Source organism: Capra hircus, chromosome 1 (genome assembly GCF_001704415.2).
Source record: "Capra hircus breed San Clemente chromosome 1, ASM170441v1, whole genome shotgun sequence".
Classification (NCBI taxonomy): Eukaryota; Metazoa; Chordata; class Mammalia; order Artiodactyla; family Bovidae; genus Capra; species Capra hircus.
This window is the reverse complement of record NC_030808.1, coordinates 42,357,097-42,429,185: the sequence shown is the minus strand read 5'-3', so window position 1 is coordinate 42,429,185 and position 72,089 is coordinate 42,357,097. Positions and strand designations below refer to the sequence as shown.

At 37.9% G+C, this 72,089-nt stretch overlaps 4 protein-coding genes and 1 pseudogene across 4 annotated transcripts; all 5 read right to left on the bottom strand.

Annotated features, from left to right (window-relative positions):
* LOC102190992 (olfactory receptor 5H8-like) lies at nt 10,882-13,603 on the bottom strand. The gene is made up of 2 exons (XM_013970332.2): nt 13,475-13,603; nt 10,882-11,802 (listed from the first exon to the last, which is right to left on the bottom strand). The coding sequence occupies exons 1-2, from the start codon at nt 13,601-13,603 to the stop codon at nt 10,882-10,884; spliced, it is 1,050 nt and encodes a 349-aa protein (XP_013825786.1).
* On the bottom strand, nt 24,112-25,041 carry LOC102190734 (olfactory receptor 5H2-like). Its single transcript, XM_013971460.2, has one exon. The coding sequence runs from the start codon at nt 25,039-25,041 to the stop codon at nt 24,112-24,114; it is 930 nt and encodes a 309-aa protein (XP_013826914.2).
* Nucleotides 42,801-43,776, bottom strand: LOC102190460 (annotated as a pseudogene).
* Nucleotides 47,058-48,008, bottom strand: LOC102173783 (olfactory receptor 5H8-like). Its single transcript, XM_005674822.2, has one exon. It carries the CDS (start codon nt 47,985-47,987, stop codon nt 47,058-47,060), a length of 930 nt encoding a protein of 309 aa, XP_005674879.2. The 5' UTR covers nt 47,988-48,008.
* LOC102173504 (olfactory receptor 5H8-like) lies at nt 63,851-64,816 on the bottom strand. The gene has a single exon (XM_018053527.1). It carries the CDS (start codon nt 64,778-64,780, stop codon nt 63,851-63,853), a length of 930 nt encoding a protein of 309 aa, XP_017909016.1. The 5' UTR covers nt 64,781-64,816.

The window sequence follows — 72,089 nt, the reverse complement described above, 5'->3', positions numbered from 1 at the left end:
TTTTACTGAGAGTGGTTTCCATTTTGTTATAGTGTCAAGGACAGAGTGTCAAGAGAAAACAAACAGGAGGAGTGGAAAGGAGAAATTTGGGTAGATGAAAAAGAAAAAGGAGAGCGAGGAATAGATAAAATATAGCAGAGATGTGGAAAGATAAGTGTAGGAAAGACAAGCCAGTAAAGACAGAGGTAGTATCACATAAACACTGAAAAGGAAATAAGGGGAATGTTTGCAGGTAAATATTTGTCTTAAATGACTTTCATTCCCAGTTTATCTTCTAGGGAATTTGTATGACAGAGAATTTTAATTTAAATTTTACCCTAGAAACTTTGGTTGTCTATAAATATACTAGTATTGCTGGATAGTTCTTTCAATATTTAGAAGTTGATTTATATTTATTATTACAGTAATTAGAACTTCTCTAAAAACCTGCTGGGTTTTACTTGAGAGCACTTTCTTCTATTAGCAAAAAATTGAGCCAAAGGCTGGAGCCCAATTCAGGTCATATAAATAACCAGTGCCAGTAATTCCAGTTGTTAGGTATTTTTTTATTCGAAAGAGGCTCTTTTCCATGTAGTCCCAAATCACTAATAATTAAAGATTCTCAAACAATATGTGTGTGGGTTTTTTTAAATCATAAAACTGGCAAGACCAGAAGGGAGATTTTTCTATATATTTCTTGAATATATGCTTATCAAGTATACATATAATATATATATATATTTGCCGGGAGCCAGTGTGAGGAATCCCGCCCGTGACAAGGTCATGAGGAAGGAAGCTGACATACGCAAGGCGTGCTCAGACTTCAGGGACCCCTCTGGAAATTCCTAAGCATGTACCCCAACAAAAATCTGCCGGCTTTTGTGCTCTGCTTTTCCACTCTTCTGACATTTTCTGGAAAAAGTCAATTCAGGGCTTTAGTCTTCTGCATTTGAAAGAGTGTTTCAATCCAAAAACCCCTCTGATGGCTTTCTAGCCTGCCTGCAGGACTCGTACAGCTGTGCATGTGATTGTTTGAGGCCTCCTGACCGCAGGAGGCACAGGAAGCTTAAAACATCCTAGGAATGTAGGGGCTTCAGAGGAGTCAAAATCTTTAGAATAGGACTGATTAAAAGTTTCATTTGTTGAGTCAATGCTTGCTGCCAAATTTTCATATCCTTTATTTTTAGATATAGTTGGTATATAGAAATGCAAGTAGTAGACCTGGTATTAGCAACATTAGCTCTTTGAGTTAAGTACCTTCTTTGTTATAACCCACTGCACCTTTGTTCTATAGAGATGTAACTTTAATGCTTTAAGGAGATGCAGATTAAAGAAAAACACTTCAGGGGAAACAAAATTAACATTCATTAAGGAAGAGAGCCAAAAAGTGTTAACAAGCCTCTTGGCCAGAAGATAATGTAAATCACCTGAGACCTTTTGTATACAAAATGATGTACAGAAAGACTCTGGGCTGCCAACGCTACATAATTTTGTGTTACCCATTGATCTCCATGTTTTATCAAAAGTATAAAAGGCCTTCTGAACAATAAAGGATGGGGCCAGGGGCCAGTTTCTCGGCCCAGCTTCTCGAACTAGTCTCTCGGCCTGGTTTCTTGGGACTCTGGCTCCCCCCGTGTCTCTCTCTCTCTCTTCTTCTCTCCCCTTCCCTCTCTCTGCTCTTTACTTTAATTTCAGGCTGAATTTCCATCCGGGGCGCGGAGGCTCGCCAGGTCTACTTACTTGCCCTGGCTGTTAAGACCCACACGAAAGGGAGCTTAAGGCAAGGGACCCTTAGATATTCAAGCGGGCGCCGGTGGCCCGACGTAGATGGTGCAAATTCCTTGTCTGGAATTTTATTGGTCTTCCACGTAAACCAAGCTATTCAGCCCTCTTCCTCCACTTAATCTTCCTACTACGCTATAGTTTCTTAATCTAATCTTATATTAATAAATAAGCAAGTCTTTCCACACCAACGCCGTCCGCCCTTCGAATTCCCTGGATCCACCAGGGCTGGACCCCGACATATATTCAGTGAAATTATTGTCACAAGTAAGTGAAAGAATAGGGGAGATAATATTGTAATTAATTAAAAAGAATGGATCTTTAATCAGAATAAACTGAAAAATTTTTTACGTAGGACACATATAACCTGATGTTTAAATCCAGCTTAACTGTTTAACATTCTAGTTCACCAAAACTTATAAAGTCATTTAAATTGTGTTAGAAAGATAATAAATTATTGTTAAAGGGAATAATTCAGTCTTACAGGTATTTTGCTTATTCAGATTTACTCACAGAAAAACATACAGATAATGTATTCATTGTTTTACATTTTCCACTGTCAGGTTTTTTTTGCATCCTCAAATCAATCTAAAATTATTATAAATTATACAGTATTTGACTACTTTATAAAATGAATAATGAATCTTATAGAATTCAGTTTTCTCTTACCCATATCTTGTAAGAAATCGTGGAGATCCTTTCAAAGAGTTAGGATTTCTAAGTAGAAAATAATAAAACAGCACTGGAATGACAGTAACACACAGAGCAAGTCCTTGCATACCCATTCATTTTGGAGGCTTTATTTCCCAAGTTCCGGAAAATGTTGTTTAAATAAATTTGCTTTGAATACAATGGTCAGCAAGTTGTATAACTGTTTTTGCCAGAACAGGAAGAAGTGAAGAACTAAAATTCCCAGATAACATATAAGGATTCCCTTTAGGACAAAACTAAGCTTTTCCTCTGGGTATATAGATTTGAACATGTAGAAGTCCAGGTTTTTCCACAGGGCATTATAGCCTTAAAACTGTAAATATCAAGTTATTGTTGGCAGTCCTCGTTTTAACTGTTGAAATTGCACTATTTTCCACCACAGATGACACTTCTGACATATTTATGTAAACTTCAATTTATCTGTAAATTTTGATGCTGTGAGTGCCTTGATCAGTATTTTTTTTCTGAGCTAATCATCTTGAATTTACTTGGACAAAAGTTCCAGATTCCTTTCAGGAACTGACCCCAAGAAAATTGTCCTCCTGATCAAAATTTAACTCAAATTCCAGACCTACAAGTAACTTTCCACCTTAAGCTGAAAATTGATCAAAAATCTTACCAGGCAACATTTGGTGGGACGAGCAAAAGAAAAAGAAATCAGGAGACCACAGTGGGAGGTGGCCTAGATCAGTGCTTCTCCAACTTTAATCCTTGTGAATCTCCTGGAAATTTTTCTAAAATGTAGATTCTATTTTAGTAGGTGAAGCATAAGGCCTGAAGGTCTTCATTTCTATCAAGGTGATGCCTCTGGACATTTGCCATCCTTAGGATCTTCCATAATTGACAGGCCTAGCTTATCAGTGGAGCTAGATTATTAAAGAAATGAAGAAGAACAACAAGTGGAGCTGGCGTGCAAAGAGAGAAGCAAAAAGGAGCTAGAAGGGAAAGGGAGGCCAGCATTGGTGGGAGCACAGAGGATCTGGAGGCGAGGTCAGGGACTTTGCTCTTTACGCGTACTAAAAGGAAAATTACTGATGGATTTTGAACATGATGATCACATGTTCTGATCTGACTTTAGTTATTAACAGAGAAGTTGCTATTAAATGTTAATTTAAAAAATGATATATATGATAAAATAGTATGATAAGAAAACATTTCATGTTTTGATATCTGAAAACTCAAAAAATGTTTAATTTACACTGGAACTTGATTTATAGCTAAGGGAAAAGCAAAGGGCATATTTTCTGTAGATTCATTAATCATTTATCCTATGTCCTGCTGCTGCTGCTGCCAAGTCGCTTCAGTCGTGTCTGACACTGTGCGACCCCATAGACGGCAGCCCACCAGGCTCCCCCGTCCCTTGGGTTCTCCAGGCAAGATCACTGGAGTGGGTTGCCATTTCCTTCTCCAATGCATGAAAATGAAAAGTGAAAGTGAAATCGCTCAGTCGTATGCGATTTTTTGCGACCCTATGGACTGCAGCCTACCAGGCTCCTCGGCCCATGGGATTTTCCAGGCAAGAGTACTGGAGTGGGTTGCCATTGCCTTCTCCGATCCTATGTCCTAGTGAAAACTAAATAGGAGATGAAAAACCAAGACAGATTGGAGAGAAATCACCGTGAAAACTCTACAGAAGGATGAAGTAAACGATATAATGTGTATCATAGCTTCAACATAACCTATATTATACCCTTCAATTTTGTGTAATTATCTTTTAACTCATTTTGTTGCCTGTATATAAGTACAAAGATTTGCATTGCAACTTTCAGTGTGAGTAGTCTTTTTCAATTTTAGCCTTTTTAACGGTGGGTCATGGTATCACACTGTGGTCTTCATTTGCATTTCCCCAATGACAAATTATATTGAGTACATTTTTGTGTTCTTATTTGACATATGTGTATCTAGTTTACTAAAGTGTCTGTTTAAACCTTTTGTCCATTTTTAATGGAGTTATATATTTTCTTATTTTGGGGTTTTGAGAAATTTTCATATATCCTGGATACAAGTCTTTTATCACACATATGATTTGCAAATATTTCCTTTCTTTTCTTCCCACAAGATATTATACTGGTCCGTTATGCTGATTGGACCTAGTGAGCAAGAAATAGAAACTATTTTATACTTATTTGTGGATATTTGCATAATAGTAGATGAGAAATAAATTCAACAAATTTCAAGGCCCATTTAACTTAGTGAAATTCCTTGGAGATCAGTTGTGCGGGTCATGTAGAGGTACACCTTCACACGTGTTGGATAAATTGTTGCATCTGGCCCATCCTGCAACCAAAACAGACACAGAACACTTAGTGGGCCACTGTGGATTTTGGAGGCAGGATCATCCTCACTGGTTGCAAGGAACCAGAAAAAACTTCTGCTTTTGAGTGTAGTTCAGAACAGGAGAAGTATTTGTAAAAGGACTACCTGTTGTGCTACTTGGGTCATATGATCCAGCAGGAAAAAAAAAAAAATGGTGCTTGGAGTGGTAGTGGCAGATAGGGATGCTATTTGGAATCTTTGGCAGGCCTCTAAAGGGATAAAAAACAGTGTAGACCTTAGGTTTGAGGCAAAGCCTTTGTCCCACTTTGAATTGTGGCCTAATGGAGTGTGGCATGAGTGCTGTCAATAGTCAATAGAGAAAGAGATTGCCTGGACCTGGTTTACAGATGGTTCTACAAAATATGCACACACTATCTGAGTGGACAATTGTAGCACCATTACCACTCTCAGTGACATCTCTGGAGGAGAGCAGTGATGGAAAATCCTCCCAATGGACAGAACTTTTAGCAGTTCACCTGGTTGTTCACTTTCCTAGAAAAAGAAATGGCCTGATAGATGATGATATAATGGCTCAAGGGTTTTAGAAAATGGTTTGGCTGATGGTCAGGGATTTTAAAGCAGTATTACTGGAAGATTGATGCCAAGGAAATATGGAAGAAATATATGGATAGATCCCTATAAATGCATTAAGATATTTGTGCCCCATGTGACTGCTCAGTAAAGGATGATTTCAGCAATGGAGGACTTTAATAATTAAGTGGATATGATGACCCATTCTCAGATACCAGTCAAACTCTTTCTATAGCTACCCCATCATCACAAAATAGGCTTTTGAAAAAAGATGCCATAGTGCCAGGAATGGAAATTAAGTATAGTCTCAGCAACATGGACTTCCACTCACTGTGGCCAGCTAGTCTAAGGTCATTTTGAGTGCCTTTTCTGCCAGCACAGAGACCAACACAGAGGCTCTGATACTGCATCACTCATTTAGGTGATCAGCCAGCCACCTGCTGGCATGTTAATTGCATTGGACAATTTTCCATCATGGAAGGGTGTTTTGTTATTATTAGAATAGATGCTTGCTGTAGATAAAGATTCTTCATTGCTGGCAGTGCTTCTGCCAAAACAACCATCTTTGGACTAACAAGATTCCTTATCCACTCTGATGGCAATTCATATTGTGTGCATTTATCTGATCAAGGAACTCACTTCACACCAAATGAAATGTGATAATGCCACCAATATTATGGCTTACCTTACCTTGAATCACTAATGAGATGCTGGCTAGTTAGTTCACAATTCACACTAAGAATTACTGTTCTAGATTTGATGTGTTTGTTTTTACCTGACTCCTTAAGTGTTGATTCTTTTAACACAGACTAGTACAATCTCAACAATTTCTCAACAGTACAAAGTATTGTAAATTGATGAGGAAAAAAGTTTATCATGTATATAAATAGAGAGGAACTATGGATTCTTTTTTCTCTCTGGGTTAAACAAATTAATACACCTTCATAATAAAGGGTATTTCAATGGTATTTTAGCATTTCCAATAGATAGTTTAATCCAATATCAGCAGGTAAATAACCTTAGCATTGTGATATTAGACATTGTATCTAAATACCATTAAAGAGTACACATGTAATTTCATAGGATCTTTTTGAAGAATTCTGCGGGCTTTGTGCAAGTTCATAACTTCACATCTTTTCCAACATGCTACTGAAATGACATATATGATATGCAAAATTTTTTTTTCATATAGGATATGAAAAAAAATTATAACAGAAATGAGAATGGGAACATATCAGTGAAGAGATGTGTTGAGTTTCTGCAAGGCATAAAATAGAATTTTTCTTAAAAGACATATCAGAACAGAAGAATCCATAGATTACACATGTTCAAGAGAAGGCTACACAGGAAGCCTGAGTTTCTGAGAGACCTCCGGTGCCTACTTCATACCCACCCAATATAAAAGGACTTGACAGGTAACAAAGCATGCTTATATACTCACAGCTTGATGTCAGTGCTTTCATTCAAACAAAAGACCAATTAGGCAAGCAAACCTTTATCATCATAAAACAAACAGATATCATTTGCTTTTATTAGTCATATAGTCTTTGACTCATAACTATATAGGTATTAACAAGCAGAAATTTAACTAAATTAAAAGAAAAATCAGAACAATGGGAATATTATACAGCAAAAAAAAAAAAAGAATGCATTATGCTGCTAAGTCACTTCAGTCATGTCTGACTCTGTGCGACCCCATAGACGGCAGCCCACCAGGCTCCCGTCCCTGGGACTCTCCAGGAAAGAGTACTGGAGAGGGTTGCCATTGCCTTCTCCAATGCATGAAAGTGAAAAGGGAAAGGGAAGTTGCTCAGTCGTGTCCAACTCTTCGTGGCCGCGTGGACTGCAGCCCACCAGGCTCCTCAGTCCATGGGATTTTCCAGGCAAGAGTACTGGAGTGGGGTGCCGTTGCCATGGACACATGCAAATGCATAGATTCCCTAGTGAAAAATAAGGAGAGCATACTTTTCACTCCCTTTCTGGGGCTTGGGGTATCCCTTAAGAAGCAAAAGGAAGGCAGATGATCTGATCTAATCTTGTGACCTGAACCTCCAAAAACATGTAATGATGCTTTTTGTTGTAAATGTTTATTTGGTTTGTATTTTTATCCAAATGTCTGACTAAGGCACTTCACCCTGATACTTTGTCATGCTCTATCTCTGGAGCTGATCCTCCTGCTAAGAAGAAGCAGATTAATTCACTTTAGGTGTATGATTCTTGTGATCATCTTGAAAGAAACATATGAAGGTGCATTTACATAGAGTGGCCATCCCAGGCCTAGTAATCTGTAGGCTCATTGCGAGATTGAAAATAAGTGATGCACTCTATACTAAAAAAGCTTGTAGGCCAAAAATAAGAATTATATAATGTCATCTGTGGCCTAAAAGAAGAAATGTTTCAAATGAGGGAGTATTTTTATTCTCTTTGAGGTAATCGGAAATGCATCATGGAAGCTGTAACATTTAAAACAGATCTTGAAGAAAGGACCATTACAATTGCAAATAAAGACAGGTGTTCCTGGAGGGAGCATTCTCCCTGGAGAGCCCTGTAGTAACAAAACCATGTACCTGTGAGGAAGGTTTGTCCAAAGGCTTCCAGTAATTCATTTGCATGTAATATAGTGTCCATTAGGAGAATTATGGAAGAAGAGATGCTACATATATATATTCTGTACATATTTGTAAATAAATAAACATATCCATGTGCATAAAGAGAGTTCTAGATAGGTATACCATACACATGGGCTTCTTTGGTGGCTCATATGGTAAAGAATATGCCTACAATGCAGGAGACCTGGGTTTGATCCCTTGGTCAGGAAGATCCCCTGGAGAAGAGAATGGCTACCCACTTCAGTATTCTTGCCTGGAGAATTTATAATCTGGTAGTGATGAAAATCCATTAAAAGTTATTGAAGAGGAATATTATTTACTCAGAGCTCTATTTATAAAAAAGCATCTGAGAGCAAAATTTGGGAAGAGACTCAACAGGATGTAGGATAAGTAATAAGATTATTGTAAATGATAGATGTCAATAGTTTTAGGGTGAGGGCCTCAGTGGTTTCAGTAGAATGAGTACAGAATAAGTGGTGAGATTGGAAGGTCAGGGTTGGACCCGAAGACAAATCATTTGTTATTTTTAGAGTATGAGTGTGATGAAAACTACATTTAGGGACTTTGGGGGGACCAAACATGCAAACTCTTGCTCTTTTTCATGTTTGCCACCACTGAATACACTGATATTTTATCAGGCACATTATTTGAACTCTGGTAGTCTTGATGAAAGTGAAAGAGAAGAGTGAAAAATCTCTAAAATTCAACATTCAAAAAACTAAGACCATGGCATCTGGCCCCATGACTTCATGGCAAATACATGGGGAAAAAATGGAAATAATGGCAGATTTTATTTTCTTGGGTTCCACAATCACTGTGGATGGTGACTACAGCTATGAAATTAAAAGATGCTTGCTCTTTGGAAGGAAAGCTATGACGAACCTAGACAGTGTATTAAAAAATAAAAGGCAGAGGCGTCACTTTGCCGACAAAGGATCTGTACCGCCAAAGCTATGGTTTTTCCAGTAGTCATGTATGGATGTAAGAGTTGGAGCATACAGAAGGCCTAACAATGAATAATTGATGCTTTTGAACTTTGGTGCTGGAGAAGACTCTTGAAAGTCCCTTGGACAGCAAGGAGATCAAACCAGTCAATCCTAAAGGAAATCCACACTGAATATTCCTTGGAATGACTAATGCTGAAGGTGAAGCTCCAGTACTTTGGCCACTGATGCAAAGAGCCAACTCATTGAAAAAGACCCTGATGCTGGGAAAGATTGAGGGCAGAAAAGGTGGTGACAAAGGATGAGATGGTTGGATGGCCTCACTGACTTAGTGGACATGAGTTTGAGCAAATTCTGGGAGATAGTGAAGGACCGGGAAGCCTGGTGTGCTGCATTCCATGGGGTCACAAAGAGTCAGACATGACTGAGTGACTGAACAACAACAATATGCATTTTGGGGCTTCCCAAAATGGTAAAGAATCTGCCTGCCAATGCAGGAGATGTGGGCTAGATCCAAGAGTCTGGAAGATTCCCTGGAGAAGGAAATGGCAACCCATTCCAGTAATTCTTGCCTGGGAAATACCTTGGATAGAGGGGCCTGGGGGGCTGTGGTCCATGGGATCACAAACAGTTGCACTTAGTGACTAAACAAAAACAAAACTATGCATTTTAAGCAGCTCGTTCTTAACAACACATTCTAATAATCTATACATATTTCTTTTTTTCCGATCAGTTTCATTATTTTAAAATTGTAGGAAGGTTGAAACTATTTCCTTCTTATCCCTCCTCTTCCCTTTTTCTCTCTGTGCCCATCCCAGTTAAATCTACAGTTTCATCCCTTAGCTTTGTGATTCAGTAAAGCTTCTCAGATTACCCTATTAGATACAAATACAACTGAACATGACCTTTCAAGATACCGTAGACACTGAGAGGCATCTTCCCTCTACTAGTTATTCATAGACAGACTTTGGTGAAGAACATTCTTATACAGTTTTGCCTAACTTTCCCTGCTTTAACTCCTTTCTGAAGTTTTTAAATGTCCTTACTGTTTCTGTTAGTTCCTCTGTGAGATATGACAATTGAAACCCGAAAAAAAGTGAAATTCACCATGCCCCAAATAGAGTGGAATGGAAGACATTTTGATGGCTGGCAGAATTCCTGATATTTGCCTCTGTTCATTCAAATAGAAACCTGCCTCCACTGTGAAGTTAAATGTGATATGAATCTCAGGCTGCACAGCTCTATTGTTATCAAAAACATCATATTCAAATTCTTTTCAGAGTTGAATACACCACTATGGTATTTAATGTGTTTGTGAAGCTACATTGAGAACATATGTGTAAAATATTTTGTTTTCCTCTTAAATTATTCTAGTATGACTTAAATACTTGATGAAAATTTTTTTCTATGTGTTTCAGTAATATATAAACTTTTTAAGATGCTTATTAATACTCTCAGTTTCAATCGTTAAAGCTCTAGGGCAATGATTAGTGTGAAACCTTTGAGCATTAATTAATATAGAGTAACATCTAAACATCTAATCTATACAGTTTTTTGACTTTTAATAAAGTAGTAAGTATATTAATGTATGAATGTGAGAGTTGGACTGTGAAGAAAGTTGAGTGCCAAAGAATTGATGCTTTTGAGCTGTGGTGTTGGAGAAGACTCTTGAGAGTCCCTTGGACTGTAAGGAGATCCAACCAGTCCATTCTAAAGGAGATCAGTCCTGGGTGTCCTTTGGAAGGACTGATGATAAAGCTGAAACTCCAATACTTTGGCCACCTCATGTGAAGAGTTGACTCACTGGAAAAGACTCTGATGCTGGGAGGAATTGGGGGCAGGAAGATGAGGATGAGATGGCTGGATGGCATTACCAACTCGATGGACATGAGTTTGGGTGAACTCCGGGAGTTGGTGATGGACAGGAAGGCCTGGCGTGCTGTGATTCATGGGGTCGCAAAGAGTCGGACGCAACTGAGCAACTGAACTGAAGTATATTAATATGAGATCTAAGCATTTCTCTTTAACATTTTTGCCAGTGAATCTATGACTTTCTTATTTCTCAAACTGTAGATGATTGGATTTAACAGAGGAATTATGACCATATAAAACAGAGAGTCCATCATATCTTGATCATCTGCTTGTGCAGATCCAGGGTGCACGTACATAAAGAGAAGAGGCCCATAGTATAAACAGACAGACAGGAGATGGGCTCCACAGGTAGAGAAGGCCTTCCTTATGCCTTGTACAGACTTCTTTTTTAAGACGGTAAGAAGAATAAGTGTGTAAGAGAAAAGAACAGTAAGAATAGTGAACACCTGTATTGACCCAGAGAAAATAAATACCATCAGAAAATTAATGGAAGGATCAGTACAGGAAATCTTAAATAATGGTACAATGTCACAGTAAAAGTGATGTATTATGTTAGAATTACAGAAGGTCAATCTCAATAAAAAAGCATTATGAAGTATGGCATGAAAAAGGCCACCTGAAAATGATGAAATTAATAGCCGGATGCCTAGTCTTTTGGTCATAATAACTGGGTAAAGTAATGGTTTGCATATGGCCACATAGCGATCATATGCCATTGTTGCCAGCAGAAAACATTCTGTAGTTACACTGACTGCAAAGGAAAAGAATTGTATCTTACATTCAGTGAGAGACATCATTTTGCTCTTTGCAAAGAAATTGACCAGCAACTGGGGCGTCATTGTGGATGATATCCAGGCATCCACAAAAGCCAGGTTCCCAAGGAATAAGTACATGGGAATGTGAAGGTGAGGATCATTGCAGATGAGAGCAATCAAACCAAGATTTCCCAAGATGGTGATAAGATATGTCATCAAAAACAGCAGGAACAGGGGAATTTGCCATTCTGGTTGATATATGAGTCCTGTGAGAATAAATTCTGTCAGCAATGTTGCATTTTCCTTTTCATGTCCTCACTGAGTGTTACCTGAAATGAAATGGAGAAAATGATTTTTTTTAAGTCACAAGGAATTTAAAACATGAAGATATGTGGAAGAGAGTTGAAATAAAGCATGCATATCAGAATGCTCTCTTAAGTTTGTTATTATCTTTGAAATGAATGAGGTCTCTTTGGTTGGAATAAAAATAAATACAATTCAAAAAATGTGAAGCAGTGAACACATTCAGAAAAATGAAAAATTCTAAATATGTGATAAATGTTTGAGCATAGAGTTGAGTGTAATAGGGAAATTCTGTCGGAAACATGGCTATAGGTTCAGGGAAAAGAAGCTTGATGGAGCTGGGTAATAAATTGAATGTCATGTGAAGGATCTTGAACACTATTCATCAGGTAATAAATGTGCACTGAAAATAAGAGATGGGAGTGGCACTGTAAGAGTTTTTAAAATAAATATATGTTTCCATAGAAACTGGCTGCAGAAATGAAAAAGTAAAATCAGGAATAAAAGTCAGGAAGCTGTTGCTATTGTCCACTAATTTCCAAACCAGATTACACCAGATAAACATTTGCTAAGGAACTTTTTGGGCAAAATATAAATAATAAAGTTTTACTATAAAAATTGATTTAGTGGTTCAGAATGAAGTATAATGATCTGTGTTTTAAACTTACTTTTCAAGTGATTAAAATACATATGAAGTAACTAGTCCTTGGGTGAAGTGATATTCGGAGTGATGAAAAGGGTGAAGACGTAGATACAAAAGAATTCAGAGTGTGCTGCTGCTACTGCTAAGTCGCTTCAGTCATGTCCGACTCTGTGCGACCCCATAGACGGCAGCCCACCAGGCTCCCCCGTCCCTGGTATTCTCCAGGCAAGAACACTGGAGTGGGTTGCCATTTCCTTCTCCAATGCATGAAGGTGAAAAGTGAAAGTGAAGTTGCTCAGTTGTGTCCAATTTTCCGCGACCCCATGGACTGCAGCCTACCAGGCTCCTCCGCCCATGGGATTTTCCAGGCAAGAGTACTGGACTTTTCCAGGAAAGAGTACTTTCCATTGCAGAGTCACCTAATACTGAATGTGAAGATGGTTGTCAGTGAAGAATAGAGAGGGGTCTCTTGGTGCTTGAGTAGATTTTCATTGAAAATAGGTTGATAACTCTTATGCAGGGACCAGTTTGTGGAGACAGTGATCTCTGAACATCTAAGTGATATACTTTGTGGTATGAGTTTTCCTTGAGTTTATTAGAAATAAATGTCTTGGGAGTGATTGAGGGTAGCTTAGAGCATACCGGTATATGACATCTTTATTAGAGAATGTGCACCAAGTGAAGGAGGAGAGTGAAAATGAAACATAAGAAAGTATATTAAAAGGGTTATAAAGGATTTATGTCATTTTTTTTGTATAGCCAATATCTGACCCTCTTTTCCACCCTCCTGCCACTGGTGGCAGGTACCTACCACCTACTCTGGAATCCCAGAGAATCAGAAACTGATTTTTCCATTCTTCTTGCACCTAGAGTGAGGGGACGTGATGTAAATTTGGCAAGTCAAACCCACCTACAGTGGATTTGAAATTTAGAGAGAAAGAGTGACAAAGGGACAAGGACAAAAAGTTTTCTTTGCTAAGGTGGCCATGGCAGCGATGGAAAGCTTCAGAAAATGCGTCCTGCACCCACGCCAGTGTCATTGTCAGTACGGTCAGTGGCATCAAAGCCAGCACCAGTGACAACAGCTCTCAAGGAGCTAATATTGGGACGTGATTTTGGTTGTTGATTGGCTGCCTTTCTTCCTTCTGTTGCTGCCATTTTCCCAACAGATTCCTCTAATCTCACTAGCATTTCTGTGTTAAAGAAAATTTCTACTCAAGAAAGCATTTCATGTTGGAACCAGTAACCCTGTTTGTCAGTGATAGATGACAGGGAAAGACCAGAAGAGCAGAATGATCAGGAAATCAAGGGGAAACTGGAGATACGAGGGTTATGGACATAAAGAGACTAAAGATACTCAAGAAGATCAAAGAAGTGTATAGTGTCAGTTGCCAAAATAAATGAACTGATGAGACATGGAGTGAATAAATGGCATTGAGTATGAAAATTAAGGGATTTTTAAATGACTTTAGTGAGAGTAGTTTCCATTATGTGATGGAGTTGATACCAGAGAATAATGAAAAGAACACGTGGCACGATAGTGACAAGGCTGAAGCAGAGAATCCAAGATCTGGAGAACAATCTATTGTTCTACTCACCGTAGACAGATATAAAATTTTCTTCCTGTAGATAATTTTTTTTAAGTTTTCAAGAAAAGGAGAGGAAGGCATTAAGAAGAGAAAGGAAGGAGGAGAATTGGAAAGATAAATTTGGGTGGGTGAAAAATTCACAAGATGGAAGAAGAGAACTAGGCATAGATGCATAAGTGTAGGCATAGACACAGAAGACAAGCCACAGAAGAGAAGAAAGGATATGCAGGAGGAAGACTGAAGACAGTTAAAAGGGAAAGGATAAGATGTAGGCATTAAATGTTTACCTTATATCTGGTTTTCATTAAGAACTGTCAACCATGGGAATCCTTTGTTTTTCTTTTATTCAAAATTTCATTTTTGTATGAAATTTTTATATGAAATAGATTTTCATCTTAAATTTTACCTTAGAAACTTTGTGATGCCCATAAGTATATTATTTCTGCTTATAAATCTCTTTCCATATTTGAGTTGGTTTCTCTTTGTTATTACATTGGTTAGAACTGCATTTCTCTAGAAGTCCTCCTGGTTTTACTTGACACGCTTTTCTCCACCAGATTATTTTTAGCAGAATAAAATTGAGCAAAATACTGACACTTAGTTTAGGCTACATAAATAATCAGCAACAGTATTTACAGTTGTTAATTTTTTTTTTGAATGGGCTTCCTTCTATGCAATCCTAAGTCACTAAATAATTGAAAATTCTCAAACTCAAATATATATGTGGATCCTTTATTCAGAAATGCTGGAAATAGCAGTGGAAGAGCATTTTCTGCATATTTCCTGATACATGTATATAAAATGTTCAAATAAAGTATTGTCAGAAGTATGTGAAGGATAAAGGGGTTAAAATTTAAGTGACTTAGAAATTTTATTCAAAGAATGTCATCAATTAAATAAAATGTATTTTTCATTAAGAATAACTGGAGAGAATTCATAGCTGCTAATCGTTATGAAGTGATATTTAAATACTGTTTCAGTTGTTTAATTTTCAATTCATAAAAATTTATTTCATGAAGTCATTATAATTATGTTCACAGATAATAAAACATTTTCTGTGTTTAGGCAGTAATCCAGGCTTACAATCATTTTGCTTGTTTAGAGTATAGTCATTAAAATAAAATACATATATTATTCACTATTTGTTTTTCATATTCACCTGGCTTTATTAGCATCTTGTAAACCCAACCTAATATTATTGTGAATTCCTTAGAATTCTAACTTCATATGTAAAGAACAATATGTAAAGAATAGTAAATATTACAAAAGTATTTTCTCTTACCCATCTTGTAAGAAATTTTTTAAATGCTTCAAAATGTTAAACATTCTAAAATAGAAAAAAATATAATAGTGCAGGAATGGCAATAACACAGGTCGCAGTTCTTTGCACACTGATTCATTTTGGAGGCTTTATTTTCCAAGCACAGGAAAATGCTCTTAATATAAATTTGCTTCAAAGCCAAGAGTCAATTAGTTGTGTAACTGTGTGCTTTTGTCCAAAGAGGAAGGAGTGAAGAACTCAAATTCCCCTAGTAGTGCCCAAGAATTCCCTTTAGGACAAAACCAAGCTGTTCCTCTGGGAACTGTAGATTTGAGCATTCAAGAGAAGTCCAGGTTGCCCCAGAGGGCATTATAGCCTGTGAAATCACAGACATCAAGTTATTGTAGACAGTTCCAGTTTTAACAGTTGATAATTGCATATTATGTCACTACTTTCCACTAGGTATGATGTTTCTGGAATGTTTGTGCAAAGCCCATTTTATCTGTAAAATGTTACTTTGTGTACTCTGATTAGTATGGTCTAGCCTGAGCTAATCATGATTTTAATGAGGCCACCATTGTAGATTCCCTTCAGGAGCCAATAGTTGTCTTCCTCATGCAAAGTGCAGCTCACCTTCCAGACCTATAGGAAACTTGCCTCTTAACCTTAAATCTGATGAACAATCTTACTAAGCAAAAATCACTGAAGGAACAAGGGAAAACAAAGACAAAGATCTCAATGGGAGGTGCCTAGGTCAGTGCTTCAAAAGCTTTAATGCCTCTAAATCTCCTGTAAATATTGTTTAAAGCAGATTATTTTTCGGTGGGGTTCTATGAGGTGTGTGGCTCTTCACATCTAACAAGGTAATGTCTGTGAAAGTTTGTGATACACAGGGCACTTGCCATACACAGGATACTCCTTTGTCATTGGAGGACATAGAAAATTACAGGGCATTTATTATTGGAGTCACATAAAATGAAATTTCAGAAGTAAATTTACTAGATATAAAATGAATAAGATTTAAGGATGTAATGTACAGTGTAGGAAATATAACCAATATATTATAATCACTCTGTATAGAATATAATCAGTAAAAATGTAGAATCATTTTTTATAATTAAACCTACTATAATATTAGAATTCTAATTTCATTCTTTTACATGTAGCTCTCCAGTTTTCCCAGAACCACTTATTGAAGAGACTGTCTTTGATCCATTGTATATTCTTGCCTCCTCTGTGGTAGACTAATTGATCATAAGTGTGTTGGTTTCTTTCTGGGATTTCTATTCTGTTCCATTGATTTATATGTGTGTTCTTGTGCCTGTACTGTACTTTTTTGATTACTCTGTTTTTGTAGTATGGTCTGAAGGTAGGAACATGATTCCTCCAGCTTTGCTCTTTATCCTCAAGATTGTTTTGGATGTTAACATATAAATTTTAAATTATTTGTTTCATTTCTGTTAAAAATACCATCGATAGGAGTTGCACTGAATCTGTAGATTGCCTTGAGTAATATGATTATTTTAAGAACATTGATTCTTCCAATTCAAGAACAGTTTATTTTTCCATCTGTTTGTGTTGTCTTCAACTTCTTTCATCAGCATCTTATAGTTTTCAGAAAACAGGTCTTTTGCCTCCTTAAGTAAGTTTATTCCTAAGTATTTTATTCTTTTTGACTTGATTGTAAATGGGATAATTTCTGTGATTTCTCTTTATGATAGTTCATTTTTAGTGTATAGAAATGAAGCAGATTTCTGTACATTAATTTTTATCTTGCTACTTTACTGAATTATTTGATGAATTCTAGTAGTTTTCTAGTGTTATTTTTAGGATTTTCTGTGTACAGTATCATGTCATCTGCAAACAGTGACAGTTTCACTTCTTCCTTTCCAGTTTGGATTCCTTTTATTTGTTTTTATTCTATTACTATCGCTAGGACTTCCAAAACTACATTGAATATAAGTAGCAAGAATGTGCATTCTTGTTAAGAAATAAATTTTATCTTAGTTCCCTTATAAATGATAGTGTAATGGAGTACAACTCAAAGTTTATTTTGTCTTTCAGAATTAGCATATTTTCATTTTTGAGACATAATTTTTGTAAACTTTTCTAAAGTTTATTAAGATGTCTAATATTGTGATACATTTTATCTAGTTTTTTCTATTTTATAATCAGTATAATATATCAGAAATTAGAGTAATAATTTCACAAGAATAATGAGCACCAACAATATCTTCAAGATGAACAAAAATTTGTTTATGATATTCCTTATGTATTAAGGAATGTATTTATACATATAAATACATAAGGAATGACACCACCCTTATGGCAGAAAGCGAAGAACTAAAGAGCCTCTTAATGAAAGTGGTGTATTCCTTATGTATTTATGATATTCGTTATGTATTCCTAATGATATTCCCTATATCATTAAAATGAAACAAGTTTCAAGTTTCAGTGAAACTTCATCTAAGTGTACCTTTATTATCATGAAATTTGAGTATAATTAAATGTGCAGAATATTTTTCCTTTTGATTATTTTGGTATCTATGTAATATTCTTTTGTACAAAATACAAAATGGAAGCCTTTACCCAAGTTTAGTTTCTCAAAAGGAAGTTCATGCTTATGTAAGACAAATTTCCTCTTTTACCATTTAGCCGAATCAGACTCAGAATGAATTAAAAGGTGTCATGGACTCAAGAGACCAGAACAGATCACTCTATAGGGATTGTAAAATTTGTGCAGATTTTAACTTTTTCTGAAGAAAGAGAAGAAATAAAGTATTAAAGTGCAAAGTATTTTTCTGTTTAAAGGGCACTTTATCTTTAACCCTCACATCGGTTCTTAAAGGATACTACTATTTTTCCCATTTAGGAATAATTCAGATTTAGACTTTCCCTAAATTGTAAAACTTACTGTATCTATGTATTCAACCTGTAAGTCTAGTTATCTTTCTATCATTTTATAAACTTAAAAAAATTATGAGATAAAAATCAATTTTAAACTGCTATAATTTTCTTCATGGGGTTGCAAAGCGTCAGACATGACTTGGTGGCTGAGAAACAACATAATTTTCTGCTTCAGTTCAGTTCAGTCTCTCACTTGTGTCCGACTCTCCAACTCCCAGAGTTTACTCAAACCCATGTCCATTGAGCTGATGATACCATCCAACTATCTCATCCTCTGTCGTGCCCTCCTACTCCTACCTTCAGTCTTTCCCAGCATCAGGGTCTTTTCAAAGGAGTCAGTTCTTTGCATCAGGTGGCCAAAGTATTGGAGTTTCAGCTTCAGCATCACTCTTTCCACTGAGTATTCGGGAATGATTTTCTTTGGGATGGACTGGTTGGATCTCCTTGCAGTCCAAAAGACTTTCAAGAGTATTCTCCAACACCACAGTTCAAAAGCATCAATTCTTCAGCTCTCAGGCTTCTTTATAGTCCAACTCTCACATCCATACATGACCACTGGAAAAACCGTAGCCTTGACTAGACAGACCTTTGTTGGCAACGTAATGTCTGTGCTTTTTAATTTGCTGTCTAGGTTGATCATAAATTTTCTTCCAAGGAGCAAGTGTCTTTTAATTTCATGGCTGCAGTCACCATCTGCAATGATTTTGGAGCCCCCCAAAATAAAGTCTGTCAATGCTTCCACTGTTTCCCCTTCTATTTGTCATGAAGTGATGGGACCAGAAATGATGATCTTAGTTTTCTGAATGTTGAGTTTTAAGCCAGCTTTTTCACTCTCCTCTTTCACTTTCACCAAGAGGCTGTTTAGTTCTTCGCTTTCTGCCATAAGGGTGGTGTCATTTGCATATCTGAAGTTATTGATATTTCTCCTGGCAATCTTGATTCCAGCTTGTGCTTTATCCAGCCTAGCATTTCTCATGATTTACTCTGCATTTAAGTTAAATAAGCAGGGTGACAATATACAGCCTTGATGTACTCCTTTCCCTGTTTGGAACCAGTCTGTTGTTCCATGCCCAGTTCTAATGTTGCTTCCTGATCTGCGTACAGATTTATCAAAAGGCAAGTCAGGTGGCCTGGTATTCCCACCCCTTTAAGAATTTTCCACAGTTTGTTGTGGTCCACACAGTCAAAGGCTTTGGCATAGTCAATAAAGCAGAAGTAGAATTTTTTCTGGAACTCTCTTGCTTTTTTGATGATCCAGCAGATGTTGGCAATTTGATCTCTGGCTCCTCTGCCTTTTCTAAATCCAGCTTGAACATCTGGAAGTTCATGGTTCACATACTGTTGAAGCCTGGCTTAGCTGACTGCTTTTGTGCTTTGCTGACTGCTTTCTGGAGGCTGCTGTACTTTCCTGATGTTGTTAGTATTAACACAGTGGGGTTCCCATGGGTTCCTGAAAACTGCCTACTTATATGCACTAATTATCGTGAGGATTCTTAAAATCTATTTCTCCTCTAGTTTGTGCTTGAACAATAGGAATCTTGAATTTCCACTGAAAGTTTTCTTTGCTATGAAGTGTTCAGTATTTTCAGATATCTCTAATTTTTTGAATCAAAGCAACTATTTGGATAGCTAAGTTTGTAATTTTACATATCTGTATTTATGATTAACCTTTTTGCTAATTATATGTACATATGTATGTACTATACACACGTATATTTATATATATCCAAATAAGAGATTTTAGTTTTAATAATATAAGACCCTTCTAAAGTTATAAAGTTATAGAAATTCACTCTAAACAGTGGTCATTTAAATTGGTGTGCTATTGATTTACAGTCTTGTGTTAGTTTCAGGTGTATAGTCAAGTGATCCAGTTTTATATACATATATTTCAGATTATTTTTCATTGTAAATTATTATAAGATATTGAAAATAGTTACCTGTGCCATACAATAAATCTTTGTGGTTTTTCTAAATCATGTATAGTAGTTTGTACCTGTTAATTATATACTCCTAATTTATCCCTTCTTTCTTCTCTTTGCACTTTGGAAACCATAGGTTTGCTTTCTGTATCTGTGCATCTCTTTCTATTTTATATATAGACTTACTTGTATTAATTTTAGATTCTACATATAAGTGATATCATATGATATTTGTTTTTCCTCTGACTATGGTATGATAATCTCTAGGTCTATCCATGTTGCTGTAAATGGCAGTATTTCATTCATTTATTAGATGTGTAAGATTTTATTGTTTCTGTATACCACATCTTCTTAAGCCCATCATATGTTGTTGAACATTTGGGTTGTTTCTATGTTTGGCTATGGTAAATAGTGCTGCTATGAACTTTGTGGCGCATGTATCTTTTCAAATTCGTGTTTTCCTTTTTTTCAGACATATACCCAGGAATGGGAATGCTGGATCATATGATAGCTCTATTTTTAGTTTTTTAAGGAATCTCCATACTATTTTCCATAGTGGATATACCAATTTACATTGTTAACAACAGTGTAAGAGGTTTTGCTTTCCTCCTCTATCGCACTTTGATGGAAGAAACACGAACCACTACCCATGAACCACTACATGAATGCCAAGAAAAATGCAAGGAATTAGGTGCTTTAAAAAATCATTGGGGCTGGTGCACGGTGATGACCCAGAGAGATGTTATGGGGAGGGAGGTGGGAGGGGGGGTTCATGTTTGGGAATGCATGTACACCCGTAGTGGATTCATGTCAATGTATGGCAAAACCAATACAGTATTGTAAAGTAAAATAAAGTAAAAAATTAAAAAAAATCATTAGGCTTTATTTTCAAGGTCACAAATCTTTGCTGCATCAAGAGGTCAAAAAATTCCTGCTATCTATTTTACACATGGTAATGTAAGTTTCCATGCTACTCTTCCCATACATCTCACCCTCTCCTCCCCTCTCCCCATGTCCATAAGTCTATTCTCTATGTCTGTTTCTCCATTGCTGCCCTGCAGATAAATTCTTCAGTACCGTTTTTCTAGATTCCGTATATAGAGAGCCAATGGGAATTTGCTGTATGTCTCAGGAAACTCAAACAGGGGCTCTGTATCAACCTCGGGGGGTGGAGGATTGGGAAGGAGATGGGAGTGAGGTTCAAAGGGGAGGGGATATATGTATACCTATGGCTGATTCATGTTGAGGTTTGACAGAAAACAACAAAATTCTGTAAAACAATTATGCTTCAATTAAAAAATAAACAAATTTTAAAAATTCCTGTTAACATCACTGTCAACTGCTATTGCAGCTCTAGTGTCCCACTCCCCAAAAGCTGATTACTAGACACTGGAACATAGAGGGTATCTGCTTCCCTACTCATGTCATCTTGAGTCTGCTCATTCACTTGCCATGAGAGGGAAAATAGCATCTGCCCTATATTGCTTTCCAAATGTTATATGAACCTGTCAAATTGAAAAAAATATAATTCATTATACATATATAATGTTGGTTGTTAATAGGTTTATATAATGTAATTTGTTAGTTTTATAGCAATTTGCTATGGAGAAAAAGAGAAAAAAGCGAAGAGAGGAAAGGGAAGGGAGAGAAGAGAAGGGAGAAGAAAGAAACACAAGAGTATAAGAACTTTACTCTCTTGTTTTAAAACATTCAGTTCAGTTCAGTTCAGTCGCTCAGTCATGTCTGACTCTTTGCAACCCCATGAATTGGTCTCTAATAAAAAGCAAATTATTTGGAGAGGTACAAATCATTTGTCTTTTGTCAGTAATTCTTTATTCAGTGAGGATAATGAATTTGCAATTCTTTCTTAAGAAGGAATTGGCACTAAAAAGCATATCCTTGATGCTTTAAAAATATCTCTAGTTTCATTTATTTCTCAAAGAGAGTGGAGTGGATTGGTATATTTCAAATAAACATGAAAGCACATATAAGCAACATATACAACTCAATAACTTATCATACATTTATAGCTATGTTTATGTGCTTTAAAATACTGTTTTCTGCTTCTGTTGGGCAGAATATTCTATACTGTCAGTATGTCAGTTTAGCTGCTATCAACAAAATCACTTATTATTTTTTTTCTAGGTAATTTCATGATGTTTTCCTGTCCTTTTACTTTTAACTGATTTGGAACTTCTTGGGGTCTTTGTGTTTAAGGTTGGTTTTGTGTAAACAGTGTATAGTTAAGTCTTACTTTTTTGGTTCAGTCTTACATTTTAGACATTTTTGAAGTTTTTTTTAACACTCACTGTAAACCCTGTGAATCTTTATTTTCCGTGAAAAATAAAGGAAATATGAGAAGATTATCTTTTATTGCTATCAGATAATTCTAAAATAGAGGGTACTTCCACAGAAGAGATAAACATCACATCATTATAGCAAGTGGAACATCTTATATATGAAATTTTCTTTTAAAATAATGGTACAAATGTGGTACAAAAGTTGGCAATTAGTGTTTTTCTCCTGGACAGATTTTATTCCTATTAGTTAACCTTATTGATAAGGTCCTTAGTGCATCAGTAAGTGGGTGTATGGAATTTCAGTGTTGTCAAAGGAAAGGCAGGAGTGCACCCAAAGATAGGTCTCTCATTGTACTTAGAGTATAGAGTGAATGAAAACTAATGTTAAAGGACTTGAGGACACAAAATATCCAAAATCTTGCTCATTTTTTTGTCTTTTCCAGCCACCCACTAGGCACTATGACATTATATTAAGTTAACATTATTTGCGGAGAAGGCAATGGCACCCCACTCCAGTACTCTTGCCTGGAAAATCCCATGGGCGGAGGAGCCTGATAGGCTGCGGTTCATGGGGTTGCGAAGAGTCGGACTCGACTGAGCGACTTCACTTTCACTTTTCACTTTCATGCATTGGAGAAGGAAATGGCAACACTCCAGTGTTCTTGCCTGGAGAATCCCAAGGACAGCGGAGCCTGGTGGGCTGCCGTCTATGGGGTCGCACGGAGTCAGACACGACTGAAGTGACTTCCAACTTAGCAACATTATTTGAACTTTTGTAATATGCATTCAAAATCATGTATACACTGCATTCCAGAAAGACTTATATATTACTGATTTATTTTAAAAGTTTCCCTTTAAAAAATCTAGCAAGATTGACCATTTCCTTCCTATTGTGCCACTTTTTCTTTAAGCCCATCCCCATTAAATTCTGCAGTCTCATCTAGCTTTCTAATTAGGGAAGGTTTTCAGATTATCCTACAAAATACAGGCACGACTGGGAAGTGACATCATAGACAATGAGAGCCAACTCCCTCTTCTTGTTGCTCATGGACAATGACTGGGCTAAGAGCATCCTCTTAAAATTTGACTCTCCCGACACTGTCAACTTGCTTCTCATTTTTTCTTCATTGCTTTTCCCATTTCTTTTTATTTCTCTCTGGTACATGACTGTTGAATCCCCATGATGATGGGGGAATTCACCGTGTCCCAAATAAAGTGGACTGAAAGACCTTTTGGTCTGCAGCAGAATTCTTGTGATTTACATCATTTCATTCAAACACAAACATTGCATACATTGTGGATTTATGTGCAGTTAAGTCTCCAGGCTGTGCAGCTATATACTATCAAAGACAACAGAGTCAAATCCTATTAGAGGAACATTACTATTTCAGTGCCTAATCATTTTATACATCTACATTATAGAATACACAAGTATATAAAATATTTTAATTTGTTTCCTGCTTCAATTATTCTAATGTGACATGAAAACTGTGGAAAATTCCTTGTGTTTTTTGAACAGTATACATGAATATCTTAAGGAGTATGTTAGTACTAACAACTTAAGTCAAAACACTAGAGTAATTATAACCGCAAAATACCTTGAACCCTAACCCAATCTGAACCACAGGTAATCTGCACAATTTTGTGACTATTTCAGTAAAAAAAAGAACTGATAATAGTACGACATCTAAACATTTCTCTTTAATACTTTTGTCAGTGAATCTATGACTTTCTTATTTCTCAGGCTATAGATGATTGGATTTAACAAGGGAATTATGACAGTGTAAAATAGAGAATCCATCATATCTTGATCATCTGCCTGTGTGGATCCAGGGCGCACATACATGAAGAGAAGAGGCCCATAGTATAAAGAGACAGATAGGAGGTGGGCTCCACAGGTGGAGAAGGCCTTTCTTATGCCTTGTACAGACTTATTTTTCAAAATCGTAAGTAGAACAAGTGTATAAGAGACAAGAACAGTCATAATGCTAAGCACCTGTATTGACCCAGAGGAAATAAATACCATTAGGACATTAATTGAAGGGTCAATACAAGAAATCCTCAACAATGGCATGATGTCACAGTAAAAGTGATGTATTATGTTAGACTTACAGAAGGTTAACCTGAATAAAGCACCTACATGAATCATGGGATGAATAAGCCCTGCTACAAATGATGAGACTAACAGCTGGATGCATAGTTTGTTGGTCATAATCACTGGATACAGTAATGGTTTGCATATGGCCACATAGCGATCATATGCCATTGTTGCAAGTAAAAAGCATTCCGTGGTTCCACCAAATGCAAAGGAAAGAAATTGTAACATGCATTCAGAGAGAGATATCATTTTACTCCTGGCAAAAAAATTGACTAGCATCTTGGGGGTCACTGTGGATGATATCCAAGAATCCACAAAGGCTAAACTCCCAAGGAATAAGTACATGGGGATGTGAAGGTGAGGGTCATTGTAGATAAGATAAATTAGTCCAAGGTTTCCCACAGTGGCGATGAGATATATCACCAAGAACAACAAGAATAAGGGGATTTGCCACTCCAGTTGATAGGGAAGTCCGGTGAGAACAAACATTGACAACAGTGTTGCATTTTTAGTATCCATGCTCCCTGAAATGAAATGCAGTAAATGTAAGACATAAGTAGATGTAAATGACCCCATGGACTGTATCCCCCCAGGTTTTTTCATGGGGATTCTCCAGGTAAGAATACTGGAGTGGGTTGCCATACCCACCTCCAGGGGACCTTCCCAACTCAAGGATCGAACCTAGGTCTCCACATTGCAGGTGGATGCTCTACTATCTGAGCCACCATGGAAGCCCAAGTAGATGTAAGCTTTATAGAAAGACTATTAGGAGAAAGTAATTGAAACCAAGTCATACACTTGTCAGAGTGCCTTAAATGTATTTAGTACTAGCATACCCACTCCAGTATTCTTACTTGGGTAATCCCACAGAGGAGCCTGGCGGGCTACCGTCCATGGGGTCACAAAGTGTTGGACATGACATAGCAACTAAACAACAACAACAAATAGCAATGGAAACTAATTTTGGAAATTGGTGTAGTGGAAAATGCAATTATTGCATTAAAAATGTGGGAGAATGAAAGGATTTAGAAAAAAGAAAAAGACTCTAAACATTAGTTAAATTTATGGAGATAACTGAATGTGTGAGGGACATTCTGTCTAGGATATGGATGAAATTCCAGGGAAAAGAAATTTGAGCTATTACAAAATGATTTGGATGCCATGTGAAAGATCTTGAACTTTGTCAGACAGCAGGCATGCACTGGGAACTTTTAATACAAGGAGCCACATTATATTTTTTAAAATCAATATTTGGTAGTGTAGAAATACTCTGTAGGGAAGGGAAACTAGTGTCAGGAATACTAATTAGGGAGCTGATACTCTTATTGAATTTTTCTCGAATCGGAATACACATCAAAATTGGTGAAATATTTGTACAAAATACAGATTATGCAGTATTATTGTAAATGTATGTTCAAGAGGGCAAGAATGAAGCTCAACAATCTGCATTTCAAAAATTCCCTCCAGTTGATTCAAATTCATGTGAAGCTCTAGTCTCTCTGGTGTAATTTACTACTAGCACACCCATTCCAGTATTCTTGTTTGGGAAATCCCACAGAGGAGCCTGTCGGGCTACAGTCTATGGGGTCACCCATGAAGAGGAGGGAAAAAAAGATAGAAATAAATCAGATGTAGAGTCACTAAGACTCAGTAACTTAGATATGAAGGAGGTGGTCAGTGAAGGAGAAAGGAGACAGTTGGATAGATGGTCATCACAAATTTAATTTGAGAATTCAGATTTTTGGGCTACTTTGTGGAGAAAGCATCTTCTGAATATCCAGGTGGGATAGCTTAGTAGTATGTTTGTTAGCACTTAATATAAACAATGACTGGAGTATTTGGATAACTGAAGGCATACTTATGAATGACCTAACCATTAGAAAGTGTGCATAAGGAAAAAAGAGGAGGATATAGAAAAAAATTTTTCAGCAACTTTTATTAAAGAAGTTTTGAAATAGATACATATCATTTTAGATAGCTGAAAATGATCCTCTTTTCTACTACATGAGTCTTGGTATCAGGCAAGTCTTCCACTTACTCTAGAAGTCAAAGGAGCCAGAAACTCACTTTTCCATCCCCTTGCAACTAGAGTAAGGGGACTTGATCTAGGTTTGAATAGTCAAACGTACTAGCACTGGATTTGTAGCATCGAGCATAGAGCAAAGGGACAGGAAAAAATGAATTTGTGTTGCAAAGTCAGCCACAGCAGCCAGATCAAGACCCTAGGAAATGCTTCTTGCGTCTGTACCAGCTGCATTGTCAGCGTGAGCTGTGGCTTCTACAATTCAGAAGCTGCTATAGGAGCTCCTACTGAGCAAGTGTGGAGATTTGATTTGGGCTGCTGTCTCACTGTATTGTTTTCTTTTGTTCCTGCCCATTTATCAGCAGATTCCTCCAATCTCCCTGGAATTTCTATGCAATAGTCAATTTCCATTCAGCTAACTAATTTTCAGTTACAAACAAGTGCCCTAGCTTTAGCCAAAGACAGATAAATTCAGTTCAGTTCAGTTCAGTCACTCAGTTGTGTCCAACTCTTTGCGACCCCATGAATTGCAGCACCCCAGGCCTCCCTGTCCATCACCAACTCCCAGAGAGATAATGGAGAGACCAAAAAGATACACTGAGCAGAGTAATCAGAGCAGCACAAGGAAGAACTAGAGAGTTGAGTGTTGTAAACATAAAGAGAAAAAAGACACAAGAACATAATGAAGTGTGACACTGATTGGCAAAATGAATGCTCCCGTAGAACAAGAGGTGAACAATCATTGAATCTGGGAAATGAGAGATTTTTAGTGTCTTTAGTGAGAGGAGTTTCCAATTTATGATCGCGTTGAGGCCAGAGAATAGTGAGAAATTAATGGGAAGCATTGCACATAACATGAGGAGAATGTTTTTGAGTACTCCAAGAAAAAAATGGATAACAATTATAATCTTTCTACTTCCTATAGACAAAAGGTTTTTTTTTTTCCTGTAGAGTATTTAAATACATATTTTCTAAAGTGTTTAGACACATATTTTCTTGACCTTCCCTGGTGGCTCAGATGGTAAAGAATCTGCCTGCAATGCAGTAAACCTGGGTTCAATCCCTGGGTTGGGAAGATCCCCTGGAAAAGGAAATGGCAACCCACTCCAGTATTCTTGCCTGGAAAATTCCATGGACAGAGGAGCCTGGCAATCTACAGTCTGTGGGATTGCAAAGAGTCAGACAGGACTGAGGGACTAACACTTTCACTTTCTTCCACACTTTCTGAAGAGAGGAAGGTACCAAGATGAGAAAGAGGGTAGAAGTAGAAAGGAACAATTGGGTGAGTTATTTAAAAAAACAAGTGGAGAAATATAAAAAGCATAACAGAGCCACAGATAGAAAACTGTAGGAAAGACAAGACAATGAAGACAGGTAGTATCAGGATAAACACCAAGAAGGAAATATGGGGAAAATTTGCAGGTAAATATTTGTCTTCATTCTGGTTTTCATTAAATGTTGTCAACACTGGAAATCTTTCTGTATTCTATTTTTCAAAATTCAAAGATTATCTTCCTAGGGAATTTGTGTATGACACAGAGAATTTAATTTTAAATTTTACCTTAGAAACTTTGACTGTTTTTAAATATATTAGCATTGCTGGAAAGTTCTTTCCATAATTAATTAAAAATTGATTTATATGTTTTATTACAGTGATTAGAGCTGATTTTCTCTAGAAATCCTGCTGTGTTTATTTGAGAGCACTTTCTTCTCCACCAGTTTTTCTAGTAAAATAAAATTGAGCCAAAGACTGGAGCCTAATTCAAGTAACATAAATAACCAATGCCAATAATTCTAGTTGTCAAATGTATTTAATTTGGAATAGGCTCCCTTCCTTGCAATTCCAAATTAAATGATAATTGAAAATGCTCAAATTCAATATGTGTGTGGTGGGTCTTTATTAAGTATAAACTTGGAAGGAGCAATAGGGGAACATTTTATGCATATTTCTTACAATATATATTAAAATAATAAAAGTATTCTCAGAAGTAGGTGAGAGAATAGAGAAATTAATATGTAAGTGACTTACCTTAAAAGTTTAGTCAGCAACTGTGATTAAAAAGAACGAAACTTTTAATCAGAATACGCAGAAAAATTTCTTATGTAGGAAACATGTGACCTATATTTAAAGCCAGTTTAAATTCTTTAAGATTCTACTTCACCAAAATTTATGAAGTCTTTATAGTTATGTTAGAAAGATAATGAATTATCATTGAGGGAGAATTCAGTCTTACAGTTATTTTGCCTATCTAGATTTAGTCATAAAAATATGATATATAGATATTTCATTAATTGTTAATTTTTTTCACCTGCCTTTTTGGCATCCAGTAAGTCAATTTAAAATTATAGATTTTACAGTATTCTGACTGTTTTACCTAAGAATAATACGCCTTACAGAAGTTATTTCCCTTTTACCCATATCTTGTGAGAAACTGTGGTGATCCTTTCAAAGAGGTAGGCTTTTTAAGTAGAAAATAATGCAGCATCACTGGGATGATAATGGCACAGGCCACGATTCCTTGCACATTCATTTCCCAAGGTCAGGAAAATTTTGTTTATGTAAATTAGCTTTGAACAGAAGAGTCAACCAATTATATGAAAGTGTTCTTTTTAAACAGAAGAGGAAGGAATGAAGCACTAAAATTTCCTAATATCATGCATTGATTCCCTTTAGGACAAAACTAAGTTGTTCCTCTGGGCATTATAGATTTGAACCTGTAGGAAAAGTCCAGGTTGTTCCACAGGGCATTACAGACTCTAAAATAATAAACATCAAGTCACTGTAGACAATTCTAGTTTTAACAACTGAAATTGTATTTTATGTCACTGCCTTCCATAACAGATGACACTTCTGGCATGTTTATACAAACTTCAGTTCATCCACAAATTTTGATGCTCTGAGTGCTTTGATTAGTATGGTCTTTTCTGAGCTAATTATACATGAATTCAATGAGGACAAAATTCTAGACTACCTTTAGGAGCCAAGTACAAGAAAGTTGTCCTCCTGGTGCAAACTATAGCTCACATTCCAGATCTGCAAAGAACTCCCCACTTTAGAGTGAAATTTTTGGAGAAAAATTTTACTAGGCATAGGTCAGGGGAAGGAGCAAAGATAAAACAAAACAAAGGATCACAGTGGGAGGTGGCCTAGATCAGTGCCTTTCCAACTTTAGTCCCTGTGAATCTCCTGATGATTTTCTGAAAGTGCATATTCTGTTTCAATAGGTCAGGGCTGGGTCCTGGGGGTCTTCATTTCTACCAAGGTGATGCCTCTAGACATTTAGCATCCTCAGGGTTTTCCATCATTGGGAGGCCTAGCTTATCAGAGAACTAGATCATTAGTGAAGTTAGAGGTGGGGTGGGGGGGGAATGGGAAAAAAAGGCAGATGGAGCTGACATGCAAAAGAGGAAAGCAAAGATGAGCCAGAATGGACATGGCAGGCCAGGATGGGTTGAATCACAGCATGGAAGACTAGGCTGGGGACTTTTATCTTTATCTCAAAGGAAAACTATTGAGGGATTTTGAACAGAGTTGTCACATGTTCAGATTTGCCTCTAATTATTAACAGAGTACTTGGCATACAGAATTCATTTAGAAAAATAACACTATGTCAAAAGAACATAATATGAAAATAGTAATATCGTACTTTAAAGAGCAGAGAAATGTTTAACCTTGACTTAGGACATGACTGGCAGCTAGGGAAAAAAAGAAGCATATATTTGGGTAGATTCATTAATCAACCATAGTATTTCTTAGATTTGTGCCAGTGAAACCTTAAAAAGAGATGAAAAAATCATAGATAAAGGAGTCTCTGTGAGAACTCAGCAGTGTAAGAGGATGGGTAAGCAGTATAATGTGTATTGGTAGCCTCAACCTAACCCACACCTGACTTAAACATACTGCCCTCTTCAATTTCATGTAATTACCTTTAAACTCTTTGTTGCCTAATTATTAGTACAAAAGTCTATATTGCTACTTCCAATAGGAATAGTCTTTTCAATTTTAGTTATTTTAATAGTTGGGTCATGGTATCTCATTGTGGTCTTCAGTTACATATCACCAAGAACAATGGTATGGAGCGTGTTTTTGTGTTCTTATTTGACATATATACATTTAGTTTAGTGACCTGTCTGTTTAAACTTTTTGTCCTTTTTACTGGAGCTATATGTTTTCTTATTATTAGGTTTTGAGAATTTTTTGTATATCCAGTATACAAGGCTTTTATCACATACATGATTTATAAATTTTTCTCTAGGGATTGTTATTTCTTTTCCTTCTACAAGATATCCCACTGGTCCATTATGCTGACTGGACCTAGGGAGCAAGAAATAACAACTGCTTTAGACTTATTGGTAGACATTTGCCTGCTAGAAGATGAGAAATAAACCCCCAAAATTTCACGGTCCACTTAATTTAGTGAAATTCTTGAGATTCAGTTGTGTGGGTCATGGGGAATTATAACTTCATAGATATAGATACATTGTTGCATCTAGCCCATCCTGCAACCAAAAAGGAGACGGAACCCTTAGTAGGCTACTATGGATTTTAGAAGGAAACTTATCCTTATTGAGTACATTAAGACAGCCACTTTATCAAGGGACCAGAAAAACTGCTTGATTTGGGCATGGCTCAGAACAGGCGAAAGATTTGCAAAAGTCCTAGCCTTCTCTCCAAGCTGTGGTGCCACTTGGACCATATGATCCAGCAGAAACAGGTGCTTGAAGTGGTAGTGGAAGATAGGGATGCTCTTTGGAGCCTTTGGCAGGTCAAGTTTAGTGCTAAACCTTAGGTTTGGAACAAAGCATTCAGATCTGTTGCAGATAAATACTCTCCATGGGAGGAAGCATAACTTCATGGCAAATAGATGGGGAGAAAATGGAAACAGTAACAAACTTCATTTTCTTCGGCTCTAGAATCACTGCGGATGGTGATTGCAGCCATGAAATTAGATGGCTTGCTCCTTAGAAGAAAAGCTATGACAAACCTAGACAGTGTATTGAAAGCAGAGACATTACATTGCCAACAAAGGTCTGTATAGTAAATTTCATTTCAGTTCAGTCACTCAGTCGTGTCTGACACTTTGTGACCCCTTGGACTGCAGAAGACCAGGCTTCCCGGTCCATCATCAACTCCCAGAGCTTGCTCAAACTCATGTCCATCAAGTCAGTGATACCATCCAACCATCTCATATTCTAGTCATCCCTTTCTCCTCTTGCCTTCAATCTTTCCCAGAATCAGAGTCCTTTCCAATGAATCAGTTCTTCACATCAGGTGGCCGAACTATTGGAGTTTCAGCTTCATCATTGGTCCTTCTAATGAATATTCAGGAATGATTTCTTTTAGGACTGACTGGTTGGATCTCCTTGAAGTCCAAGGGACTCTTAAGAGTCTTCTCCAACACCACAATTCAAAGGCATCAATTCTTCAGTGCTCAACTTTCTTTATGGTCCAACTCTCACATCCATATATGACTACTGGAAAAATCATAGATATGATTAGGCAGACCTTTGTTGGCAAAATATTCTCTGCTTTTTAATATGCTGTCTAGGTTTGTCATAGCTTTTCTTCCAAGGAGTAAATGTCTTTTAATTTCATGGCTGCAGTCACCATCTACAGTGATTCTGGAGCGCCCCCCCCTCCCCAAAATATAAAGTCTTTCACTGTTTCCATTGTTTCCCCATCTATTTGCCATGAAGTGATGGGAATGGATGCCATGATCTTAGCTTTTTGAATGTTGAATTTTAAGCCAACTTTTTCACTCTTCTCATTCACTTTCATCAAGAGCCTCTTTAGTTCTTCTTCACTTTCTGCCATAAGGGTGGTGTCATCTGCATATCTGAGGTTATTGATATTTCTCCCAGCAATCTTGATTCCAGCTTGTGTTTAATCCAGCCCAGTGTTTCTCATGATGTACTCTGCATATAAGTTAAATAACCATGGTGACAATATATAGCCTTGACGTACTCCTTTCCAAATTTGGAACCAGTCCATTGTTTTATGTCCAGTTCTAACTGTTGCTTCTTGACCTGCATACAGATTTCTCAGGAGGCAGGTAAGATGATCTGGCATCCCCATCTCTTTCAGAATTTTCCACAGTTTATTGTGATCCACACAGTCAAAGGTTTTGGCATAGTCAATAACGCAGAAGTAGATGTTTTTCTGGAACTCTCCTGCTTTTTCAAGGTTCCAGCGGATGTTGACAATTTGATCTCTGGTTCCTCTACCTTTTCTAAATCCAGCTTGAACAAATGGAAGTCATTGTTCAAATACTATTGAAACCTTGCTTGGAGAATTTGAGTGTTCCTTTGCTAATGTGAGAGATGAGTGGTTTCCAGTCCTGTGGCCTCTACTGAGTTTTCCAAATTTGCTGGCATGTTGAGTGCAGCTATTTAACAGCATCATCTTTTAGGATTTGAATTAGCTCAACTGGAATTCCATCACTTTGACTATTTTTGTCTGTGGTGATACTTCCTAAGGCCCACTTGACTTCGCATTCCAGGATGTCTAGCTCTAGGTGAGTGATCACACCATCATGATTATCTGGGTCATGAAGATCTTTTCTGTATAGTTCTTCTGTATATTCTTGCCACCTCTTCTTAATATCTTCTGCCTCTTAGGTCCATACTGTTTTTGTCCTTTATTGTGCCCATCTTTGAATGAAATGTTCCTTTGATATCTCTAATTTTCTTGAAGAGAACTCTAGTCTTTCTCATTCTATTTTTTTTTTCTATTTCTTTGAATTGATCACTGAAAAAGGCTTTCTTATCTCTCCTTGGTGTTCTTTGGAACTCTTCAATCAAATGGGTACATTTTTCCTTTTCTCTTTGCCTTTTGCTTCTCTTCTTTTCTCAGCTATTTGCAAGGCCTCAGACAACCATTTTGCCTTTTTGCATTTCGTTTTCTTGAGGATGGTCTTGATCGCTGCCTCCTGTACAATGTCATGAACCTCCGTTCATAGTTCTTCAGGCACTCTGTCAGATATAATCCTTTGAATCTATTTGTAACTTCTACTATATAATCATAAGATTGATTTAGGTCATACCTGAATGGTCTAGTGGTTTTCCCTACTTTCTTCAATTTAAATCTGAATTTTGCAATAAGGAGTTAATGATCTGAGCCACAGTGAGATGCCAGTCTTGTTTTTGCTGACTGTATAGAGCTTCTCTATCTTTGGCTGCAAAGAATATAATCAATATGATTTTAGTATTAACCATCTGGTGATGTCATGTGTAGAGTTATCTCTTGTGTTGTTGGAAGAAGGTGTTTGCTATGACCAATGCATTCTCTTGGCAAAACTCTGTTAACCTTTCCCGTGCTTCATTTTGTACTCAAAGGCCAAATTTACCTGTAACTCCAGATATCTCTTGACTTCCTACTTTTGCAATCCAGTCCCCTATGATGAAAAGGACAGCTTTTTGTGTGTGCTAGTTCTAGAAGATCTTGTAGGTCTTCATAGAACCATTGTATAGTCAAAGCTATGGTTTTTCCAGTAGTCATGTACAGATTTGAGAGTTGGACCATAAAGAAGGCTCAGCACCAAAGTATTGCTTAAACGCTTTCAAAATTTAATGCTGGAGAAGGCTCTTAAGATTATCTTGGCCAGCAAGTTGATCAAACCAGTTAATCCTAAAAGAAATCAATCTTGAATATTCATTGGAAGGACCGATGCTGAAGTTGAAGCTCCAATACTTTGGGTACCTGATGTGAAGTGCTGACACATTAAAAAAGACCCTGATGCTGGGAAAGATCGAGGGCATGAGAAAAATGGGGTGACAGGGTGAGATGGTTGGATGGCATCATTAACTCAATGGACATGAGTTTGAACAAACTCCTGGAGACAGTGAAGGACAGGCAGACCTGACATGCTGCAGTCCATGGGGTTGCAAAGAGTTGGATATAATAGATCCACTGAAGAGCAGCATGTGAAGAACAGCTATTAGCCTGCCCTGTGCCCTATTAGGGGCTTCCCTTGTGTCTCAGACTGAATGCTTAACAAGGGGTCATCAGTTTTACATGGCATCTGAGCTGCCTTTCCTGAATTGGATGTTGTATGATTGCCAGGCCATTAAATTGGGAGTACACTGTCATATCATTATTAAATGCAAGTGGTATGTACATGTTTTAGCCTGAGCAAGCCTTGAAGGTACCAGTAATGTCTATGAAGAAGCAACCCAAATGCCCATGGTTCCCATGCTTGCTGCACTGGATTCTCTATCCCAGCCTGCACATGTGGCCTAATAGGAGGGGTAGGGGTTGTCTATAATTAACAGAGGAATAGAAGACCCGGATCTGGTTTACCAGTGGTTCTGCATCATATGCAGACACCATCCCAAAGTGGACTACTCTAACACTATTCCTGCTCTGTGACTTCCCTGGCAGACAGTGTGATAGAAAATCTTCCCAATGGACAGAACTTGGATACCTGATAGCTTACTTGCCTGTAAAGATAAATGGCCAGGTATGTGATTATATAGTGATTTGTGGGCTTTAACCAATAGTTTGGCTGGATGGTAAGGGACTTTGAAGCACTAATACTGGAAAATTGATGGCAAGGATAGTTGAGGAAGAAGTATGTGGATATTTCCCTCTAAATGGGAAAAATCATATAGATATTTGTGCCGGATGTGAATACTCACTGAAGGATGACTTCAGCAGTGGATGACTTTAATAATGAAGTGGACAGGATGATCCAGTCATGGATACCAGTCAACATTTTTCTTCAGCCACCCTGCTGCTGCAGCAGCTGCTGCTGCTAAGTCGTGTCAGTCGTGTCTGACTCTGTGCGACCCCATAAATGGCAGCCCACCAGGCTCCGCCGTCTCTAGGATTCTCCAGGTAAGAACACTGGAGCAGGTTGCCATTTCCTTCTCCAATGCATGAAAGTGAAAAGTGAAAGTGAAGTCACTCAGTCACGTCCGAGTCTTAGCAACCCCATGGACTGCAGCCTACCAGGCTCCTCCATCCATGGGATTCTCCAGCCAAGAGTACTGGAGTGGGTTGCCATTGTCTTCTTCTCAGCCACCCTACCCTGGTCAACACCAAATGGACTCAAAGGGGACCATGGTGGCAGGAATAAAGTTTACCTGTGGGATCAGCAACATGGGCTTCTACTCACCATGACCAGCCTGGCCATGGCCACATCTTAGTGCCCAGTCTGCCAGCAGAGACCAACAATGAGTCCTTGATAGTGTACTGTTTATCAAGGTTATAAGCTAGCTTCCTGGTGACAGATTGATTACACTGGACAATTTTCCATTGTGGAAAGGTCAGTGTTTTGTCCTTACTAGAATAGGTACTAACTCTAGATACTGATTTTCCTTCCCTGCAGACAAAGTGTTTCTGCCAAAACAACTCTCTGTGGACTTACAAGATTACTTATCTACTGCTCATGTTACTTCAACAGCAAATGAAATGTGATGATGGCCCCATTACTATTGAGTTCACTTGTCTGAAGCTGTTAGATTGAGAGAATGTCAGAAAGGGCTTTTATAACTCAGTTACAGTATTTCCTGGATGGACAGTACCATAGGTGATCAAGGTTCTTCAGAAGGCTGTGTGCTTTTAAAATCAGCATCTAATACATAGTACTGTTTCTCAGATAGCCAGGATTCATAGGTCAAAAATCAAGAAGTAGAAATGGAAATGGTACCACTCAGTATTACACCTAGAGATCCACTAGACAACTTAACTTCATTTTCCAAGATATTATGCTCAGAGGTTGAGAGCCCTTATAGCCAGAGGGAAGAATATTTCCACCAGCACACATAGCAGTGATTCCATTGAGTAGGATCTTAGGAGTGCTACTGGGCCACTTTGGGCTCCTCATTCCTCTGAATCATCAGGCAAGGAAGGCTAAGTCACCAGAAGTGACTGATCCTGACTACCAAGGGAAATTGGACTACTGCTCCATAATGGGACTACTGCTCCAAAATAGTGTCTGGAAAAAGAAAATCCCTCAGAGCATCTCATAGAAGTACTAGTCTCTGAAACTTACTTCAGTGGCAAACTTCAACAAAGGAAGCAACATGAATGGATCTAGAGATGGTCATTCTGAATAAAGCAAGTCAGACAGAGAAAGACAATTATGATATCACTTATATGTAGAATTTTGAAAAAGCCTACAAATTAATTTATCTAAAGAACAGAAATAGAGCTACAGATTTAGAAAACAAACTTATGGTTACTAGAGGATAAGAGGAGAGGGATAAATTGGAAGATTGGGAGTGACACATACACACTACTCTATGATACGAAACAGATAACTAATAAGGACCTACTGTATAGCACAGAGAACTCTATTCAATACTCTGCAATGACCTATATTGGAAAAGAATCTTAAAAAGAGTAGATATATGTATAACTAAGTCACTTTGCTGTTCTGCAGACACTAATATAACATTGTAATCAGCTATTGTTATTGTTGTGTCGCTAAGTCATGTCCGACTCTTTTGCAACCCCATGGACTGTAGCCCACCAGGTTCCTCTGTCCACGGGATTTCCCAGGTAAGAATACTAGAGTAGGTTGCCATTTCCTTTTCTGAGGGATCTTCCCAACCCAGGGATTGAGCCCTCATTTCCTAAATTGGCAGGTGACTTCTTTACAGCTGAGCCACCAGGGAAGCCCCGGATAATTTTTTTTTTTTAATTGGGCAGAACTTCGAATTTTCTAGACTCTTTGAGAATGATGATTTGGGTCACCCTACCAGATAAAGAATAGTGACTAACTGCAGTACTTTATGAAAGTAAAGGGAAAATGGATTTGAAAGTGGAAGAAGGTAGTTATAAATACCATGAGATCAGTTACAAAATGCCTTGAGTATTTCTTCCTTACTTTGATAAAAGTACATTATGGTGTATGTGTGTATGCTTGTGTACAACAAATGTCTTACTTTTCCTTACACTATTATTCCCTTATCATAAGATGAATTGAGTAAATATCTTATGATTAATCATTGTCAATTTAACATCATTGTATTTAAGTTATCAGATATTAAAGAGTATATATTTTCCCGCTTAGTGCCTTTTAAAATAATTTATTTACTTATTTTATTTACTTATTTTTGGCTGCACTGGGTCTTCATTGCTGCAGGAGACTTTCTGTGCAGGCTTTCTCTAGTTGCAGCAAATAGGGACTACTCTTCTTTGAGGTGCATGAGCTTTTTATTATGGTGACTTCTCTTGTTGTGCAGCTCAGGCACCAGAGGGCAGTGGCTTCAGTAGGTTGCAGGCTCTAGAGCACAGGCTTAGTAGTTGCGGCACACAGGCTTTGTTGTCCCATGGCATGTGGAATCTTCCTGAACAGGGCTAGAACCCATGTCCCTTGCATTGGGCAGGCAGATTCTTAACCGCAGGACTGCCAGGGAAGCCCCTTTTTTGGTGCATTTTTGATTGTACACAGCACAATTGCATCATTATTGGTAGAATTATGCCCTTACTGTTATCCTTATTTGAAGTTTAATTACAGTTTAAAAAAGTTTTTATGGGTGCCAAGTTGACAGTGGGTACACTTGAAGATCTACAAGACTTCCTAGAACTAACACCGAAAAAAGTTGTATGTCCTATTCATAGGGTATTGGAATGCAAAAGTAGGAAGTAAAGAGATACCTAGAGTAACAGACAGATTTGGCCTTGGAGTACAAAATGAAGCAAGGCAAAGGCTAACAGAAATCTGCCAAGAGAATGCACTGATCATAACGAACATCCTTTTTCAACAACACAAGAGATGACTTTAAATATGGACATCATCAAATGGTCAATACTGAAATGAAATTGATTACATTCTTTGCAGCCAAAGATGGAGAAGCTGTATACAGTCAGAAAAAACAAGACCTGGAGCTTGTTTTAAAGAAAGTGGGGAAAACCACTAAGCCAGTCAGCTATGACTTAAATCAAATTTACAGTGGAGGTGACAAATAGATTCAAGAGATTAGGTCTAGTAAACAGAGTGCCTGAAGAACTATGGACAGGGGTTCATAATATTGTACAGGAGTCAGTGAGCAAAGCCATCCCAAAGAAAAATGCAAGAAGCCAAAGTGGCTGTCTGAGGAAGCTTTACAAATAGCTGAGGAAAGAAGAGAAGCCAAAAGCAAGGGATAAAGGGAAAGCTACACTCAACTAAATGCAGAGTGCCAGAGAATAGCAAGGAGGGACAAGAAGGCCTTCTTCAATGAATAATGCAAAGAAATAGAGGAAAACAACAGAATGGGAAGGACTAGAGATCTCGTCAAGAATATTGGAAATATCAAAGGAACATTTCATCTAAAAATGGGCACAATTAAGGACAGAAATGATAAAGACCTAATAGATGCAGAAGAGATCAAGAAGAGATGGCAAAAAATATACAGAAAAGATCTTAATGACCCAGATAACCACAATGGTGTGGTCACTCACCCAGAGCCAGACATTCTGGAGTGTGAAGTCAAGTGGGCCTTAAGAATCACTGCTGCCAATAAAGCTAGTGGAGGTGACAGAATTCCAGCTATTTAAAATCCTAAAAGATGATACTATTAAAGTGCTGCACTTAATATGTCAGCAAATTTTAAACCCAGAAGCGGCCACAGTACTAGAAAAGGTCAGTCCTCATCCCAATTCCCAAGAAGGGCAGTACTAAAGAATGTTCAGACTACTGGACTATTATACTCATCTCCCACGCTAGTAAGGTTATGCTCAAAATCCTTCAAGATAGGCTTCAGCATTTCATGAACTGAGAACTTCCACATGTCCAAGGTGGGTTTAGAAAAGGCCCAGGAACCAGAGATCAAATTGCCAACATGCGCTGGATCATAGGAAAGGAAGGTAATTCCAGAAAAACACACATGTAGGATCTTCCCAGACCAGAAATTGAACCGATATCCCCTGCATTGCAAGGTTGAGTCTTAACCACTGGACAGCCCAGGAAGCCCTATTTGAACACTGTGTAGGATAATATTCTGAAACTTCCCAACAGCATAAGATATTGTAAAATGATGAGAAAAAAATGTTTATAAATGTACATAAAGAGAGAGGAACCGTGGAGTCTTTTAAATCTCTAGGTTAAGAAAATCAATACAGCTTCATAATAAAGAGTATTTGTTATATTATTAGCATCTCCAATGTGTAGTTTAATCCAATATAAATAGTGTTCTAGACAACTGGATGAACTTAGCATTGTCATAAGCAATGTGATAGTTCATTGCATCTAAATACCATTAAATAATATATATGTAATTTAATTTCATAGTTTCTTGAGCTTTACTCAAGTTCATACTTGACATCTTTTCCAACATGATACTGAAATGACATACATGATATACAAAAATGAAAAAAATGTTTCATAGAAATGAGAATGGGAAAACACCAGTGAGGAGATTTGGTGAATTTCTGGAGAGCATAAAATAGTTAAGATCTCTTTTGAAAGACACATCAGAGCAGTATGATCTCTAGATTAGACATGTTCAACAGAAGGCTACAGAAGAAGCCTGAGTTTCTGAGACATCCCCAGTGCCTTCTTCATACCCACCTAACCTAAAGAAGGACTTGACAGGTAAACCATGCTCACATACTCATAGCTTGTTGTCAAAGTTTTCATTCAGACAAAAGACCAATTAGGGAAACAAACATTTATGATTATAAAACATATATATCATTTGTTTATGTTAGCAGTGTAGTCTTTGGGTCATAATGGTACATGTATGAAAAAGCAAAACTTTAAATTACAGGAAAAAAATCAGAACAATGGGAATATTATACAGCAATAAAAATGAATGCATTATAGATATATGGAAATATATAGATTCCCTAGTGAAAAATAATGAAAGCATCATGACTGTTATCCTTTCACTTGCTTTCTGGGGTTTGGGGATGTCCCTCAAGAAGCCTGTTCTAATCTTGTGACTTGTACCTCCAAAAATATGTAATAATGTTATTTGTTGTAAATATTTATATGGTTTGTATCTTTAACCCAAATATCTAACTAAAGAGCTTCACCCTGATATTTTGTCATACTCTATCACTGAAGCTGATCCTCTTTCTAAGAAGAACAAGATTAATTCACTTTAGGTGTGTGATCATCTTGAAAGAAAAACATGAAGGTGCTTGACACAGAGTAGCCATCCCAGGCCTAGTAATCTCTGTGGGCTTAGTGAAAGACTGAAAAATAAGTGATGCATTTATGCTTCATTTGAAATATTTGTGCTGTCAGAATCATTTAAAGTTTACATATATTGCATAAATATTTATTTAGGACCTCATGTGTATAAGCAACTGTGCTAAGCACCACATAGGAATGAATGAGAGAATAGTGAGATTTCTAAACTGTAACCTAAAAATAGCTTATAGGCCCAAAATAAGAATTACAGTGTTATACATGGCCTAAGAGTATAAATAAACTATTCAATGTTTCAAATGAGGGAGCATTCTTTTTCTCTTTGAGGTGTTCTGGAAATGTGTTGTGGAAGATATAACATTTAAGATAGACCTTAAAGGAAGGACTGTTATAATTTCTTACTTGGGGAGAATGTTCCAGTGGAGAGACTTGTATGAAAAAAAAACATGTACCTGAAAGGAAGATTTGTCCAGAAGAGTTTCAGTAACTCATTTTGGTTATAGCATTGGGTCCATTAGGAGAATTGTGGAAGCAGAGAATTTGGAATTAAATCAAGATTTTTGGGGGGAAAGACCCCAAATAATGCCAACATGAACAAATGCAGGGTAAGACAGATAGTTAGGGATAGATATGTTTATAAATCACACAATATGTCAATACACATACACAAACATATACATATGCATATAGAGATTTTTAGATAGGTATACTATATATGCATAATCTGATAGCAATATAATTCATTAAAAATTATTGAAGAGAAATATAAATCAGAGTTCTTTTCATAACAAATAATCTGACAACAATATTTGGAACATAACCAAATAGTAGAAGTATCAAGAATGTTGAAAATGGTAGATGTGAGTAGTTTTAGGATGAGGGCATCAGTGGTGTTAGCAGGAATGTGTATGGGATCAGTGGTGAGACTGGAAGGTCAGGGATATGCCTGAAACATTTAAGGATCGTGGGGGCGCAAATCATGCAAACTTTGGCTCATTTTCATGTCTTTCCCAGCTACTCATTGAACTCTGATAGATCATTTTAATGTTATTTGTACTTTGGTAATATGCACTTGAGGCTTCTTGTTAACAACACATTCTAATAATCTATACATATTACTTCTTTTTTCTGATTAGTTTCGTATTTCTTAAAATTGTATGAAAGTTGAGACCATTTCCTTCATATTCTGCCACTTTTTTTCCTTTCTATGCCCATCCCAATTAAATCTTCAGTCTCATTGCTTAGCTTTCTCAATCAGTAAAGCTTTTAAGATTACCTTACAACATACCCCCAAACTGGACAGAACCATTCAAGAGGAAAGATAGTGAGAGACACCCTCCCTCTTCTTGTTAGACATAGACACACACTGAGCTAAGAGCATCCTCTTGCATTTGACCTGATTTTCCCTGCTGTAACTCCTTTCTCATTTTTCATTTTTATTGACTACTCATTTCTGTTGCCTTTTTTGTGTGATTAGAGAGTTGCATGGCTTCCCAGGTGGCTCAGTGGTAAAGAACCTGCCTGCCAATGCAGAAGATGCAGGCTCTATTCTTGGGTTGGAAGATCCCATGCAAGAGGAAATGGCAACCCACTCAGTATTCTTGCCTGGGAAATCCCATGTGGACAGAGGAGCCTGGTAGGCTACAATCCACAGGGTTGCAAAGAGTGAGACACAATTGAACAACTGGGCAAAATTGAAGCACAGAGAGTTGAAACTCTACAAAAAAGTGAAATTTTCTATGTCCCACATAGAGTGAAATGGAAGACTTTTTGATGGCTAGCAGAATTCCTGAAATTTGCCCTCTGTTTATTCAAACACAGGCCTGTCACCACTGGGGAGTTTAAACATGATATGATTCTTCAGGCTATGCAGGTTTCTTAATATCAAAGATATCATATTTCAGTCCTTTTCAGAGTGAATATACTATCATAGCACAATGCATTTATGAAGACATATTGAGAAGATATGTGCAGAAGATTCTAATTTGTTTTCATGTTTAAATTTTTTGGTATAGCATGAACATTTGATTAAAATTTTATCTACTTTTTTGAGTAACATGTACACAGAGTTTCAGATGCTTATTAGTACTCTCAGCTTAATTCTTTAAAACACTAGGGTAATAATGATAACTGCAAAAAAAATTTTGAACCCTGGTCAATAGTAGCAACATCTAATCTGCACAATTTATGACTATTTCAGTAAAAAGTGAACTGATATGAGCATTCTTCTTCAACACTTTTGCCAGTGAATCTATTACTTTATTTCTCAAGCTATAGATAATTGGATTTAAGAAAGGAACTATGATCATGTAAAACAGAGAGTACATCATATTTTGATCATCTGCTTGTGCAGGCCTAGGGTGTATATACATGACAAGAAGAGGCCCATAGTATAAATAAACAGATAGGAGGTGGGCCCCACAGGTGGAGAAGGCCTTATTTATGCCTTGTACCAACTTCTTTTTTAAGACCGTAAAAAGAATAAATGTATAAGAGATGAGAACAGTAAGAATGCTGAACACCTGTATTGACCAAGAGAAAATAAATAACATCAGAAAATTAGTGGAAGGGTCAGTACAGGAAATCTTAAAGAGTGGTACAAATTCACAGTAACAGTGATGTATTATATTAGAATTACAGAAGGTCAATCTTAATAAAAGTTATATTATGAAGTATGGCATGGAAAAGGCCACCTAAAAATGATGAAACTAATAGCTGAATGCATAGTTTATTGGTCATAATAACTGGATAAAGTAATGGTTTGCAAATGGCCACATAGCAATCATATGCCATTGTTGCCAGCAAGCAGCATTCGGTGGTTATGCTGGTTCCAAAGGGAAAAAATTGTATCTTACATTCAGTGAGAGACATCATTTTGCTCTTTCCAAAGAAACTGACCAACAACTGGGGTGTCACTGTGGATGATATCCAGGCATCCACCAAGGCCAAATTCTCAAGAAATAAGTACATGGGGATGTGAAGGTGAGGATCATTGCGGATGAGAGCAATGAGCCCAAGGTTTCCCATAATGGTGAGGAGATATATCACCAAGAGCAGAAAGAACAGGGGAATTCGCCCTTCTGGCTGATATGTGAGTCCTGTGAGAATGAATTCTGTCAGCAAAGTTTCATTTTCCTTTTCCATGTCCTCACTGGGTATTACCTGAAATGAAATGGAGTAAACCAGAAATAAAGACACAAAGAATTTTCAACACGAGTAAATGGGAATGAGAGTTGAAATAAACCATGCATATCAGAATGCCCTCTTAATTTTATTTTCTATAATAGATGAGATCTATTTGGATGAAATATGCCTGTATGTGTGCTAAGTCACTTCAGTTGTGTCTGACTCTTTGTGACCCTGCGGACTGTAGCCCACCAGGCTCCTCTGTCCATGGGACTCTCCAGGCAAGAATACCGGAGTGGCTTGCCATCTCCTCCTCCAGGAGATTTTCCCAAACTGGGGACTGAACCTGCTCTTATGTCTCCTGCATTGGCAAGCAGGTTCTTTACCACTAGCCACCTAGCCCTGGGTAAAATGACTTTGAGAGGAGAGTGAAGAGAATGCAAAAGAATTCACAATATAAAATAACCACTTTGGGGACATATTTGATGTGAAGGGGGTGGTCAGTGAAGAAAAGAGGAGTCATTTAGTTGACTGTATAGATTTTCATTAAAAATTGATTGATAACTCATCAATCATATAACTCATATGCAGTCTGTTCCATTGTTCTATATGTCTGTTTTTGTGCCCCAAACATTCTGTTTTGCTTACTGTAGCTTTGTCATATAGTCTGAAGTATAGAAGTTTTGCTGTTATTTTTCCCCAAGACAAATTTGGCAATCTGGGGTCTCTTTTCCATATAAATTTCAAGTTATTTGTTCTATCTGTGAAAAGTATCCTGGATATTTTGATAGGGATTGCATTAAATGCACTGATTGCTTTGTGTACTATGGCCACTTTAGCATAATTAATTCTTCCAATCCAAGAGCATGAGATATCTTTCCAATTCTTTTAAGTCATTTTCAGTTTTATTTATCAGTGTTTTAAAGTTTTGTATATAGGTCTTTCGCTTGCTTGGTTAAGTTTATTCCTAGTTATTTTTTGATGCAGTTTTAAATGGAGTTGTTTTATATTTTCTTTTTCTGATATTTCATTGTTAGTGTAAAGAAATGCAACCGATTCCTGTATATTAATCTTGTATCCTGATACCTTGCTGAGTTAATTTACTAGTTCTAATAGGTTTTGTGTGGAGTCATGGAACTTCTCTATATAGAGTGTTATCTCATCTGCAAATAGTGACAATTTAACATTTCCCTTTCCAGTGTGAGTACCTTTCATTTCTTTTTCTTGTCTGGTTTCTGTGACTAAGACTTCCAATATGATATTGAATAGAAATGGTGAGAGTGAGCATCTTTGTTTCTTTCCTAAATTTCAGCTCTTCATTATAATACTCCATTGAGTATTATATTGGCTGTGGGTTTGTTGTAAATGGATTTTTGTATATTGAGATATGCTCCCTCTATATCTACTTTGGTGATAGGTTATTCCTGAATGGATGTTGAATTTTATTAAATGTTTTTTCTAAATCTACTGAGATGATCATGTGTTTTTTTCCTTTCCTTTTGTTGATATGGTATTTATTGATTTGCATATGTTGAATCATCCTTGACCCTGGAATGAATCCAGCTTCATTATGGTGTATGATACTTTTGGGTAGTGTTGAATTTGATTTGCATCTACGTCCTTCAAAGTTATTGCACTGTAATATTATTTTTTAATAATATCTTTGGTTTTGGTATCAAGGTAATGATGGTAAATATTAACAGAGTAAATTTGGGAATGTTTTCTCACTTTCTGTCTTTTGAAATAAGTTCTTTGTATGTTTGGTAAAACTTTCTAGTGAAGCTGTTCATTCCTGGATTTTGTTTGCAAGAAGTATTTGACTATTCTTCTCCTGTTCTGCCATTTCTCTTTTATTCTCTATGTCTATCCAATTTAAATTATCAGCCTAATCTGTTAGCTTTCTGAATTAGTGAAGTTTCTCAGGTTGATCTATAACATACAGACACACCTAGAAAGGACAGATAGAAGAATCATCTACAGTTAAGAGGCAATTCACCTCTTTCCCTTTCTCTAAGAAACATATTAAGGTAAGAGGATCTCTTAACAGTGTAGCTCTGTCTTCATTGTCTTAACTCCCATACCATTTTTTCCTCATTGCTTTCTCATTTCTCTTTATTTCTCTGTGTGGGATGGAGTTTATCCCCACAAGAAGTGAAATTTACCGTACTTCAGATAATGTGGAATAATAGGACTTTTTATTGCTAGCAAAATTCCTGGGAATTACTTCTGTTCACTCCAAGCACAAACCCGCCTCCATACAGAGTTAAATTTGATACGAGTTTGCAGGCTACATGGCTGTAGACATAGCAAAGATATCATCATCAAGTCCTGTTCACAGGGCCTGCACTGTTTTACAACTGAATGTATTTATAGAGCCACAGTGAGCAACATATAGGCCTGTAGAATTTTTCATTCTTGTTTTCTGCTCTAATTTTTTAGGTATGACAAAAATAATTAAAATATGAAGTTGTTTAAAGAAACTTATTAGATACTAACATCTTGTGTGCTTAGTCAATGCTATGGTTTTTCCAGTGGTCATGTATGGATGTGAGAGTTGGACTACAAAGAAAGCTGAGTGCAGAAGAATTGATGCTTTTGAACTGTGATGTTGGAGAAGACTCTTGAGAGTCCCTTGGACTGCAAGGAGATCCAACCAGTCCATCCTAAAGCAGATCAGTCCTGGGTGTTCATTGGAAGGACTGATGTTGAAGCTGAAACTCCAATACTTTGGCCACCTGATACGAAGAGCTGACTCATTGGAAAAGACCCTGATGCTGGGAAAATTAAGGGCAGGAAAAGAAGGGGATGACAAAGGATGAGATGATTGGATGGCATTACCGACTCAATGGGCATGGATTTGGGTGAACTCCGGGAGTTGGTGATGGACAGGGAGGCCTGGCATGTTGTGGTTCATGGGGTCGCAAAGAGTCTGACATGACTGAGCGACTGAACTGAACTGAACTGATGCTTAGTTGCTCAGTCGTGTTTGACTTCTTGCGACTGCATGGACTGTAGCCCACCAGCCTCCTCTGTCCATGGGATATTCCAGTCAAGAATACTGGAGTGGGTTGCTATTTACTCCTCCAGGGGATCTTCCTGACCCAGTGATCAAACCCACATCTCCTGTCTCTCCTGTATTGGCAGGCAGATTCTTTACCACTGAGCCACCTGGGAATAAGTCAATAAAAGTATAGTACAACTGTAAATGCAAAAACTTTTAGATAATAATCAACACATAGACACATCTAATTGTATAGTTTTATAGTATTTTAATGAAAAGAGAATACTTATTAATATGATATCTAAACATTTCTCTTTAACATTTTTGTCAGTGAGTCTATGACTTTCTTATTTCTCAGGCTGTAAATTATTGGATTTAAGAAAGGAATTATGACAGTGTAAAACAGAGAGTCCATCATATTCTGATCATTTTCTTGTGCAGATCCAGGGAGCACATACATGAAGAGAAGAGGCCCATAGTATAAAGAGACAGACAGGAGGTGGGCTCCACAAGTGGAGAAGGCCTTCCTTATTCCTTGTAGAGACTTCTTTTTTAAGATTGTAAAGAGAACAAGTGTATAAGAGACAAGAACAATGGAAATGGTGAATGCCTGTATTGATCCAGCAAAAATGAACACCATAAGAAAATTAATTGAAGGGTCAGTACAGGAAATCTTAAACAATGGTATAATGTCACAATAAAAGTGATGTACTATGATGGAATTGCAGAAGGTTAATCTGAGTAAAAAAGCATTATGAATTATGGCATGGAAGAGGCCACCTAAAAATGACAAAACTAATAGCCAGATACATAGTCTATTGGTCATGATCACTGGATAAAGTAATGGTTTGCATATGGCCACATAGCGATCAAATGCCATTGTTGCCAGCAGAAAACATTCTGTGGTTATGCAAATTGCAAAGGAGAAAAATTGTATCTTACATTCAGAAAGAGAGATCATTTTGCTCATGGCAAAGAAGTTGAGCAGCATTTTGGGGGTCACTGTGGAGGATAACCAAGTATCCACAAAGGCCAGATTCCCAAGGAATAAGTACATGGGGATGTGAAGGTGAGGGTCATTGCAGATGAGCGCAATTAGACCAAGGTTTCCCACAATGGTGATGAGATATATCATCAAGAACAGAAGGAACAGGGGGATCTGCCACTCTGGTTGATGTGCAAGTCCTGTGAGAATGAACGCTGTCAGCTCTGTTATGTTTTTTGTTTCCATATCCTTGACAGATGATCTCTGAAATACAATGCAATAAATGGAAAAAGAACACTTCACAAGAATTCTTAAAAGAAAATTCATTGAGAGTAACAGAACCATGCACTATGATGAATGCCTTTTATTTACTCTTACTAAAAACATAAAAAGTATTTGTAGCAGTTGTTATTTTGGCAAAATGCAATCATTTTATTTTAAAATGTAAACAGTCATGAATAGATGTAGAAGAGAAGAAAGACATTCTGAACATGAGCAAATGCATGCGAAAACTATCCTGCATTTTCAAGGTGAATATAGTGTCAAAAGTAAGTTGTCAAAAGGGCCTGGGTTATAAAAGTAAGTCAGTGCCATGTGAAAGATCTTGAACTTTATTCTTTAAGGATAGACATTCATTGAAAACTTTGAAACAGGGATTGGCATCATGAGTTATTTTTGAAATTAAATATTTGGTTGTAGAAAATAGACTGCAGGGTGAAAGACCAGTTGTGAGAAATGCTAATCAGGAATCTATGACTCTTGCCCATGATTCCCAAACCAGATTACACATCAGAATTTTCTGGGGGAGTTTTGGTACAAAAATAAATTCTGAGGTATTATCATAGAAATTGATTCAGCAGGTCATGAATAAAGGTAATATGAATTTTATAAATGTCCTTCAGTGATTAAAATGCATTTGAAATTCTTAAGTCATTGTGTGCTTTTGAGGAAGACAAAGAGATCAAAATTAATTAGATTTAAGTCAATAGGACTTGATAGCATAATAGCTATGAAGAACAGTTAGTAAAAGAGATTGTCACTTGGTAGCTGGGGAGAGTAATCAAAAATTGAGGTTGAGAACTCAGATGCAGTGGCCCATTTTTGCAAGGAGCAATCTCTGAACATCCAGATCACGTAAACTTAGTATCATTCAATAAGGACTTAATAGGAATAATGACTTTGAAGTCATTGAAGTTACTGAACTACGGCATATATGACTAACCCAGTGGATGGTGTTCATAATGTTAAAACAAGAAAGAATGAAAATAAAGGTGAGGAAGTTATATTAAAGAGATTGAAATGTATATACATCATTTGCTAGATCGGATTGACTTTTCTATTACAAATGTCTTGGTGGCAGACAAAAGTTGTTTACTCTAGAAGCCAAAAGTTCTAGAAACTGACTTTTCCTGAAGAGAGGGAAGTAAGTCTATTGTTAACCACTAAAACACTAGATTTGAAATATGTAGAGGGGGGAGAGATGTCAAATGTGGTTTGAGAGATTTGTGGTTCAAAGTCAACCAAGGGAGCAATAACAGGACCCCAGAAAATGCATCCTGAACCCACAACAGTGGCATTTTCATTGTGAGTTGTAGCACTCATGTTCAGCAGCAATGACAGCCCTTATTGAGCTAGCACTGAGATATAATTTCAGCTGTTGACTGCTTAACTTCTTACTTTATGTCCCTGCCTATTTCTCCAGTGGATTTCTCCAGCTTCCCTAGCATTATTTGTTAGAGCCAGTTTCCTTTCAGTTTAGTCATTTTGTCTTGAAACCAGGAGCTGTGGCTCACACAAAAGGAAAAAAAGGAAAGAGCCACAAATGGCTACTGAGCAGAGTGATCAGAGAAACAGGAGGAAACTGGAAAACTGAGACTGAAAAGTTAAAGAGAGGAGAATATGCAAGAACAAAGGAAAGTACAGTGCTTAAAGCAAAATGGATGTTCTAGTAGGATAAGAGTGAACAGAGATTACTGAGTGTGAGAATGAAACTTATGTTACCATGTGTAAAATAGATAGCCAATGAGAATTTGCTGTATGACTCAGGGAGCTCAAACTGGGGCTCTGTGACAGTCTAGAGGAGTGTGATGGGGAGGGAGGTGGGATGGAGGTTCAAGAGGGAGGGGACATATGTATACCTATGGCTGATTCGTGTTGATGTTTGGCAGAAACCAACACAATTCTGTAAAGCAATTAACCTTCAACTGAAAAAATAAATTAAAAAAAAGAGACTTCTAGTGGCTTTAGTGAGAGAAGTTTCCATTTTGTGATAGAGTAGGGATCGTAGGATAATGAGAATTGAATGAAAGCAAGTGACACAGCATTGAGGAAGATGAAATAAAAATGTGGAGAACAGATGTGGATTTTCTTTCTTGTGGAACAATGTCATGAAAGTTGTCAAAAGAAAGAGAGGTGGGGATTGAGAGGAAAGAGGATGGAGAAGCAGAAAGGCAAATTTGGGTGAAAAGGAAACAAGAAGCAGGAAGGACTGCCCTGGTGTTCCAGTGGTTAAGAATCCACCTGCCAAAGCAGGGGACATGGGTTCAAGCCCATGCTCCGCAACAAGAGAGGCCACTGTCATGACAAGCCCATGCACCACAAATAGAGAGTAGCCCCTGCTCTCCACAACTAAAGAAAGCCTGTGCATAATGGTGAAGATTGAGTGTAGCCAAAGATAAGTGAATAAATAAAATTAAAACAAAAAATAAGAAGCCGGAAAAGAGGACAGGACATAGATGGATAAATAAATAAATGTATATATAACACATATTTCTTACACTAAAAACATTATGACCTAAATCCCTAAATACACTTTTAATTCAATTAATGTTTTAGTTCACCATAACATATCGTATGGAGTCATTATAGTCAATCTAATCAGACATATCATTAAAGAGTATAAAATAGTCTTAGAGCTATTTTGCACATCCAGATTTTACTTTTAACAATAGAACAGATTATTTACTTCTTATTATTGTTTTCCATTTTCAAATGCCTGTTTTGACATTTTGTAAACCAAATCAAAATTATTATGTTTAACAGTATTTTAATTTTCCTTGAAAAATAATGAATATTATAGAAATCCTTCTCTTACCAGTATCTGTTAAGAAATCGTCAAGATCCTCTCAGCATTTGGTTTTCCGAGGTGGAAATAATACAGGAGAACTGGAATCACAATAACACAAAGAGCAATATTTTATACACTGATTCATTTTGGAGACTTCATTATCCAGGCTTAGGAAAATGTTGTTTATTAAAATTTTTTTAACACAAGAATTAACCATTTGTAGAACTGCCAGCGAGGAAGGAGTGGAGAACTAATATTCTCCTGATAGTGTCCATGGAATTCCATTAGGACAAAGCTAAGTTGTTCTTCTGGGCATTGAAGACTTGGGCATATATGAGAAATTCATGTTGTTCCACAGGGCATTACAGACTCTGAAATTATAAGCAGTAGTCATTGTAGACAGCGCCAGTTCTAACTATTAAAATTGTACTTTATGCCATACTTTCAAACACAGATGACATATTTGACATGTTTGTGCAAACTCCACTATATCTCTAAATTTTGGTACTCTGAGAACTTTGCTCAGTATGAACTTGTCTGAGCCAATCACATATGATTTGAATGAGGTCAATGTTTTAGATTCCCTCCAAACTCCAATTGCAAGAAAGTTGACCTTTCTGTGTAGCTGGAACTTTCATTCTCTGTATGATCAGAGAGCCTGGGTCATTGGAAAAACACAAAATAGTAAATATGGCTTCCAAAGAGAGAGGCAGCAGGAGCGAGATGGGGTCAGGGAAGTGAGCATATGCGGATAGCAGAGTCTGGAGGCCAGATTATGGAGTTCGCTCTTTACCACATTTTAGAGGAAAACTATTGAGGGATTTTGAACATGGTGATAACAAATTCAGATTTGTGCCGTAACAGAGACAGTTGTTCATGAATGTTCATTCAGAAAAATAAAGCTTACTTTACTCATTTGTGACATTTTGATGTGATATCTGAAAAAAAAAGTGCTTAACTTCCACTTTGGACTTCCTGGTTAGATAGGAAGAGAGAAAAAATGCTTCATTTTGATAGACTGATTAATCACTTAACCTGCTTCCTTACATTTTTGCTGGTGAAAGCCAAAATAGAGGAGATAATATAGGAGAGAGGGGTTCCTGTGAAAAGTACACAGGACGGTGGAGTGGGGAATGTAATGTGCACAGGTAGTTTCAGCACAACTAACACTTGGATAAAATTTACTGCCTTCTTCAACTTTGCGTAATTGTCTCCTAACTTATTTGGTTGCCTATCTGTGAGCACAAAGGCCTGTATTACTGCTTCCAGTATGAGTAGTCTTTTCATTTATGATCATTTAAAATTTTTAATACCTCATTGTGCTTTCTTTGCTTTTCCCTAGTGACTTCATAATATCCTGCCTCTTTTTATGTATCATTCTTTGACGTCTGTCTATCTTTTCTGGTGAAGTGTTTGTTCAAATAGTTTGCCCAGTTTTTAATTGGGTTATTTGTTTCTTTATTATGAGTTTTGGGAGTGCTTCATGTATTCCCAGTGAAAGTTTTTTATCAGATATATGCTTTGTAAATATTGTAATGTAACACACCAATTTGTTACATTGATGACATTACATTGATTGGTTATAGTAAGAAAGGAGTATTTACATTGGTAAGACATTTGCAACAGACATAGAAAACAAATCTCACAAAAATGCGGGCACCTTCTGCTTTAGTGAAATGTCTAGGTGTTCAGTGATATAGCACATGTTGAGATAATTCTTCTAAGTGAAGGATATTACTTCTGGCCCTTCCTGAAACTAAAAGAGAGGAACAACGGATAATATGTTATGTTAATCGCTCAGTCGTGTCCAACTCTTTGCGACCCCGTAGACTGTATCCTCTGTGCATGGGATTCTCCAGGCAAGAATACTGGAGTGGATTGCCATTCCCTTCTCCAGAGGATCTTCCCGAACCAGGGATCAAACCCTGGTCTCCCGCGTTGCAAGTGAAGTCACTCAATCGTGTCCAACTCTGTGCGACCGCATGGACTGTAGCCTACCAGGCTCCTCCCTCCACGGGATTCTCCAGGCAAGAGTACTGGAGTGGGTTGCCATTTCCTTCTCCATGCCTCTGTAAATTTTGGAGGCAATACTATTGTTATTTGGATGTGTTACTATAGCCCATTTACTGAATGATGGGAAAGGCTGATAGTTTTGATTGGGGCTCAGAACAAGAGACATGGAACATGTCTAGGCTTTTGTGCAAGCTCTTCAGTCCCTTCGGCTAAGGGTCCCCAACTTCTGGGCCCTGGACCATTATCTTCTGTCAAATCAGAAGCAACATTAGATTAGAAATAAAGTGCACAATAAATGTAACGCTCTTAAATCATCCTGAAACCATCCTCCCCATCCCCTGTCCATGGAAAAATTGTCTTCCATGAAATCAGTCCCTGCTGCCATAAAGGTTGCAGACTGCTGGCTTAGACCATATGCAACAGGTCCAGTGGAGCTTGAGTCAGCAGTGGCAGATGCTTGGAGCCTTTAATAGGCCTCTAGAGGTGGAAATAGATGCAGGCCTTTAGAATTTTGAGCACAACACTTCCATCCTCTGTGAATAACTCCTCTACTTTAGGAAAGTAACCATTGTTTGTTGCTCACTCTTTGCTAGTGAGCCTCAGTAGAAAGTGTATGTTTAACCATGGCCAAAATTTGCCATGATGCCAGAGCTGCCCTTGCTAAACTAAAGGTTATCTGACCCACGAACCATAAAGTTGTGTGTACACAGCAGCATTCTTTTATCAGATGAAACTAGCAGATACTTGATCAAGCAGGAACAGGCCCTGAAGGCACAAATAAGTTACCTGAAGAAGTGGTCTAAATTCTGTCAGTGTCTACTCGTGCTACAGTGGTGTCTCTCTCACAGTGTGGACCTGTGGTCCTATAGGGAGTTCTCTGTAATTAGTTTACAGAGAAGAGAAGACTGGAGCCTGCAGATCCAGATGAATCTGCCTGGTATACAGGCACCATCAGAAAGTGGACATCTGCTGCACTACAACTCCTCTCTTGTCACCTTCCTGAAGGACATTGGTGATGGGAAAACCTTTTAGTGGGCAGAACTTTGAGCATATGTATTCATATCACACTAAGAAGGAAATCTCTTGGTAATTACAGTCTTCACAGTTGTAAATGATCACATGATCGTAGCTGATTTTTTAACTAACTTATCCATTCTGTATTCCCTTTGCCTAAGGTGGACATTGTTCTTCACCTTGTGTGGTAACACAAACTTTCATTCCTGAAGAGTCTGGGCCATAAAGAGAAAGGGGCAGGTATGTAATTATACAGCAGTTCATCGGCTGTGGCCAATGGTTTAGCAGGATGTTCCTGGACTTTGAAGGAAAATGGCTGGAAATACAAGAAAATTTGAGAAGAATTATGTTAATTGATGTCTCTGAATGGGTAAAAATAACATGAAATGTTTGTGTCCCATGTGAATGCTCACCAAAAAAAGTGATTTTAGCAGAATGAGATTTTATCATTAAGTTATTAAGGTGACCCGATGTATGGACACTAGTCACTCTTTCTCAAGCACTCTGTCACTACTCAGTGAGCACACAAATAAAGCGGTCAGTGTGTCAGAGATAGAGGCTATGCATCTTCTTAACACCTAACTTTGACTTGTGCTTCCTAAGGCCAGCTTGACTGTGACCTCTGTCGGGTGCCCAGGTAGCCAGCAGCTGAGACCATCGCTGAATCCTGATGTGGCACCATTCACTGGCGTGATCACCCATGTGCCTGGTTTCAGGTTCATTACTTTGAACAGTTTCCATCGTGGAAATGGGAGTGTTTTGTTCTTATAAGAATAGACACTTACTCTAGATACAGATATATTTAGGTATATGGGATTCCTTGCAGAAAATGCCTCTGCCAAAATTATCATCCTTCCATCTTTGTGGTATTCCCTATCCACTGTCATAGTACTCCTGACAGCACAGCTTCTGATCAAGGACCTCAACTTAGTGAAAAAAAAGATATGTTAACATGTCCACCCTTGTGGAATTCACTGGCTTTACTCTATTTCCCACCATGCTGAAGCGTATAGTTAGATAGAATGATGAATAGCTTTCATAAAGCCTCAGTTAACAGCAGAACTAGATGGCAATATCTTGCAAGGCTAGGGCAGGGACCTCCAGAAGACTGAATATTTCTGAACCTCCAGTATTTGGTACTGCTTCTGTCAAAGCAAGGATTCATGGGTCCAGGAATCAGGAGACAGAAATGGGATTGGCGTCAGTGTCTACTACCCTTAATGACCACTACAAAATATTTGTTTCTTGTTCCTGTAATTTTCTCCTCTGCTGACCTTGTGGACTCACTTCCAAACAGAGGAATGCTTCCACCAGGAAACACAACAATGATTCCACTAATTGAAAATAGACTGCCCCCTCAATCCTGTTAACTCTATGCTCCTTTGAATCCTCAAAGAAGGGGATTACTGTGCTAGATGAGGTGACTGATGGCAGCTACCAAGGGGAAATGGGACTGCTCCACAAAGCGAGTAACGAAGAGTATGTCTGAAATACAGAAAACCCACTAAGGTATTTCTTAGTATTTTCATTCCCATGATTCAGGTCAATGAAAACGCCAACAAACCAATACAGACAGTAGTTCTTTATGGCCCAGACTCTTCAGAAATGAAAGTTTGTGTTACCACACAAGGTGAAGAACAATGTCCACCTGAGGCAAAGGGAATACAGAATGGATAAGTTAGTTAAAAGATCAGCTACAATCATGTGATCATTTACAACTATGAAGACTGTAATTACCAAGAGATTTCCTTCTTAGTGTGATATGAATACATTTGTGTGTGTGGCAAATTTTTTCACTTTTATTCCCTTATCGTGTGACATAAGATGTACTGACTTTATTTATACTAGTTAAATAATATGATATCAAATTAATAACACTCAAATTACCAGATATTAAGGAGAAAAATAATTATCACTCAAAGATTTTACCTCCTCAAGAATGAGATAGGACATTTTTGTTATACATATATAAGTGTATTATGTTAGGTGGAATATAGCTTTGTTGTTTTCTTTATGTGAAGATAAAATATAATCTTAGGAGATGTTTACAGGTGCCAAGTTGCCATGGGTAGACTTGGGCCAATTCCCTTGTGGCTCAGATGGTGAAGCGTCTGCCTACAATGAGGGAAACCCGGGTTCACTCCCTGGGTCGGGAAATTCCCCTGGAGAAGGAAATGGCAACCCAATCCAGGATTCTTGCCTGGAAAATCCCATGGGCAGAGGATCCTGGTAGGCTGCAGTCCATGGGGTCTCAAAGAGTCAGACACAACTGAATGACTTCAATTCACTTCACTTCAGACTTGTAATGGTTCGTTTCATGTGTCAACTTTGTTGGGCTGTGGGCTATCTAGAAATCTGATTAAACATGATTTTGGTGTGTGTCTCTGTGGGTGTCTCCATAAGTGGTTAGTATGGAATTGGTGGACTCAGTAAAGCATATGGTCCTCCCCAGTATATCTGGGCATCATCCCCATTTGCAGTGGGTCTGAATGAAACAGTGAGGCAGAGGAAGGTTGAATTCAGTGTCTGCTTGCCTGGTTGACACTGGTCTTCAGCTGCTCTTGGTGACCATGATTCTATGAATTTCATACACAGATAAGAATATATACCATGCTTCCCTGGTGGCTTAGATGGTGAGGAGTCTGCCTGCAGTGTAGGAAACCTGGGTTCAATTCCTGGTTTGGAAATATCCCCTAGAGAAGAGAATGACTACCCACTCCAGTACTCTTGCCTGGAGAATTCTATGGACAGAGATGCCTGGTGCTCAGTCCATGGGGTCACATAGAGTTGGGCACAACTGAGCAACTAACACTAACTACTGACTCGAACCTTTGAATTATGACACTTGCTATCCTCAGTTTCCTACTTGAAGAGGGCATTTAATGGAGTCTCTCAGCCTCCATAATTGTGTGAGTCAATAGCTCATAAAAATGACTTTAGTTTATAGGTAGACAATAAGTACTCTTGCCTGGAAAATCTCATGGACAGAGGAGCCTGGTAGGGTGCAGTCTTTGGGGTCGCTAAGAGTCAGACACGACTGAGTGACTTCACTTTCACTTTTCACTTTCATGCATTGGAGAAGGAAATGGCAACCCACTCCAGTGTTCTTGCCTGGAGAATCCCAGGGACGGTGGAGCCTGGTGGGCTGCCATCTATGGGGTTGGGTCGCACATTCGGACACAACTGAAGCGACTTAGCAGTAGCAGCAAAAACAGAGGTACATAGATCTTCTTAGTTCTGTTCCTCTAGACAAACATGACTACAACAGAAATGCACTGTACATTTGGTGAACTTCTTGTTTTATCTTGTATGTTATACGAAATGTCACGATTCAACAGTTAGATTTGTTCTAAAAGGTCTCACTACCTTCTCAGAAGTAGTAAGCATCACATCATTACAACATAAGGAACATCTGTATATGAAAATTTCTTTTGAAAAATGTTGGGACCTAACAAACGCCATGATAGGCTTCAGGGACTAAGGTAGGACTCACGGGAAAAGCTGAGTCATTGCCCAGTGAGGTCATCCCTGCGGATGCCAGGACATGTCTAATCAGCATACTCCCCGTAACCTGGTTTGAGTTTATCAGGATGTAAAAGACATCCCCCTGAAGCCAATAGCCAATTAGTAAATACCAGGAAACCCCTGCAGCCAATAAAGATTAGCCAATTAGTAAATACTAGGAAACTCCTGCAGCCAATCAGCCCTTGCCAATCCTCTGTTCTAAAACCTATAAATACTGCTGTAAATCTGGGCTTGGGGCTCCTTGCTCCACTCCACTGCATTGGATGTGGCAGGAGCCCTAGCTCGAGCTAGAAATAAAACCCCTTCATGCTTTTGCATTGCTGTGGACGTCTTATTCTCTCAGTTTTGGGGACTCGGACTCTGGGCATAACAAAAAACAGGTGTAAAAACTAATCTAGGTTGATAATTGTTTTTCAAAAGGAACAGAAATGCTTCCCATTAACCTTCCTGAAATCAGGCACTAGGTTTGCATTGGTTATCATTAATGTTAATCATGGTTTCCAGGAAAAAGTAATTTTTTTAAAGTCTAAAATACTTCATCCCTTGAAACATATACCCTATCTGTGTCCTTCTGTTCAAAATTGAAAGGTAAGTATAAACAGAGGGTAGAAACTTTCAGAAATATTTCATAGTGCTTTTTCAGTAAGAAATGGAGGATCCCCTGGAGAAGGATATGGCAACCCCCTCCAGTATGCTTGCTTGGAAAATCAGATGGACAGAGGAGCCTGGTGGGCTATAGTCCATAGGGTAGCAAGAATTGGACACAACTTAGTAACTAAACCACACCACAGAGGATATGTAGAAATTCCATTCTGTCTGCTCTCTAAATACCTTAATGCTATACCAGTTTTGCTTTCCTGCTGCTGCTACTGCTGCTAAGTCGCTTCAGTCATGTCCGACTCTGTGCAACCCCAGAGATGGCAGCCCACCAGGCTCCCCTGTCCCTGGGATACTCCAGGCAAGAACACTGGAGTGGGTTGCCATTTCCTTCTTCAATGCATGAAAGTGAAAAGTGAAAGTGAAGTCCTTCAGTCGTGTCCGACTCAGCGATCCCATGGACTACAGCCTACCATACTCCTCCGTCCATGGGATTTTCCAGGCAAGAGTACTGGAGTGGGGTGCCATTGCTTTACTGATTGTTTAAAGCAATTATTCTTCTATCTTAGGCTGCAGTGATGGAGTATCATTGACCTTCTATCGCACGCATTTAGTTTTTACATTCTGGAGAATGAGAAGTTCAAGAACAGTGGGACAGCAGATATTGTACATGTGTGTGTGCTCAGTCACTCAGTCACATCTGACTCTTCTATCTACGGAATTTTCCAGGTTGCCATTTCCTACTCCGGGGGATCTTTCCCACCCAGGAATCGAATCGGAATCTCTTGCATATCCTGCGTTGGCAGGGGGATTCTTTTACCACACTGCCACCTGGGAAGCCCATTGTACATGGTGAGAGCTTACTTCCTGCCTAGTAACAGGCTGTCACCTCACATGAACTTTCCTGATTGAGTATTGTTGTAGAGGACAATAGTTGCCTTATCTATTCCTCTTGTTTTAAGGGAACTAATCCTATCATGTAAGTCTTATCCTTATGACCCAGTCTGAGAGTAATTACCTTCTAAAGACTCCACTCAAAATAACACCACATTAGGGGGTTAGTGATTTAACATAGGAATTTGGGGAGAAACCAAACAGGGGTTTACCTTGTGTAGCTGCAGTCCATGGGGTTGCGGAGAGTCAGAGATGACTTCGGACTGAGCAACAAAAAATAAAACAGAATCAGAAACTCTAATGATGACACCTTTCAATTTGTCTCTTTAAATGATTCTGATGCCTGCTAAATTTTGAGAATTTTGCTTTAGAAGAGCAAAAACAACGAAAGGGAAATCCTATAACAGAGAAGTATTGACATGTAGTAAATAACATTTTGCCAAAGTTATTTAACCACCAGACTTTAGTTACATAGTTCTGGCTTTGATTGATATCTGTTTTTATCTAATCCCAATCATGTTGAACACCGTCTAGAACAATTTTATCCACAGACTCCTGAACAGCATGTCTCACTCAGTACTAAGGTATTCTAAGGTGATGAGAAAAATCGTATATAAATGTATATAAGGAGAGAATTGTTCTTTCCTTTTATTCTCCAGATTAAGAGAATAAATGCACTTCATGATAAACAGTGTCTCAAGTGTATTATTTGTATTTCTAAGGACTGATTTAATCCAGGATCAGCGGTGTTTCAGACAACTGATGAGTTTAGCAAAATGATCTCATTCTATACACCTAAATAACTGTTAAATAGTACAGATTGAATTTCATAGTTTCTTTTTAAAGGAATCAGAAGAATACCTTTTTTAAAATGTGAATGTTTCACAGGTGTATCTTTTACCTCTTTTCCAACACGCCAGTGAAATGACAAAAATAATCTACAAAATGATCAGAGGTGAGTGGGATCACCTCATTTGACTAGGGATTTTTGTAATTTCTGGAAGGCACAACGCAGTTAGGATTGTACTGAAGGTCAAAACAGAGCAGAGGAACCTGTAGAGGAGACATCTACAAGAGAAGACCACGAGGAGATCTGAGTTTCTTGGGGGCCTCCAGCTATTCCATAGTCACCAAGCTAAATTAGGACTTGACAGGTGATTTACCCCACTCATGTACTCATAACTTGACATCAAACTTCTCATTCAAAGAAAAATCCATTAGGGAAAAGTCCTTAATGATGGTAGAAAAAATATATACATGATGCCTATACTTTCAGTTAATTTTGGGGTCATTACAATGTATGAAAAGGCAAAAATCCATATAATTTACAGGAAACCATCTGAACAATGGAAACATTGTACAGCAATAACAATGAATTATGGACATATACAATAACAATGATTCTTTAGGGAGAAGAGTAAAAGCACCTGGACTGTGATCAATCCATTTCCTTTTTCTAGAATGTGGAAGGAATGCCTTAGAGGAACAAAATCAGATAGATGACCTGGTCTAATCTTGTGACTTGCACCTCCAGGAATATAGATTAATCCTATTTGTTGAAATATGCGTATCTTTAATCCAAACTTCTTAATTAGGAGGCTATTTTCAGATATTTTGTCATACTCTATCCCAGGACCCAATCTTATGTATAAGAAGAATTCACTTTAGGTATATGATATTTGCCATTCACATTAAAGAAGTTTTAAAAGTAAGCTGACATACAGCATCCACCCCAGGCCCAGTAATTTCTCTTGTCTCATTACCAGGTTAAAAAAGAGTGATACAAACTTACACATTCTATGTATTTGTGCTGTCTATCATTTTAATATTACAGATATTTCACTAATTCCTATTTAAGACCTCATATGTATAAACTATTGTGCTACATACAAGAAAAGAGAGAAAGACATAAAAATTGTAGTCTAAAAGAACTTATTATATTAGGCCAGGTGGGGCCAAGAAGTATAAATCAGCTGCTAAAAGGTTAAAATCAGTGAGCATTCCTAGTTTCTTTGCGATATTCTGGAAATACATCTTGGAAGTCGTAGCATGTGAGAGAAATATTGAAGAAATGATGCCATTTCAGTTTTAAATGAAGACGAAATATTTGAGTGGGGAAGGCACTCTATGGATAGACCTGTGTGAGCAAAAGCATGAACCTGAGAGAGAGAGGTTTGTCCAGAAGGCTTTCAGAAACTCAGTTTGAATATAACATAGGAGAATCGTGGAGGAAGAATTTTCCAGTTTGAACTAAGTTAAACTAAGGTTTTATTTGAAAGGACTTCAGATATTGTCAGAGTGAACAAATGCTGGATAGAGAATAGATAGATGGTTAGGTAGTGTATTTATATATAATATAATCTGTATATATAGATACATTTCAATATATACAAATATTTGTACTTTTGTTTATATATCATATAATCTGCATACACATGAAAAAATAATTACAGTGCATCTGTATATCTACAACTCTAGATACATTTATCATGTTTGCTTACAATCTGGTAGCAATGACAATCCTTTAAAAGTAATTGAAGAATGATATGGTCTAATTACAGTCCTGTTTCTAAAGGTTAATCTGACAGTTGTGTTTGGAAAGGAAGGAAATATTAGCAACATGGAGGAATCAATAACTAGAGTTTTACAGATCACAGACACTGATAATTTTGAAGGTGTGGACCTGAGTGGAATCAGTAGGAGTGTGTGTGAAATTTCAGTGTTGAGAGAAGGGCGGGCATGGATCTGGAAATGTATCACTTATCATACTTAAATAATATGCAATGTGAGAAAAGCCAATTTTCAAGGACTTTTAAGACAGAAACTATCCAGATTTTTGCTCATTTTCATGTCTTTGCCACCAACACATTGGGAACTATGATATCATGCTATTGACATTATTTGAACTTTGATAATATACATTTAAAAACCTTTGAGGTTAACAACACATTTTTTTTTTAATTTTTTTATTTTTTTTTAAATTTTAAAATCTTTAATTCTTGCATGCGTTCCCAAACATGAACCCCCCTCCCACCTCCCTCCCCACAACATCTCTCTGGGTCATCCCCATGCACCTGCCCCAAGCAAGCTGCACCCTACGTCAGACATGGACTGGCGATTCAATTCTTACATGACAGTATACAAGTTAGAATTCCCATTCTCCCAAATCATCCCACCCTCTCCCTCTCCCTCTGAGTCCAAAAGTCCGTTATACACATCTGTGTCTTTTTTCCTGTCTTGCATACAGGGTCATCATTGCCATCTTCCTAAATTCCATATATATCTGTTAGTATACTGTATTGGTGTTTTTCTTTCTGGCTTACTTCACTCTGTATAATTGGCTCCAGTTTCATCCATCTCATCAGAACTGATTCAAATGAATTCTTTTTAACGGCTGAGTAATACTCCATTGTGTATATGTACCACAGCTTTCTTATCCACATTTAAATAAATGTTATATACTACTGACTTCTTTAGCTTACAAACTTTTTTTTTTTAACTTTAGGAAGATTGAGACCATTTCCTTCCTATTCTCCAATTTCTCTTCTTCCCATACCCATCCCAACTTAGTCATTCAGTCTGAACTCTTAGCTTCCTGAATTAGTGAAGATTTTCAGTTACCCAGCAACAGACACAGCTGAAAAGGGCCTTAGAAGGCATTATAGATGGTGAAGTGAAGTGAAGTGGCTCAGTCATGTCCGACTCTTTGCAACCCCATGGGCTGTAGCCTACCAGGCTCCTCTGTCCGTGGGACTTTCCAGGCAATAGTCCTAGACTGGATTGCCATTTCCTTCTCCAGGGGATCTTCCCAACCCAGGGTTTGAACCCGGGTCTCCCGCATTGTATACAGATGCTTTACCGTCTGAGCCAGCAGGGAAGTCCTTTATAGACAGTAGAAGTAATTTACTTTTACCTCCTTATAGAAGCACACTGAGTTAAGAGCATCTCATATGGTTTGGCCTGCCCTTCAATGTTTTAACTCCCTTCACATGGTTTTCATTACTTTCCTCTTCAGTTTATTTTTCTGTGTCATATGAGAATTGAATCCATATGAAGCAGGATCACCAGGGACCAAATAAAGTAGAATAAAACCTTGAATGATGTCTGGCAATATTCCTGGGGTTTACCTCTGTTTACTCAAACACAAAAATGCCCACTATGTGAAGTTAAATGTGATATGAGTCTCCAGGCTATACCCAGAGAGATGTTGTGGGGAGGGAGGTGGGAGGGGGGTTCATGTTTGGGAACGCATGTAAGAATTAAAGATTTTTAAATTTAAAAAATAAAAAAAATTAAAATTAAAAAAAAAGAATGTATTACTATCAAAGATCCCATCTCAAGTATTTTTCAGAGGTTTTAGTACTTGTGCGCTCATTTGCTCAGTAATATCCAACTCTTTGTGACCCCATGGACTCGCCCATCTCCTCTGTCCATGGAATTTTCCAGGCAAGAATACTGGAGCAGGTTGCCGTTTCCTCCTGCAAGGGATCTTCCTGACCCAGAGATCCAGACCACATCTGCTATGTCTCCCGCACTAGCAGGCATGTCCTTTTACCTCTGTGTCACCTGGGAAACCCATATTTCAGTGCTTAATACATGTTTAATAAATCTACTTTAAAAACCACAATGAGGAATATACAAGCATGTAAAGTTTTTTTCATTTTAATTTATTTGGCTGTGCCATGCAGCCTGTAGTATGTTAGTTTCTAGACCAGGGATCAAACCCAGGCCATCAGCACTGATGATGTGTAGTCCTAAGCACTGGACAGCCAGGGAATTTCCCATTTTAAATTCTGCTTCACTTATTTTAGCATGATATGAACATTTGATTAAAATTCCGTCTCTTTTAATAAGGTATATAAATACCTTAAAGAATTTATTGAGTACTGAAATCTTGTCATTAAAATAATAGGGTAGTTATGAATGCAAACAAAACTGAACTCTAATCTACATAGTTTTGTGTTGTTTTCAAGGAGGAATACACATATTAGTATTGGATCTAAATATTTCTCTTTAACATTTTTGTCAGTGAATTTTTGACTTTCTTATTTCTCAGGCTGTAGATAATTGGATTTAAGAAAGGAATTATGACAGTGTAAAATAGAGAGTCCATCATATCTCGATCATCTGCTCGTGTGGATCCAGGGAGCACATACATGAAAAGAAGACTCCCATAGTATAAGGAGACAGATAGGAGGTGGGCACCACAGGTGGAGAACGCTTTCCTTATGCCTTGTGCAGACTTCTTCCTTAAAATCGTAAAGAGAACTAGTGTATAAGAGACAAGAATAATAAGGATGGTGAACACTTGAATTGAACCAGAGAAAATAAATATCATCAGAACATTGACAGAAGGATCAGTACAAGAAATTTTAAACAATGGCATGATGTCACAATAAAATTGATGTATGATGTTAGAATTACAAAAGGTTAATCTGAATAAAAAACATGCATGAAGTAAGGTGTGAAGAAGGCCACCTGAAAGGGATGAAATTAACATTCGCATGCATAGTCTGTTAGTCATAATTGCTGGATAAAGTAATGGATTGCATATGGCTACATAACGATCATATGACATTGTTGCCAGCAGAAAACATTCTGTGGTTCCACTGACTCCAAAGGAAAAGAATTGCACTATGCATTCAGAGAGAAAGATCCTCTTGTTCTTGGTGAAGATGTTGACCAGCATCTTGGGGACCACTGTGGAGGATAACCAAGTATCCACACAGGCTAAACTCCCAAGGAATAAGTACATGGGGGTGTGAAGGTGAGGGTCATTCCAGATGACGGCAATCAAACCCAGGTTCCCCATGATAGTGAAGATGTATATAACCAAGAAGAGCACGAACAGAGGGATTTGCCATTCTGGTTGATATGTAAGTCCTGTGAGAACAAACTCTGTCAGCTGTGTTGCATTTTTCCTTTCCATATCCTTAATAGAAGGCCTCTGAAATCAAATATAGTGAATATAAAAAGGACAGTCATCAATCATTTAAGAAAAAAACTTTGGTGAAAATAATTGAAATAAAACCATACACTAGCCTGAATGCCCTTTATTTTACTTACTCTTCTAAAATGCATGAAAAGTATTTAGAAAATTATTACATTAGAAAAATGCAAATATTTTATTTCAAAGTATGTACAATAATTAACAGGTATAAAAGAGGAGAGATTAAGACATTATGCATCAAAAGTAAAGAGGTGGAGCTTCCTTAGTGACCCAGGTGTTAAGAATGTGCTTTGCAATGCAGGGGACATGGGTGTGATCCTTGGCCCAGGAAGATCCCACAGGCCATGGGGCAACTCAGCCCGTTCATGACAACTACTGAGCCCTTGCGCCACAGCTACTGAAGTCCTTGGGCCCTAGAGCCTGTGCTCTGGAACAAGAGAAGCCAGTGCCATGAGAAGCTTGCATACCACAGTGAAAAGTAGCCCCCACTCACCACAACTAGAGAAAACCTTCATGCAGCAACGAAGACCCAGTGCAGCCAAAAAAAAAAAGCCCAGGATGTTAGAAGGCCCTGGATTATAAAATGAATTGAATGCCATGTGAAAGACCTTAAATTTTCTTCTTCAAGGAATAGACAGACATTGAAAATTTTTGAGACGTGGAGTGTCTTCACCATTTTTTTAAAATAAATACTTGACTGTAGAAAATAGGCTGCAGGGTGAAAACCCTGGTGTCATAAATATTGATCAGTAAACTGGAACATTTATGCAGGGATTTCTGTACCATATTACATAACAGGATTGTCTGGGGGAGTTTTGGTACAAAATATAGATTCTGAGGTATTATTGTAGAAATTGATTCAGTAGCTCATAGATTACATCTAGTAATATGTATTTTATAAATGTTCCCCAAGTGATTAAAACATTTGTGAAGTTTTTATTCCATGTGTGATATGGCATTGAAAATTTTGAGGAAGGCAGACAAATCAAAATAAATCAGGATGTAGAGTCACCATTAGATGTGAAGAGTTATAAATAGAGGTAAAACAGTCAGTGGGTTTCTGGTTAGATGGTCATCAAAAATTAAGATTGAAAATTCAGATACAGTGGCCAATTTTTGCTAAGAACATCCTCTGAACATTGAAGTGACATAAACCTAGCAGTATGATTCTCCAAGAGCTTAATAGAAATGACTCAGGAATCATTGAGGTGGCAGAAAGCATACTTTGTATGACTTATCCAGTGGACAGCATGCATAAGGTAAAAAGAAGGAAGTAAATGTGAAGGAGTTAAATTAAAATGAATTTTGCTACATCATCTGATCCTCTTTTCTGCCACATGATTCTTGATATTAGACAAAAACTGTCATTCACTTTAGAAGCCAAAATTCTGAAAACTGACTTTCCCCAGGAATTTAGAGTGAGGGAACTAGATCCAGGGTTAGCCACTCAAACTACCACACAATTGCACTCATTTCATATGCTAGCAAAATAATGGTGAAAATTCTCCAAACTAGGCAAAAACAGTACCTGAACCGAGAACTTCCAGATATTCAAGCTGGATTTAGAAAAGGCAGAGATCAAACTGCCAACATCTGTTGGGTCATAAAAAAAGCAAGAGACTTCCAGAAAAACATCTCCTTCTGCTTCATTGACTATGCTAAAGCCTCTGACTGTGTAGATCACAATAAACTGTGGAACATTCAAAAGAGATGGAAATACCAGACCACCTTACCTGCCTCCTGGGAAACTTGTATGCAGGTCAAGAAGCAACAGTTAGAACTGGTCATGGGAAAACAGACTGGTTCCAAATTGAGAAAGGAGTATGTCAAGGCTATGTCAAGACTATGTCAATTATGTCTCCCTACTTATTCAACTTATATGCAGAGTATATCATGTGAAATGCTGGGCTAGATGAAGCACAAGCTGGAATTAAGATTGCTGGGAGAAATATCAGTAACCTCAGATAGCATCACCCTTATGGCAGAAAGCAAAGAAGAACTAAGGAGCCTCTTGATGAAGGCAAAAGGAGAATGGAAAAGGCTGTTTTAAAATTCAACTCAAAAAATGAAGATCACGGCATCTGGTCCCATCACTTCATGGCAAATAGATGGGGAAACAGTGGAAATGGTGGCTGACTATTTTCTTGGGCTCCAAAATCACTGCACATAGTGACTGCAGCCATGAAACTGAAAGAAGCTTGCTCCTTGGAAGAAAAGCTATGACAAACCTAGACAGCATATTAAAAAGCAGAGACATTACTTTGCCAACAAAGGTCCGTCTAGTCAAAGCTATGGTTTTTCCTGTAGTCATGTATGGATGTGAGAGCTGGACTATAAAGAAAGCTGAGCACTGAAGAATTGATGCTTTTGAACTGTGGTGTTGGGGAAGACTCTTGAGAGTCCCTTGGACTGTAAGGAGATCCAACCTGTCAATCCTAAAGGAAATCAGTCCTGACTATTCATAGGAAGAACTGATGCTGATGCTGAAGCTCCAATATTTTGGTCACCTGATGTAAAGGGCTGACTCATTAGAAAAGACCCTGATGGTGGGAAAGATTGAAGGAGGGAGGAAAAGGGGATGACAGAGGATAAGATAGTTGGATGGCATCACCGACACAATGTACATGTGTTTGAGCAAGCTCTAGGAGTTGATGATGGACAGGGAAGCCTGGCATGCTGCGCAATTCATGGGGTTGCAAAGAGTCAGACATGAATAAGTGACTGAACTGAACTGAACTCAAACCTACCTACACCAGATTTGTGATATGAAAAGGTGAGAAAGAGGTCAAATGTGAACAAAAGAGATTTTTAGTTGCAAATCAGCCAAGTACACAGTATCACAACACCAAAATCCATCCTGTTTCCACAACAGTGGCATTGTCATTGTGAGATATCTTGCAACCAGGAATACCAGCTCACACAAGAAGGAAAGACCAGAAAAGGCTACTGAGCAGAGGTGATCAGGGAGGCAGGAGAGAATGGGAAGCTGAGTGTTGGGAACTTGAAGAGAGGAAAATACTCAAGAAGAACAAAGTAAAGAACAGTGCCTAAGTCAGATAAATGCTCTGGCTGGGCAAGGAGTGAACAGCATCACTGCATGTCAGGATTAAGAGATTTTTGGTGACTTTTGTAGTCCCCTGATGGCTCAGTGGCTGTAGTGAGAGCAGTTTTCATTTGTGATAGAGTCAAGGCCAGAAATGGATGGGAAGCAAGTGGGACAGTAGTGAGGAAAATGAAAGAGAGTATCTCAGATGTGGACAACAGATGTGGATTTCTTGTCTTGTGGAACAACATCATGAAAGTTTTCAAAAGAGAGAGAGGAGCCAGTGAAAGGAGTAAGGATAAAGCAGCAGAATGGGAAATTTGGCCAGGGAAGGGGCAGTGCAAAGGAAACAGGAAGCAGAAAGAGAAGGGAAGGAACATCAATGTTAAGTGTAGGAAAGATAAGGCAATGAAGAGGGAGAGAGGAAGTATCAGAGGAAGGCTCAGATGAAATAAGGGGAAAAGCTAGAGGTAGGGCTTAAATATTGTCTTAAATCTGATTTTTATTAGAAGTTGTCAGCACTGAGAATCTTTTCTTTTATTCAAAATTCCAAGTTTATTTTTCTATGGAATAGGAACTTTCATTTTAATTTTACCTTATAAATTTGTATTGTTAGTAAATATACTCTCACTGCCTAGTATCATTGCTATTACTGTGCTTAGAGCAGACTTTCCCTAGAATTTCTGATGGATTTACTTGACAGCTGTTGCTTTTCTACCAGTTTGATAGCAGAAAAATAGAGCCAAAGACTGGAATTTCATACAGGCAATATAAATAATCAGTGCCAATAACTGCAGTTATTAAATGTATGTTTATTTGGACTGGTCTTTCTTCTATGCAGGACTTCCCTGATGGCTCAGACGGTAAAGTGTCTGCCTACAATGCAGGAGACCTGGGTTTGATCCTTGGGTTGGAAAGATTCCCTGTAGTAGGAAATGGCAACCCATGCCAGTATTCTTGCCTGGACAATCCCATGGACAGAGGAACCTGGTAGGCTACAGTCCAAGGGGTTGCAAACAGTCGGACACGACTGAATGACTTCGCTTTCACTTTTCTTCTATGCAGTCCTAAAACTAAATAATCAAAATGTTCAGCTCAGTGTGTGGGTAATTATTAAGTCATAAAGCTGAAAAGAGCACTAGAGAAGCATTTTTTGCATTTTTCTATATATATGTTTTTTTCAGGGAAACTGTTGTCAGAAGTAGGTTACAAAGTAGAGGTTACTATTTAAGTGATTTACTATTTAAGTGACTTAAATGCAGAGAGTCTGCTTAATTAAATGAAATAAGTGTTTTGAATACAATTATCAAAAAAGTTTCTTTTACAAGAAACATTCTGACTTAAATTCCTAAACTGCCTTTTATTGTTTAACAGTCTGGTAACCAAAACTTAGGCTATGCAATCATTCCAATTATTTTAATCAGATAATTTTATATCATTAAAGAATACAGTGTAGTCTTAGAGCTTGTCCAGATTTTACTGACAATAATAAAATATGCAGATTATTCACTGTTTTCCATTTTCAACTGGATATTTTGATATCTTATAAGCCAAATCAAAATTATTACAAATTTAATAATATTTCAACTTTCTATAAAAAATAATGAATATTATAAAAATCATTCTCTCTCACCAATATCTGTTAAGAAATTGTGGAAATCCCTTTAGCATTCGACTTGCTGAAGTATTAATACAAAATAGAACTCAGGCGCTGCAATTGCAATAACACAGGCAGCATCATTTTGCACACTGATTCATTTTGGGAGCTTCATTTTCCAGGCCCAGGAAAATGTTGTTTCTATGAACTTGTTTTGAACAGAATTGTCAACCATTGCATAACTGTATGCTTTTGCCAAAAGAGGAAGGAATGATGAACTAAAATTCCCCAGATAGTGCCCAAGGATTCCCTTTAGGACAAACTTAAGCTTTTCCACTGGGCATTATGTGCTTGGACATTTATGAGGATTCCAGGTTGTTCCACTGGGCATTGCAGTCTCTGAAATCATAAACATTAACATATTTACATAACACAGAACACATTTCTGACATGTTTATGCAAACTCCAGTTTATCTATGAATTTTGATATTCTGCCAGTATGGTTTTAATTAACTATACATGATTTTAATGACATCAAAGTTCTAGATTCTCTTCAGAAGCCAACTACAGGAAAATCCTCCTCCTCATGGAAATTGTAACTCACATCCAGACCCACACCTAACTCCCCACTTTGCAGTGAAAACTGATGAGCAATCTTCCTAGGAAGAGCAAAGGAAAAGCAAAATGAAAGACCACAGGGGTAGGTAGCCAAGATCAGGGCTCCTCCGACTTTAATTCCTATGAATCTCCTGGTGATCTTCTTAGAATGCAGATTCTGTTTTGGTAGGTCAGAGGTGGTTCCTGAGGGGCATCATTTCTCACAGAGTGCTGTGTCTGGATATTTGCCATCTTCAGAGACTTCCTTTATTTGCACGCCTAGCTTCTCAGAGAGTTGGATCATTACAGAAACGATACAGAAACAAAGAAAAATGGCAAATGGAGCTTGTGTGCAAAGAGAGAAGCAAAGTGGAGACAAAGTAGACAAAGGAGGCCAGTGTGAGTGATCACAGAGGATCTAGAGGCTGGTCGAGTACTTTGTTCTTTACCGAACTTAACGGATAACTACTAAGGCATTTTGAACATGGTGGTCACATGTCCCGATTTGCCTTTAAATATTTACAGAGAAGTTGCCATTAAACATTTATTGAGAAAAATGATGACATTATGTCAAAATAGAAGAGAAAGAAAACTGGCTTAAAACTCAACATTCATAAAACAAAGATCATGAAATCTGGTCCCATCTTTTCATGGCAAATAGAAGGGGGAAAAGTGGAAACAGTGCAGATTTTATTTTCTTGGGCTCCAAAATCATTATTGGTGGTGACTGCAGCCATGAAATTAAAAGACATTTGCTTCTTGAAAGGAAAGCTATGACCAACCTAGACAGCATATTAAAAAGCAGAGACATTACTTGGCCGACAAAGGTCCATATAGTCAAAGCTATGGTTTTTCCAGTAGTCATGTACAGATGTGAGAGCTAGGCCATAAAGAAAGCTGAGTGCCCCAAAACTGATGCTTTTGAATTGTGGTGTTGTAGAAGACTCTTGAGAGTCCCTTCGACAGCAAGGAAATCAAACCAGTCAATCCTAAAGGAAATCAACCCTGAATATTCATTGGAAGGACTGGTGCTGAAGCTGAAGCTCCAATACTTTTGCTACCTGAAAAGACTCTGATGTGGGAAAGACTGAAGACAAAAGGAGAAGAGAATTAGAGAATGGAATGGTTGGATGGCATCATCAACTTGATAGACATGAGTTTGAGCAAATTCTGGGAGGTAGTGAAGGACAGGGGAACTTGATGAGCTGCAGTCCATGGGACTGCAAAGAATTGGACACTACTAAGCTACTGAACAACAACAAAGAAGAGTCTTGGCTTTGGTGCATGATGAGTAAAAGATTTTAAGGGCCCAGACTCCTTGAGGGGGGAATGTTACAGCATGCAGGTAGCTAGGGAAGAGCAGCGAGATGAGGGCAGGAACCAGGAAATCATGCATCTTGTAAACAGCAGGAGTCCATCGACAGACAAAGAAAAGCAGAAACCTCCAGACTGACAGAAAATTGGGTGATAAGAGTCTGAGTAGCAGATGAAGAGAGGTGAGGAAATGTGGGAATCTAATGTAACCTTTTGTTCACTGTGCTCTCATAAGCACAAAAAGATTAGCCTTACAATAAGAAGCCTCTATGGATTTCTGAGGCAATATTATCCTTATCTGGGTGTATTCCTCCAGCCCATTTACCAAGTGACAGGAAGGGCTACTAGTTTTGAGTGAAAGCCAGGAGAGAAGGGACTTACCTGGTGGCTCAGACGGTAAAGCGTCCACCTACAATGCGAGAGACACGGGTTCAATCCCTGGGTTGGGAAGATCTCCTGGAGAAGGAAATGGCAACCCACTCCAGTATTCTTGCCTGCAAGATCCCAAGGACAGAGGAGCCTGGTAGGCTAAAGTCCATGGGGTCACAGAGTCCGACACGACTGAACTACCTCACTTCTCTTCAGGAGAGGAGGCTTTCCAACATATCAAGGCTAATGTAAAAGCTGTTGTGCTCCTGGGCCATCTCCAGCACAAGCAGTGGTTCTGGAGGTGGCAGTGGAAGAGCTCGGCACCTTTAACAGACTTCTAGAGGTGGATCATAGTGCATGCCCTTAGA

Bases quoted from the DNA above. Each gene is read 5' to 3' on its own strand.
- LOC102173504 (XM_018053527.1), bottom strand. From the start codon at position 64,780: ATGGAAAGGAAAAATGCAACACAGCTGACAGAGTTTGTTCTCACAGGA.
- LOC102173783 (XM_005674822.2), bottom strand. From the start codon at position 47,987: ATGGAAACAAAAAACATAACAGAGCTGACAGCGTTCATTCTCACAGGA.
- LOC102190734 (XM_013971460.2), bottom strand. From the start codon at position 25,041: ATGGATACTAAAAATGCAACACTGTTGTCAATGTTTGTTCTCACCGGA.
- LOC102190992 (XM_013970332.2), bottom strand. From the start codon at position 13,603: ATGGCAGCAACAGAAGGAAGAAAGGCAGCCAATCAACAACCAAAATCA. The intron at 11,803-13,474 runs GTGGGTGCAGGA...GGACATGAAAAG, and splicing joins GTACTGACAATGACACTGGC to GAAAATGCAACATTGCTGAC.